Source organism: Dermacentor silvarum, chromosome 9 (assembly GCF_013339745.2).
Source record: "Dermacentor silvarum isolate Dsil-2018 chromosome 9, BIME_Dsil_1.4, whole genome shotgun sequence".
Lineage (NCBI taxonomy): Eukaryota > Metazoa > Arthropoda > Arachnida > Ixodida > Ixodidae > Dermacentor > Dermacentor silvarum.
The window spans coordinates 137,588,903-137,660,991 of NC_051162.1; the positions used below are offsets into that span (position 1 = coordinate 137,588,903).

General features: G+C 46.7%; 2 protein-coding genes across 2 annotated transcripts in view; one reads left to right on the forward strand and one right to left on the reverse strand.

Moving 5' to 3' along the window:
• Positions 1-337: 337 nt before the first annotated feature.
• Positions 338-29,010, reverse strand: LOC119463925 (arylsulfatase B-like). Its single transcript, XM_037724748.2, has 12 exons — positions 28,796-29,010; positions 27,730-27,929; positions 26,729-26,817; positions 13,102-13,261; positions 11,273-11,385; positions 10,624-10,734; positions 8,870-9,019; positions 8,200-8,326; positions 6,555-6,845; positions 4,673-4,907; positions 1,938-2,160; positions 338-463 (listed from the first exon to the last, which is right to left on the reverse strand). Exons 1-12 carry the CDS (start codon positions 29,008-29,010, stop codon positions 338-340), a joined length of 2,040 nt encoding a protein of 679 aa, XP_037580676.2.
• Positions 29,011-39,388: 10,378 nt separating this feature from the next.
• Positions 39,389-72,089, forward strand: part of LOC119463928 (venom metalloproteinase antarease-like TtrivMP_A) — a 143,225-nt gene continuing 110,524 nt past the window's right edge. Inside the window, 1 exon segment of the mRNA XM_037725414.2 lies at positions 39,389-39,509. Coding sequence (XP_037581342.2) covers positions 39,440-39,509 — 70 coding nt within the window. The 5' untranslated portion in view covers positions 39,389-39,439.

Sequence of the window (72,089 nt, forward strand, 5' to 3'; positions counted from 1 at the left end):
CAAATCCCGGCCATGGCGGCCGCATTTTGATGGGGGCGAAACGCGAAAACACCCGTGTACTTAGATTTAGGAGCACGTCAAAGAACCCCAGGTGGTCCAAATTATTCTGGAGTCCCCTGCTACGGTGTGTCTCATAATCACGTTGTGGTTTTGGCGCGTATAACACCATAATTTGATTTTTGATTTGAACAAACGTCGTTATTAGTATAAAAATGCCCGTTAAGTGTTAGCTGTAGAACACTAATTCGAAAATGAATGTATCTTTGGGTTTGTCTTCATGCATTAAAGGCAATGTTTATTTACCTAGTACGTTAAAATCGCTATCGAGTGTTCAGAATTACATAAATGGTGCCCATGTATAATTGAAGTTTCTGGGGTCAGCCTTTCTTGTGGCCGGCTGGTTGATGGGAGGAACCATCTTCTTTCTGTACTGCTTCATCCTCAACTGCAGAAAATCTATAATCTGTGAAAGAACAAAGGAGCGACTTGGTACGAATTTCGAGCGCGTGTTTAGTACAATGACGAGTGATAACGTTCAAGTAGGGAAGACATGTGAGCAGAGAAATTTAATGCTTCTATGAGGGCTTGTTGGTCGCTCGAATTAAGAGGCAAGTTTGTCAATGCGACAAGATGGAACGAAGAAGTTGACTGAACAGACGCCGGTACATAAAATTAGCATTTCTAACACCGTTTACCTTTCGTAAATGTTTGCATTTCGAATTTGTCAATTACTTTGCTTTATCACGATGTTTAATTGCAAGATCCTTGGACAATTCCTCAAGCTCGATATAAGCCCCTTGGGTTAAAAGGTCGCGTTGAACAACAACAACAACAACAACAACAACAACAACAACAACAACAACAACAACAACAACAACAACAACAACAACAACAACAACAACAACAACAACAACAACAACAACAACAACAACAACGACAACAACAGTTTATCTGCAAGCTTTTGTGTCGCATCTTACAGAGCAGAATAGCCTATAAATATGATACGATAGTAAAGAAAAATCAAAGCGAGAGGAGAGCGCCTCGAAATGAAGTGGGTTCTGATTTAGAAGAACATTATTACTACAGTATTTAAAAAAATAAATATGTAATGAATTATGGCCAGGTGGCAAAGCATCAGACACCGCAATAGCATTACCCGCAAATTTGGGGATCTCAGGGATGTGGATGATATGTTCAAATTCTTATGAAGGTTCGACAAGGACATGTGTAGTCGCACTCTATCATCCCGTTGTCTAGGTCAGGCGAGCTCGCTGTCCCAAGCACCTGACAATCGAATCATTTTACCGCTATATACTCATGCAATACGTAAACGACGTGGTAGGTGAGGGCTGCTGCAAACCTAAACATGTTCTAAACATGTGATAACGAACATTCGCTTCAGAAGTTGAAGATGACGTTACTGACCGATTCGAAAGGTACTAAATGATACATTATGCGACCCACACAAACTGGCTGATCATACTTTGGATGCGCCATCAAGGAGCAGCAATGTATGTGCAGATGACTACGAGCCTGTAGGGCGTACTTGGCCACATCAGCAGGATTTGTAATGGAAGCGCCAACAATTCTAAGGTGAACTATTATAACATATTGTTGTACATTTAGAGCGATTGACCCGTTCTCACAGTGCTGTGCGAGCAATACAGTGGACAGGAGAGAGAAGCCGCCCATGTGGCAGCGTTTTAGGTTCACCAGGGGTTATCGCAAATACATTTGGTGAATCGAACCTGTCCTCAACGTTATAGGTGCTGCAGGTGAAGGTTCTGTCCTCCTGCGAACTCGTTTTCGAGTGGCTTGCTTAGCGTTCCTGCGATCTACCAGCAACAGGCTGTAGCAACGGCAGCACAGAATCCGTTTTGCTAAGTACTGTGGTGTTGACATTATTGGTTACGCTTTTGTGACATTTGGGCACTCACATCTGGGTGCTCCTTGGCGATGTTGTCACGCTCGCACGGGTCAGAGTCAATGTTGAACAGGCAGGGCTGCCGCATGGGCTGGCAGGGTGTGCCATTGTTGTGACCGCACACGACGACCAGCTCATCCGGACGCTGCGTTGGCATGGCGCGGCCCATCGCTCGGATGGTGCGCGCGGCCGAGCACTTGGAGTTGAACGATGCAGGATAGTGGGAAAATTGAGACCTGTGAGTATACCAGAGGTTAGGCAGTCAAAAGGAATCCCATTATGTGCACATAAGCACATTTCTGACGAATAAAGTCGAAATAAGAGCAAGACAGATGTTCAGCTATGCAGGCCAAAGAGCAGATAACGATTAGACTTCTTTCTATCTGATCCCACCAAAGCAATGCAAACACAGCGGTGACAGGCAAAAGATTCTATGAATTGATGTGATTAGTCAATTTGATGGTATGATAGGCACTCGTTTGGCGCAGGAGAGTGCTAGCTGAATATTCACGGCAGAGGCCCTTGCCCTGTGATAGGATGCACTAACACTACTGGTGCTTATGATGCTGTGATGGGTCACTTGTAATAAAAGGAAAACAACCAAAGCAGCAGGGTGTGAAAGCCTTATCTCAGCTGCTGTCAATGATAACTGTTTACACGTTTTTAAAAAGCGCCTGCGAAGGAGAACGTGTGATGACATCAGATGCTGCCACTAGATTTCACCTTTCGCTGGTGTACGTTTCCTTGCATTCAGCACGTTTAGGTACGCTAGCTTTCCTAGACCTGCGGTGTGGTTTCAAATGGTGCATGAACTCGTGCACACGTGCGCATGGCGAAATTAGCTACTTGTCACATTAGAATGTGTCATCTGAACCATGCTTTGCCATGTTTTGTAGCTGAGGAACGAAGCACGTTATGAATGCTTTGGGGGATCAATAGATGCTGGTGAATGCAGCAACCAATTTTTGATGTGAGAGCATTACTTGGCTCATTGTGCGACCCCTCCGTCATCAGAAAGCCGTTTGGCAGAAAAACGGCGCACAAATTTTGTCATTTCATCTAACTAACCAAACAAAAATCGCACGCCATTCCACTGCTGTGAAGGTGGATTACCAGCGAAGCAGTTTAGCACACGGCATAGAGGTGACCCAGAATTTAGGTCAAATGTATGCGCAAATTTTATGTCTCTTGAGCGGTGACGGTGGTCATCCCGAAGAAAGACACAGGCACACACATTTTTGATCGGCGGTATACATTCGATGGAAGACTACCGCCACCTCGGGGAGCCGGAGGAAACTAGACACGCGCGACGGGAACGCCACCCTGGGAGAGCGGAAGGAAACTAGGCACGCAAGCGCTTGGAACGACGACAAAGAGAGGGCGCTAACATGGCTGATGCGGGTCGCACAGCGGAAAATCTTTGAGAAACCCTTATTGTCCTACCTGAGAGTCTACTGATCTTGAAATTGGTGCCTATTGATAACTAATCTACTAAAAATACATATCCGAGTGATGAGACGTATAAGCTTTTGCATAGAATGAAGCGATTTTGCATCAAATTCGGGAGCTGAGTTCTCGCACACGTAGAGTTATTGACGGACACGAAAAATCCACGGCAATCTAGCCATAGACAGCTTCGCTGTAATAAAGTAGCCACGGTGAGGATTCGATCCTCTGCCATACCACCACTGCTACCGCTCCGTAGCCGAGCGTGCTTACCACTGCGCCACGGTTGCAACAGCCACAGTGATGAATATGTTTGAGCCTGTGCACGTGGTTGGGCTCTGCCTGGCGGGCGATTCACTAGATGGCAGAGCGAGCGGTTGCGGAGCGAACACGGCGAGATGCAGCCGCTCGCTCTGCCATTCGCGTTGTCGGGGACTCGCAGACGCCGTCGCCGGAGCGCATGGACGACGAATAAGATGCAACGCGCTTCAGGTAGCCGTCGGACGACGCCTACGTACGACATCCCCTCCAGTATGAGATGGAGTTCGCCTACGAACCCGATGAAGAAATGTTGCGTCAGCACCATGGTACCGCTTGGAAAAGTACTGTCATCGCTCGGCAAAGCGGTGTCATCGTGCTGAAAAGTGGCGTCATCGAGAAGGAACACTCAACGCAATGTGCGTGAAGCACACTACTTTAATGAAAATTACGCAAATAAAACTCAGCTGAGAGATCGCAATACGGCCAGTTTGTCGTCTTGCGTTGTTGCAGCCTTATAAGCAGCAATACTTAACTCAGCAACATATCGCGGCAACACTAAACTCAGCGACCTAACTCAGTGACACACTTAGCGAGACGTAATGCTCTCTCATTCACACATCATAAGAATTGCTTTGGTGCCCCATAGTATTTTGACGGGAAACGATCGGGTAATGCGGAAATATTGCAAGTATATAAAACGTATTGTGGAAACAGCTTTGCATAAACAGTTTAGCGCGTGTCAAGATAGTCACAGCGATCCGAACCTACCTCATGAACACTTGAGATACATTAAGGTATCTATAAAGTTTCCAAGCAGTAGCAACATCTTTGGCGCGGGTTTAAATGACATAATGAAAGAACATTTCTTAGCAATTCATTTATGCTCAAGACTATTCTGTGTGACTATATATGGTCAGCGATATCCTAAATGCATGCGTACCACAAAGGCCTGCGGCTTCCACACAATGCTCTACTTATATATGAAAACAGGGGCGAAAAGTCCGTGTTTTCTTTATTGATAAATATATGTATGTTTGTTACCGTATTCGGTTCATGTTTGGTTGTCCTCCGGGTTCCGCGGGCCTGTACCACCCGTCGTAGCGCCCCCTGGCCAGTGAGCCCTGGACCAGCTTGTACCCGTGGTATCGGAGAGCCGACATGTTCCACACCGGGTCGATGTTGAGCAGAATCTCGCTTCGGGGTGATACGTTGTCCGCGATAAGCGTGTCCCACATGTTGAGGCCATCGATCTCACCGAGGTCGTCCACTTTACCTCCTGCAAGGAAGCGGTTTCGGCACCACCCGATTCTAGGTTAATGGCCTCGTTGAAAGCGTGAATCCCTTTTAACGACCGTAGCTGTGAAGTAACAATGAGGGGCACGAGCGCTTGGGTCAGCCAGCGATCACAAATAAGGTTGCAATGAAACAACTTTTGGTTCTTAGAAAATGTTCGTATTAACGAACAATTCTTGCGTATGAACGGCTTGGGAGTACAGGCCTATTTGCCATTATTCTTTATTGTTGAAAACGATTTATGGCTGGACGCCCTTCTGCTGATGCATGGACGACCTTTATTTCACGAAAAATTTCTGATTTACTATGATATTTATGGACCTCCTGGCGAGATGATCATTAGCATTGCGGTCGTTTCGTGCTTGTTTTGAAGGTCGCCAATAATTTTTTTCTGCACTTAACAAATCGCGAAGAGTAGCATTTTGGATAGCTCTTCTTTGAACAGACACTACATAAAAAGTACGTTGACTAAATTTACGTGTTTCTTTGGCCGCTGCACACATTGTCTTACACGGAACTGCGCTTCACAAAGACTGCTCATTAGACAAATGTTCACCTGTCACCCTTCGGTACTCTAAAGTGCTAAAAATGAGGTTGATCACAAAGTAAGGGCCAGTGGTCTACACCCACCGACTTTCACAAGAAAAAAAAAAGAGCTTGCCGCAACGTTTCAGTATCAGTCTCACCGTAATGTTTCACTCCATTGTCGCGGGTTCACTAATAAAACGCGGCAGCCGCATTTCGAGGGAGGCGAAGTCAGAAAATAGCCCTGTACTAAAGTTTAAGTGCAAGTTGCAGAAGCCCAGACGGTCAAAATTAATCCGAAGCCCTCCACAACGGCGTACCTCAGAGCCACAGCTGTGCTTTGGGACGTTAGACCCCAATTATTATTATCACCAGGAAAAAAATCGTCGCCCTTGCCACTCCGTGAAGGTGGTCGAACAGCGAAGCTGTGCATTCGCGGCCGCTTGGCTCCATCGTACGAAGAGCGCGCGGCGTTAACACCTTATACTGCTTATACTCCCGAGGAAAAAGCCGCCCGGCGTGAGCGCCAGCGAGAGCTCGCTCACGCCGTGATGAACGTGCTAGGAACGCCGTCGCCTGTGGAAGCCGACGCGCCCATCCCCCGCAACGCCGTCGCCCGTGGACGCCGACTTTTATACACCGGCGCCTCTCCTCCTCTTCCCCGGCGCGCGCTCCGATTAGTCAGCGCCTCTCCTTCCGGCAAGCGGGCTACTTGACTTCTCCGGACCTGCCCCTGCTCGACGGCGGCCGTCTTCGTGGGCGCATGCTCGACTAAGAACAGCTCCGCTGTTAAATAATAATAATAAAAAACATAACGCCCATGGTCATATAGTTATGTGTCAGCCTCGAACTGTGCGGTGTGGCTAACTTTCAACTTGAATGAAACCGGCTCCTCTTTTCCAAGTTTTTTGACGCTAAGCTCAATTTCCTAACATTTATCTACGCAACACGCTTTTCCACCCTCTCTGATACCCACAAATGCGAAACAAGCCTTCAGCTTACGACATGGTCAGCACTGCTGCTGAACTTTTGGTGACAAAGATACAGGCTAAGATCACCATTGTAGATAAAGACACCGAGGTGCTGACGTGTTTCCAATGCATACCTGCAGCGACGTAAAGAGTGGGCAGCCAATCAGTGATGTGCATCAGTTGGTGCGCCACATGCGGTCGTTTGATGAAGGTGCTCCAGACGAAAGCCACCCCTCGAATGCCTCCTTCCCAGAGCGTACCCTTGGTGCCACGAAGCGGCCAATTCGAGCCCGCGCTGTTGTCGATACCTCCTGCAGCAGCTCCGTTGTCTGTGGTCACCACTAGGATCGTGTCTTTGATGGCGTTGGTGAAGAGCAGCGCCTTCATTATCTCGCCGATGCTGTCGTCCAGCGCCGACACCATTGCTGTCGTTTGATGCACAAAGGATGCCACTGTAAATCTACAATGTCTGCGATATATTCATGGTGTGGTTGCGCTTGTACTGATGGGTGACTGTATGCACTTCACAATATGTAGGGACTTGTACCGTGGAAGAGTGATTGAAATCAAAAGTCTGTGTTGCTCTCACTTTTCTAAATTTGAGTGCCCTGGACGTAGATAAACAGAATGTTGATAAATAGGTTTCATGAAACAGAACTCCTTATCAAAGTTACATATATATATATATATATATATATATATATATATATATGACTCACACATACTGTCACCTACTCAGTGAACCAGCTTGCTATTAACAAGATTCGCTGAAGAACAGCACAGGCCTAGTGGCACATCATCATGAGGGCTCCATGTCGGCGTCAGAGTGGTTCGTTGAAGAGCGACACATAAGTGCACACTGCCACATCCTCAGTGACACAAGTTAGCCCGGCGGTTGGGTTCGAACGCTGTTTCCTCAGCACAGCCACCCGATGCGCTACCCATTCGACCAAGGACTACTCAGCGACCATAGTTGGCGGGAAAACGGTTACAAACGCGACTGGGTATGCGTTGCTTTACAATTACAAAAATGATCCTCCGATGCTCGCCAGGATCAAACCCGTGGCACACAAGGACTTTACAGCGGAGGCATTAGGTGGCGCAGCGTGCTGAGTAACCGGAGACCACTCATCACATATTAGTGGAATGCGAAGGGATTCACCCAGTGATAACCGTAGGTAACGTACACCTTCCAGATGCGCTTGGGTTTAAAGTGGACGGAAGCATCAACCGGTCAGCAGTCGAGATAAGCTAGAGGCGTTTAGAGTATTGGTGGGAAAAAAGTAGGCAACAGATTCATACGGCCTGATCTCTTACAGTCATAGGTACAGGGTAGATGTTGAGGGAAAAAAAATATGAATGAGATGTATACAAAAATGCTAGATAAAAAACATGTGCAGCATACCTGATTAAATCAAGCACGCTGGGTGGCTATTTGTCGCTGCGCAGTTTCAAAGAGGATGCCATTAAATCATCATCATCATCATCATCATCGTCGTCACAAGCGCGAGAGAGCTACAGCCCACCTTTTGGCGTTGGCAATGCGGTGTGTCACTACATTGCTTCAATGCCGATCGCATTAACGTAATCGCATGAAATAATTGCATAACATTTTCCTTGTTAAATAAATATGCATTCAGACTGAATATTAGTTAATAATGAGTTGCCTGATAATTTTATATTATACATACATATGAAAGGTCCATCGTTGATTCAGTTAGCAGATAGGTCAACTCTCGTAGTGAGCTATAGAAGGGTAATACTCTTGATTCTACTGACCTGCATACGCTCTTCGCTTCGGATTTAGTATGTGGCTGTGCTTGAGCAGATCTTCGTCAGGAGCTTCTAGCAGTGAGTACGAATTTCCCACGTGCACAGCGGAGTAGCACAGGTACAAAAAGATGGGCTGTGCGGGAAAGGAAAAAGTGGAAAGCCTGTAAATCATTGCTGAAAGGCATAAACGCTCCGAAAGAGTTATCTTGTTTAACCATGTAATTTTTTATTTAATAGAACGCTTTCTCTAATAACTATAATTGCCTCGAGGCAGCAGGTGTTACCACATGCTGTAATAACACCTAAAATGTTACTGCAGTCTAATGATGTAAAATAACACGAGTAGTGGTATCATGCAGATGAAACTGTATATTTCTACAAATATCGAACAATAACGCTTTCTTTGCATGATACGATCGACACCTGAACAGGCAGTTAAATAGGACTGGAAATCTTTAACGCCAGAACTTTCTTGAATGGTGGCATACAACGTTCTACACTTGACTACTGAGGCGGGGCGTTGAGCTCTCGTCGTGATAAAGATTTCTGACTTCTGTGACCGAACACCAGTCGCACTACATTTTTTTTGTAACCACTTGTGCAGAAACTCTCTTGAAGTGATTGCAAATGAGGCATTGTGTGTAGAACAGCATTGTATTGCGGCAGATAGACATACCTTGTTTTGGTTTCTTTTTTTCAGCACTTCGATAGCCTTCTCGGTGAACAGACTGGTGGCGTATTTACCAGATGACTCCTGGTCCGGATTCATGTTGTTCCACATATCAAGGCCCCATCCTGTCCATGTGTCATTGTCCGTGCTGAACAGCTGTCACGAAGGCGAGACTCGTCAGATCGTCTTTTTTCCATCTGTACTATTTTATGGATGAGTCGCTTGAAATAGGCTGCTCCGGGCCAGCAAAGATAGCTCAGTGAGCTTCAACAAAAGTGCTGTGATGTTAAGAGTGATAACGAAAGCACGCGGTCCTGTCTAATCCCCAACTGCACTCAAGAAGCTAGATTTAGTGCCGCCTGGATTGAACTTGGTGCGTCTAGCTCTTGGCCCAGTACTCGGCCAAGTTCTCTTGAGTGTGAGTGTACACGTTGCTGCATTCCAGTGCTTTGGTTTTCTGCGATGCTGCGTGGTATTTTCGACAAAAAAACCTAAAGCGTAAGGAACTAGACACGATGAAGGAGACGTACAACAGAAGCTGCTGTGTGTCACCGTCTTTGTGTCTAGTCGTACCAGGGCTCTAGGGTTTTCCGAGAATGCTTCAACAACTAGCCCATCTCTCCATCCTGTTGGGCTGTAGCAGCGGTAGATGCCAGACACTGTTGTTTTCATGTAAGCGATGGCGCACGAAGCCCCGTGTAATCACAGCGTATTTTGTAGAAAACCGCTTTCCACGTTGTGGACTCTTCCACAATAATATGGCTTTGCAGTGAAAGCCGTAGGTGGGGGGGTGCCACTATAACTACAATAATGCGAATGCATGTAATGAAACACAAGTGTGAGACTAGTCGATCGGTGTTGATCCTTGACAGAAAAAGAAAGATTAGCAAAGAAGCAGACGACGAACTGCATTACTCTACCTGGCGTGTTATTTGTCGTGTGTTGCTCTTTAGTTGGGATTCCTTTTCTCGTGAAAGTTCAATGCACTTATTCTTGTTCCCTGCGGGCCTCCGATTCAACCGATTAATCTCGAGTAGTTTGGAGAGTGAAAGAATGTCTTGTAGCTTCCATTTCGGTGCTACATTATTGTAAAACAGATTTATATGCTAAAAGCAGTGAGATAGTTTCAGGGCGGATTTCTTGTAACGGACGCAGAAATTCTGCTCAGGTGCAGCTTTGCAGATGCATGGGGCTTCCCAAGAATTTGGTGGATTGCGATTATGACTTGTACATTGCTGTGTAGTTCTCTAAGTACGGAAACAAAACGCTGTAAGGGTTTATACTTAAACAGGAATCTCTAAGCCCGGTGTCTTTAGTATGCTGGTGTGCGTCGACCGGTGTATTTTGCGTCTTCAATGATTCACCGAAGACGCAGAAAGAATATATGGGTGTAGTTCTACGCGGGGATAAACCCCAGAGGTTCTTATATCTCAAAGCAAGCTTTCCGAGTTAGAGTTTAAGAAATGTATCGTTTTTTTCGCTGATGTGCAAAAGAAGCCGCTAGCCACTCCATATGACCCATATTACCACTCATAAACTGCCGGGGCGTGTATGGAAAAAAGTCTACAGAGTTCATTGGGCCCGATCTTGAAAACGGTTGTTTTAGTCGCTGATGCGGAATACTATTTGAAATTTTGTTGGGCCAGCCATGTAGGAAAACTTACAGTCGTACTATCATATGTCCTACACAGGGCAAATTTCTGAATCTATGTGTAGCGTGTAATCACGAAAAAGAAAGAATAGATAAATAACTGTTTCACCGAAAGTGAGGTATGATCCGAGTAATCTTGGTGATCCGTGTAAGGGCCGTAGTGACTATCAAAGCCACGGTACGTAGGAGTGTAATTTGCAGTGAAATGCCCAAGATGCCACTGAAAAAAAAAAGAAAAACAATTATACACGAAAAGAGTTTCAGTTTGAGGAACTGGAAGTTTGAAAATGTTGGAAGGCCTGACATTTATGGTGTCGTTTTGGTCTAATCATTCATCGGTCTTAATGTTTTGGTTAATTCTGCCGCAGATTATTTCTTTAACTTTTGGCATAGAAAAAAGGCTGAGATGCTTGTCTAGGAAGTAATGCAAGTTTGAATATAGAACGAAGCTGCGCTCTTGCGGACAGCGGCACTGTACAGTCAACTGTACCTATGATGTGTGCATCCATGCGTATGTTCGCAAACTTACAAGTTGTGTTTGTCCATATCACATTTGTTGCACTTCTCAACCGACCATTCAAGGAGTGCAGGATAGCCAACCGGGCATGTTTTTTTTTTCGGTATTTCCGTGAATTTAATTTCACATGGTTGAAACGTTGTGATAACTTATTAACTAGCTAATAACGACAAATTTTATGCTCATCTAATGAAGACGGCATTTTAATGCGTGCAGTTAGGTATATGCGCTTGAAACTTACCTTTCCGACAGCGTGCGTTTCATAACCCAATTCTTTTAGATGCTCTGGCAGCAGTTTAAAGTTGAGTGGGAGCCCGAATGGCTCCGCGGCACGGATTTCGTCGTGCTGAAGACCTAGAAAAAGCACTGCTCTTAGTGAATAGTGTAAGATTAAAAAAAAGAAGTGCGTCAAAGCTTTGAAATTGACTGCAGTTATTAGGAAGGGACATTAACGCGAGCGGCTTTTGTACGCTCGTAATATACTTTTATGTTTGCACCGGACATCGTGAAAATATGTACATAGGGCTCAAAGCCCTAGTAAAGCTTGATCTGGTTTGTCAGACATGCTGGAACAAGGAACGGTGCATGTCCTGTCAATGCGCCTTTCTTGCTCCGTGTTTTTTTGCACCCTATTCCTCCCGAGAGCGAACGCTTCTTGCACAGTGCAAAAAGAGAGAGAGAAAAAAAAAACCGAATTCGTTCTTGTAATTTTTTTACGCAGGTGTTGTGATGTTTAATATCGCATTAAAATCTGTCTAAATTATTTCTGTTTCTCGGCCAAAGGCTCGTAATGCCTTAAAAAGTACACGGTACGCCGCTAAGCCAGCAACTAGCATTTTCATTATAAGCTTCAATTTTTTCTTCTATGATATGAGCATCTAAAGTGCAGCAAAACACGTGGGCAGTATTCAGTCACCCTGTGGTAACAGCGCAGCAGGTGACATGGGGAATGCGATGGGATATTAGTTCTTCAGGCGATCGTGACGCATCTTGCTGTGATGGACATAGCCAGTTTAGGAGTTTCTGCTGGTATGTCTTGCTGCAGTCTGTTGGAGGGCAAAATGATGGGCGAGGGCTTCGAATAGAAAAAAAAAACTTAATAGCGGTTCGAGCGCCATCGGGGGTTTGGTGGACACCTGCCAAAGAATGCTCCACATCCCCGTTCCCCGCACACACACATACACACATTTATAGGCGCAGCGCAGTACGCCGCCTTTGGAGTTATCATGGTGAATCGGGCATTGATGTGCGCGGGTGCTGGCGATGGTAGATTGAGCGCTGTGTTGCACGTAACTTTACAGGCGGGAACAAAATATTGGGATCTGTGAGCACGTGCCAAATTGCATTCTTGCGTCCTCTGAGGAAGCAAACGCACATTGTAGAGACATTGCGCTGCGCATGCGCGTGATTTAATGCTTGTGTGCCTGCGAATACTCCCCCTTCTTGCCAGTCTGCTGCCGCTATTGCCAAGATTGCAGAAGATTACGGTAAGAGAGCTGTGTGTGTTACGGCTGGTTTCGGGCCGTTCTACACGTGCGACAATGCACTCCGCCGGCCGAAACAAATATAGCTCACCAATAGCGTAATCTTCTGCAGTCATCGCGATTCCAACAGCAGGCTGGCAAGAAGTGGGAGTATTGGCAAGCACACTACCTTTAAAGGACGCACATGCGCAATGCCATGTCTCGGTACCGGGCGCTTGCTTCCTCAGAGGACGCAAGAATGCAGTTTGGCCCGCTTCTATAACGGGCATGATGTAGATTGCTGCAAACATGGGCTGGATCATTTGCTGCCCGCTGACTCCATCAGTCGATTTCATTACTAGTCCGATCCCCCTGTGGCGTATTTTCTCGTGCGAAGTGCAAAAATACTTTTTGTTGCTGTTGAGAAAGCAAGAGCACCAACTTTGAAAAATGTGTCTGCCTTAGTGTCCTCCGCCTGCGATTTCCTCTGACGCTGTATACGTATAAGTACACCGGGCCGGTGTTTCCGATTTTCTTCTTTATCGGACTGCTTAAAGACGGACAATCAATGTTTGCCCAACTTGTGCACTTTTTTATGTTACTTTACCTAAGCGTATTGGGTACTTTCCCGTCAGCAAAGCTGCTCTCGACGGAGTGCAGAGAGGAGTGACATAGTAGTTGTTCAATATGACGCCATCGCTGGCCATCACATCAAGGTTGGGCGTCTTTACTTGAGTTGACTCGTGCAAGCTGACGTCATTCCAGCCCTAAAATGTAAGTAGAGGAAATTGCACAAAACATTGAACCATGAGCTGTTGGAAGCTCTAAATAGTGGTGCGGGCACAGTTGTTACCGTGTAAGATGCATAGGGCCACTTCACTATATGAAAGATAACACCTCAGTGGTATTGAGATGACTGTTGCTGCTGAAACATAAGTTAGAACCGTATGAGCCGATGCCTACTGACGTAATTATTGCGCTGAAGAATAGACCACGTGTCACTATATTTCATCGTGAGAACAAAGACAAATAATTATCCGTGCTGAACGTGAGTCAAATGCTAACTTTGATATCGGCCCATCCGGTAGAGGGAGCACAGCCCTCATTAAAAAAAAAAAAAACATTGTGGGCGTAATGAAGACTGTGCCAGGGGGGTCGCTTCATGATATTTTTTACATAATTTTCTGCTCCCAACCTCAAAAGATATAGAGCTAGAGTTGCCTTGAACCTCTTGAACGGTGTGGCTTATTGAGCGCTACTGATTTGTTCTTCATGGTCATTGTTTGATTTTTTTCCACTGGACTACGTCATAATTATACATGCAAAAAAAAACGAATTTTTGTTTCACCATTTTGATGATTGATGTAGCCGCAACGTGGTTTTATTCTTCAATTTAGTGTCAATTCAAGCTCTGTAAGGAGCTTTCGACCGACCCTCTTTACTACAATTTGTTCTAAAGTACTTACTTTTCCAGTGTACTGCATTGAAGACAAAATCATGCAGACCCCATGCAGTGCGGAAATTGGTGTAGGCGAAGCTTTGGTGAGCCAGCAAAATTTTCTCAATGTAGCATTGCGATAAGCAAGGCGCAGCATGTCTCAAACTTGACTGTACAACTGTCATACAAGACGGTAGGGAAACGTGACACACTGCCACCACCGACCACTGCATCTAAACTTTCGGACGCCGAAAAGCTAGAGCCCCTCCTAGAGCACTAGAACACGTGCGTCTGAAGGGCCTAGTTGGCATTTGCACACACAAAAAAAATTGCGTGCGAGTGTGGTGCAATGGTGAAAGCGTCCGGGTGTTGTGCTGGGCGGTCCATGTTCAAACTCACCCAGGGGCACGTGATTGTTGTACTTTCCGCGCGGGAACTACTCGCCAAGACGGCAGAAACCACGGTCACCAACGTCCGGAAGGCTTTGTAAAGAAAGCGTCTCTTTAAAATTGCTTACTTATTTGTTTTGGAGATATGACGGCTGTGCATGTGACTTTCGGGCTCTAGTTGTTGGGCTCAATTCTACGCTTTGAGGCTCACGTTAACTGATGGGAACGGAAAACAGAAACGCTCTCGATCCTCGATTTCTGCGCACGCTCACGAACCCCGAGTTATAAAACTTTTATCCGGAGCCTCCAATGTTACGCGTCGTCTCTCGTGGCCAAGCTTTAGCTATGACGTTAAACACAGTCAACCATGTTTCTGGAGATTTACCTTCTGCGACAACTACTTTGCTAATGAGTATTCTGGATCTAAAAAAACCGCGCTTGCGAGGGAGATATATGAAATTATTTGATTGGCGCTCTCATACTCTATCTACGGTTTAAATACAAACGAGTACTGGAAAATATGCTTTTATGAGGAGCATGTGAGTGAATGCGCGCGAAAAGGCGATGTGCATGAAGTTTTGAGGCAACAAGTAGTTCGAATTCGTACGTTACCAAGTCGTCGACGACCAGAAGAACGATGTTTGGACGTGTTTGTGCACCAGCTGGTTGATGCGTCCAAGAAGATAACACCATACAGAAAACCACCAAAACCTGTCTTTTCGTAGCACCACATGTATGTGAAAACGGCAGAAGCACGGCGTGCAGTATTGCAGAGTAAAACTGGTTCGCTTTCGCCATTTTGTCACTACATCTTGTGGTGCGGTTATCTGGAAATGAATACATCAGGAATGCCTCCCACCACAAGAATACGCTGCAAGCGTGGACTGCGCTCCGGGAAAGAGCATACATGTAGGCCGGATGTCGCTTCATACCGAGTAACATTAGCACTCGGCTATTGTTGCAAGAAAAGAAAACAAAGAAAGTGTTACAATGGTAGCACAGGTGTCTATATGCACCGATGAGAAGAGGACTTTGTTCTAGGCCAATGGAATTGCCGATACTACCGATACTGCCAATTTCCTCGCAATGAATAAAAAGATCACACATTGCTGCGTGGCGTCTCATAACACTCGGCTGGCCAAGGCGTCTCGAAAAGGGTCCAAAGAATGTTCTTGAAAAGAGCTCTTGATTCATACCGGTCAGAAGCAGAGCAGAGCTGTCATTATAGCATATATACGTTCAATTATAAGGCAGCATTTAAAAATTGAGAAGCTATGTCTTCTTCGTTTCTACTAGCAGTTTGGTTTAGGAGAGCATTTAGCATATTTAATTGAATATCAGTATTTCTGGCTTTCTTTCTGGCGTAAAAAGTGCGTCACTGATTTCTTTACCGATGCCCAACTTTACCTAAAAACCACCACACAGTGCTCTTCATATCAATTTGAAATGTTTCCTTGCACTGTCTCCGAACAGTACTGTGTGTACGTAGATCGCCGTATTTTAGGTGCCCCTTATGATGCATGCTCTTGAGCAAAAGTGAAGCAGACGGGCGAAAAATCGCGTAGCTCCTTCATGCGCACAGACCACATCGTTGGTGGCGTGAGGACAAATACGACGGGCTCATTGCTTCGTAACCGTCACATCATGGCATGACCATTGGCAATGTCATTTTGAATACGCCATCTGTCGTCAGCTCGAAGAAGCGAAGGAGCACCCGCCATGGTTGGTCAGTGGCTATGGCGTTCAGCTGCTGAGCACGAGGTCGCAGGTTCAATTACCATTCATGGTGATAGGGGTGATTGGAAAAAGTTCGTGTACTTAGACTGAAATGCCTGTCAAAGAACCGCAGGCAGTCGAAATTATTCCGCAGTCTACCACTACGACGACCCTATGGCCTTTGCGTCGCTTCGATATAGTAAACCGCCATAAATAAAGCGAAGCAACATTGGTTTTGTTCAGCCTTTAGAAGAAAGATCAACACCTGAGAGTTATGCGTGCCTTGGGCTCACACTCTGTCTCTAAATGATAGACGTTTTCGCTTAAGATGGCAACATGAACAAAATGATGAAGCCAGAATCTCAAGCCGCCACTTGAAAGTGTCGTAGGAATGAAGCATCAAAGAAAACTCATGAGTTGCTTAGCTAGAGGCGACCGAAATCTCATGAGCTTACGAAGCAAGGCTACTAAGACGGAAAAGTAAGCCCCATGCTATGTTAAACCAAACCAAACGTTGTTGTTGTTTGTCTGTGGTTTTGAGTCTTTAGGTGGTTGGCGAATAATTGATGAAGAAGTCGGCAAAAAAAAAAAACAAAGGAAACCTTTCGTTCCAGAACACCAGATTTGATGCTTTTGGAATCGCTCCAAATCTTAGCCTGTTTTCTTTAGCAAAGCACATCAGTATAATGATTGTCTAACTCGCTTATCCTTTGAAATGGTTTGTCAGTGACTATTATCATCCTAGTGCCTCTGATTGTTGACAGCATCCCAACCTTCCATGCGCGAACGAATAAATTGCGATATTTTGCGGCGTTTAATACCTCAAGTCAGTTTAAGAACTCACCGCGGGGGATAGCAAAGCCATGAAATAGAGATGGTAATGTGAGCATTGCGGTAGGTTGATTTTTCCGATACTTATCTTTTTTTCTCAAAACCACATGTTTTCATTCCTGAAATCGTGTACGGCATGAAATTGTGTACAGCATATATAGCCTACGTGATGTAACCATTACATTAGGGGAGTAAGGCGGTATTCTTATGGAAAAATAAGAGAATTAGTCTGAAACTTATATACGCGCTAAACTGCCCAGGTGAAGCAGGGTCAACGAGAGGTTAGCTGTCTGAAAGCAAGGACAAAGATCTGGTGTGGCATCTATCAAGACAAGCATCGCATTTCATGAAAGAAATTCATTCAAAAAGATGCTTCACTCCAAACAGATACATTGGGGGCCAGAGTCACTTAAACAGTTTGTTGCGCTTCATTCGGTGATAGTTAACCTTCTAGAGAGGCGTCTGTTGTTAAGCGCTAATAAAAAGAAATCTGGAGTGACCAATATTGGTTTGTCGATTTCCGAGTGCAAGTAACTTCTTCCGCTTGTTTGTCGCGGCTTCTGGGTTTGTTCGAGACGTTTGAATCTGTTTTCGAAAGATTTCGAAACGTTCGAGAGGTTGGAATCTGCAAATCAATATTTGGTGCATGAATGTGCAGTCACGAGTCATCTCTTGTAGACAAACTTTCATGTGGCCTGGACTGAAGCACTCATTTTGACCCGCAACACTCGTTGGAAAGAACAAGCGGTACGCAAAAGTAGTTATCCTTATATTAGGGGAAGATAACAGTATAATTAGCGGCGATAATAATTTTTCCTACCTCATTTCCTGAATGTTGTAAGTGATGAACGTCAAAAATGAAATTTTAATTGAGGCCACTTTCACCAAGTTCAGAAAAATGTACGAAGGTACTATTAACAATGTTTATTAAAAAAAAGATGAAACTCGACGTTTTTAGCGAACAAAGTTTAGCGAACAACGCGAACCTGTTGTTGAACAAACAATAGCGGTTTCATGGCTTGTGGCTTGTTTTGTGAAGGTGATCAGCATGCTCAACTAAATGTATATCTTTACTAGTTTTGAAAAAGGGGCTATTTTAAATATGTTGTCAGGAAAACCAATAAGAGAACAGAAAATAAACAAAACGCTATCGAATAACGTCTATGAATCAGGAAGAAACTGGAAAAGAAAACGCTTAATTTACGGTTCACAAAGAAATAATGAAATCACTGGTTACACTGGACAAAACATTCTCGAAGGAAACCATCTCCCTTTTTCTGTCAACACGCGGCGTGTCGCATTTTTGCTGCAGGCCAACCAACGTGCACAAATATTTATTCCGCTGTAGAGCGCGTGAAGCGATGTCTCAACGGCTGTCACGCGACTCTCGTGCGGAACCTGTTTTACGATCTTCCATATCGGTGCTTCCGAGTCGCCAGGGAGTCTGGCGAGCCCTCACTTCCCGAAGGTCTGGGTGAGCCAACGGAGTCATAGGTGACCGTTCGGACAAGGAAAACAGTTGCCGCCTCGCCCAAGCGATGCCCCCGAGGCAACCCTGCAGCTTCGGAGAAGACGGAGTTTGTTTTGAAGTCAAAACACGATTGCTAGAGTCGCAAATGCCTACCTGGCTTACGCCATACACGACAACAGTGAGCTGGCCGGCTCAAAAACGTGGAAGTTCCTCGTGTCGAGGGCTGAGCCGTCGAGATTTAATTATGAGCTACTGAACTTTTTTAATGATTCATTGTTTTCTGTTATAAGAACAGGTCAATACATGTGCAAGTCACGCGTCACTCAGGGGTGTTCTGGATGCTTGCCAAGATGGACGATGCGATAAGCGATGACGTTTGATGTGGAATGCGAGGTATGACCTAAAAACTTCACTAAAGCTTGACCCTCTGATAGCGGTCGTTCTTGAAAAGACTTCAAAAGTTACCTCATCTATGTGAAATGCGTCAGAGACAAAGCGTGGTGGTGATTTGGCAACTGACACGTGCGAAAGTGTTTCAAACCAGGTGGAGACATGTTTGAATTTTTTTTTGTTATTTCAGTGACAAGAGGGTCCGTCAGATAGAAACGCCTCATAGAGCTGTAACATGGGCAGTTTTGAAGCGGCATTTACGGCACACCACGCTCAATGTAAGAAAATACACGAGAACCCAAATTAATGATCCCGTATTTCTGTATGACCCGACATGGTCTTATTTGCACGGTATATTTTGTCATAGAGTTGCAAAACAATCATTTTTAACCAACAGACTGCCTATTTATTTCATCATCATTACGTTGGCGATTAAGTCTCGCAAGAGAAGCAGGTACAAACGCAACTTTTTGTTTGGCACGTGTGCATATTTAAGGGTTCTTGCCGAAGCTTTTGTTAATGTTTGCGCAAATATCGAAAAACAACGCCCCAGCATTTATGCTTGCCTCAGTAGATACAAAAAAAGTACGCATCCACTTGCTAAAGCAGTATCAGCAGACAGCACGTTTACTGAACCGCATGGGCAGAGGTGTTGGTTGATGAACTTATGCAGTCAAACGCGAAATGCTTGTGATTGCGCTTAAAAGTCACCATCCTAGATACACCACCCCAGTGCAAGCATTCTACAGGAGGCGGCATATTAAAGTCTATGAAAATCTGTCACTGGAGAGGTACAATTTCCGATAACCTCGAAAAATCTGAGAAAATAAAGAAAGCAATTCAAGAAAGAAACTAGTAAACATATGTGATATAAAATACGTGATGAACTTGATGAACGAGACTCAGTCATGCATATAATGCTTCATACAAAACCTTAGTGTTGGTAAAAACGCACTTATCGACCAATGTGTTAGCGCATGAAGATCAGTAACAAAGCAGAGTAAATAAATTAAAGCTGTAAGGCAAGCACATGTTTTTCCACTGAACCAGCAAATCTATCTAATGAGTAGCTGTTACTAATGAATTCACTAAGATTATTCTGCTCTCTCATCGCTAAAGGAAAGAATGAATTCTTAAAGCAGTCGGCAGGAAAAGAATACTCATTGAGTGTCTGTGTGTGTTTATGTCGCATTGGCCGTGTTTGAGTTCTGGAGATGTATCTAGAGGTATCAATGTTAAACTAGTTGTGTAGAAGCTGGTACATTATCTTAGAACGGGCAAATGCTGCTCGGTTTTGTATTGTTAAGATTCAGGCTTTGTTAAAGTAGTTCGGTGGGCGAGTCTGTTGATTTATGTCTACTGTATATATACCGTAGTGCTTTCCTTTGTACACCTTCTAGTTTTTTAATGAGTTGCTTAGTGTATGAGAACGAGAAAACATTTGCATACTCAAAGACTGACCGGACAAAAGCTTTCTAAACCAGAAGTTTTGTATCGGGTGGTGCTAGTCGGAGGTGTCTTCAAAGGGAAGAAAAGGTGTTTCATTGCAGTGGCTGTAAGTTTGTTACAAGAGAGTTCCATCTGCAGTCGTGTGTTAATAAGTAACGTACTTGTGTTCATGAACTTGTATCAGTGGCACGTCATTAACGGTATACATAAAGATCGAGTTACTTTATTTTTCTAGTGATTGACAGAAGAGCAGATTTCTTAGTATCGATGCTCATCTGCCAGTTGGCACACCAGTTAGACACTGATTTCAAGTCGTTGTTTAATCTTATGTGGTCATGTGAGTTAATATTTCTATAAAGAATACAGTCGTCTGCAAATAGTCTAATGTTTCCTGTGATTTTTGTTGGTGGGTTAATAATAAATATTGGAAATAAAATTCGAGCCAGAACGCTTTCTTGGGGTACCCCCATTGTTACGTGGGCTGTCTGGGAAATCTTGTTCGTTCACTTCCACAAAGTGGGCATGGTTAGTAAAGTAGTCGAAAATCCAGTCAACTATGGGGCCTGAACTTATTGTAATCTCAAATTTCCTTATGAGCTCTTTGTGTGATATCCGATCAAATGCCTTCGAGAAATCGAGTAGAATGAGGTCTGTTTGTCTCTGTTGGTCGATATTAAATGAAATGTCAAGGGTTAGTTTTAGTAGTTGAGTGATAGTAGAAAGCCCTCTGCGAAAGCCATGATACGGTGATATGATGTCCTCACTTTCTAGAAAAAATGGTTATATGTTTCAGTATGATGTGTTCAAGTTTACACACGGTGCACGTAAGCGAAATTGGTCAAAAGTTGGACGGGTCGTTTTTGCTGCCTGATTTAAGTACTGGGGCAACTTTTGCAGATTTAAAATTCTTTGGAAGAAGAGATGATGACAATGACTTGTTAAATATTATACAAAGGTACTTCGCCGTCCATTCTCCGTAGCGTTTAAAAAAAGCGTTTGGTATTTTGTCTGGGCGTAACCCTTTTTTCGTGTCCAGGTTTAGGAGAATGTTCAGCACTCCGGCCTCCGTGACGGTAAGAGGCCGGAGTGCTTTCTTAAGAATCCTTGAAGTGTGTTTGAGTAAAAGTTTGACTTTGCTGTCTTTATTTTAGATTTCATGTCTTGGATAGTTAGGGTAAGATTAGTTCGAGATGGAGGCTTAGGCGCAACCTTCATCGATTTTCTTAGACGCTTGACTTTACGTTTGACATGAACTGATGTCTTGTGAGATTTAGGGGTTGTGCTTCCTCGTTTTTTTAACTTTAGAAGGTACGTATTTGGAAACACAATGAAACCTGATAACTTTAGAGCTGTGCCACAACATTTCGATGTTTGTGGTGGGACGTATGGAAAGTTCTTCAAAGGCGGCGAATTCGTAAGATACGTAGTCGATAACACTGGCATTGTCTGCTCTATTGAAGTCCAGGCAAGTGATGCGTGGTTGGGAAGAGAATGTAGTATTCTGAGCAGGTACAACACATAAAGTAATCTTATGATCAGATATACCGTCGACAAATTCGAGATTCGTTTGGTCTAACGGGAAATGATGGCTCCGAAAAACTAAATCAAGTGTGTTGTTGGAAGCAGTTCCTTGAACACGTCTGGGCTCGTTACGATTTGGCGGAGATTGAATGGAAGCATGAGATCGAAATATCGGCATTTGGTCAGGGGTGTTGAAATGTTTGCCAGTTCACATCAGGCAAGTGAAAATTTCCTAGAATTATCAGTCTGGCCCCCAAAACATTATTTTGCGCATACACGCACAGTCTTTTTATCACATCGATATCACATAAGGGACTGCGATAAATACAGCCTACGACAATATTGCATGCAGAAAACGATTGCTTGCAAGAAAATTCCTTCCACTCCTGTGATATTAGGTTACACGATATAAAGAATTTCCTTTTCAATCAATAAGGCGACGCCACCATCACGTGTTATTCGGTCCTTCCAGCACGATTACATAGTCGGCGGTGTGATTGCAGCATCCCAGATATCGGTTGTTAGCCATGTCTCGGTTAAAGCAACAAAATCTCGTTCGATATCAAGAAAAAAAGTATAGGGTTTTACGTGCCAAAACCACGATCTGATTATGAGGCACGCCGTAGTGGGGGACTCCGGAAATTTAGACCACCTGGGGTTCTTTAACGTGCACCTAAATCTAAGCACACGGGTGTTTTCGCATTTCGCCCCTATCGAAATGCGGCCGCCGTGGCCGTGATTCGATCCCGCGACCTCGTGCTCAGCAGCCCAACACCATAGCCACTGAGCAACCACGGCGTGTGTTCGATATCAAGAGTAACGCTTCAAACAAGTCACTTTTCTTTAGTATGCTATACGCGCATTAATATTGCAGAGAGTTATTTCGGACGGAGCTCGTTGCGCCGAGGGCTTGTTGCTTGCTGTCCCTGTTTCCTATTTTTTGGGGGGTTCTAAGTAGTTGAATATGGCCTGATTAGGGCCGCATCATTTGTTTCATCATCCCATCGGTAGAGATCATCATCGATGCGCAGTTTGTCGTAAACCAGCGGCACCTTGTTCACAGATTCGTTTCTAGTTTTCGCAAGTTTTTTCTGTTTTTTACGCGCCATGAAAAATCTTCGCCGATTGAGAAACTGCTCCCCTTTAGCTTATAATAGTTGCATAGGATTTTAGATTTGTCGCGGTAGTCCAAAAGTTTCAACATGACCGGTCTGGTTTTTTTAGCTGCCGGCCTGCCCAATCTGTGAATCTTTCCATTGTTACATCTTCGACTTTGAGGACACTTTTAATAATGTTTTCGTGCACTTTGTGTTCTAGTGAGCCTTCGTTTTGTTTAGCTTCCTCGGGAAGACCGTAAACGATGAAATTTGATTTTCTGAAACGGTTCTCGAGATCCTCTACTTTTAGTTCAAGGGAATATTACTGCTTTATGGAGGCTAGTAATTTGTTTATGCATGTAGATACCTTGTTATCGAGATAGATTAGGCTATCAAGTTTTAAGTCGAATGTTAGAAGTTCTTGCTTTATAATATGAAGGTCACTTGCAATTTGTTGTAGCTGTTTGGAAAACAGGTCATAAGCAGGACCAGGGTTACTTTCGACATCCCCTGCTATGCGCAGCAATTTAGGAAACATGCACGCAAAAGTAACACCAAATTTGACTGCAGCCTTGGGCACGGCAGCACAATAAGGCACAATTCATTGGATCGTAAGCATTTCCCAAAAGGTTTGTGCACCTGTATGGCAAAAATTGGTGTGGTTTAGCTTTGGTTAATCCTGGTTGATAGCGAAAGCTTCACTGCCCTGGCTAGGCCCACTGTCGAGCTGTGGCCCTAGGTGTGGTTTCGCAATGATGCACCGGCATGTTTGCAATGAATACAGAGTCTACTCATTATTTTTTATGCCTATGAAGACGCTGCGGTGATCAGTAAAGTAGTGAGACTTGATTGCAACTTGCAGCCGCGACCCAACTCTACTCGGGCAACCGCGGCAATGTCTCTTTTCAGGGCTCCGTAAAGGCCTACATATAGTCCGACGTAGCGTCAACGCGCGCACACGTTATGTCACGTTGGCGAGAACAATAGCGGCTATAGTTCGACCGATGGTTCGACGTACTGGCGGCGCCAACGTCACTGGACGCGCGACCAATGCGCTCCGACGCGCCCGGCGTCTGATGACGCTCGCCCGCGTGCCGATAACGCGGACTATGAACGCGCCTTAATGCTCTCTTGTGGTTTGACCTCTAGCTCTCAAGGTGAAAACTGTTGAGTCACCGACGGCTTCCCGAGGTAGCGTAATGAAGCTTTCGCTTCAAAAGTAACAATGCATTCGAATGAGAATGTTAAATAATTTAATGAAGGTCACTTGAGCGCGCAGGCTTTCGCCTTCACCCTCTTATGCGTATGCTAAAGTCACTGTCACTTTTTTGTTTCCCACTTTTAATATTTAGTTTTAGCTTGCTTTGTCATGCTTTGTTTCATGATATTTGTCTGTGGGCTGCCATACTCAAACATCCGAGGAATAAGGTTGTAAATAAGGCAAGACAAAGTGTGAGCAACGATAACGTCGGACTATAAACACGCCTGAATGCTTCTCTTGTGATTTGACCTCTAGCTCTCAATAGAGAGTTTTCGTATAGCGGAAAACGCTTACGTTAGCGTTAGCGTGCGTCGCAACGCTAACGCCAAAACGGAACGGGCTGCGTGCCAACTGGTGGTTTTTTAGTACAGCGGAAGGCATTCGCGCTAACGCAAGCACATACGGCGCCATCTAGACATAAAAACACTAAATGCACTTTAGAATCCACAAGTGCGTCACCAAGTCGAGCTGATCCAAACTCACCGTTGCTGTCCTCCGTGCCGCGCTTGGTTCAAGTGTTGTGTCTGAATACCCGAAACACATCGCTTTCTTCGACATGCCGCGATCGAGTATTCTTCAAGACCCCTATTACCTGTCCTTTTTAGGCTGGGATGACATCGAAGCGCTTATGCTTCGGGAACCGGAGCGGCAGCGTAGGTTGTACGTGTCCTCAAGAGGAGGCTTGCTCAACATCAAAGCTATTCCGGATCGCGTGTTTCGCCGGCAATTTCGTTTCGAGAAGGCACATTTTCCACTTCTTCTCGTGGCTCTGGAGTTACCGCAGTACTTGACGAGTGCTCAGAGAGTACGCATCACTGGCTACGAAGCGCTGTGCATGTGTCTGCGAAGGCTTGCATAGCCGAACCGCTTATGTGATCTGCAGGAGTATTTCGCCAGGCACTATTCTGTGATTTCAAGTGTGACAAACAAAGTTATGCGGCACATTGAACGCAAGTTTGGATTTCTGCTAGACGACCTCATCGTTCACAAGGGGTTGACCACTGAGGACTTGAAAGCCATGAGCGAGGTAAGTGTTATATGTTTCTTATTCTTTGTTGTTTGTGCCAACGTGTGGTTCAGTCATGCTGCCGAGAAATTTCTCATGTATTTCTTAGCTATCGCAGCCATATTATTGTACTTGTCAGTATCTCAATGTATTTCTTTCCTGTTTACAGGCGGTATATCTGAAAGGTGCTGGGCCTTCATTGACGGCACGGTGCCGGCAATTTACAGACCGTCAAAAGATCAGTGTACTTAGTTTTCTGGGCACAAGCGGCTACATGCACTAAAGTACCAATCCTTGATGTGTCCAAATGGTCTGATATGCGAGCTGGATGGCCCATACCCTGGGAGCAAGCATGATGCTGGTATGTTGTGGAGGGATGGTATTCTAGAAAAAAGTGAATATATGCACACGATATCACACTACGCATGTGTTAACCAGATACTAAAAACATGATGATCACAGTTAAAGCTGTGCATTGCAATTTATTTAGACCACAAAGTGTATAGAGTGCTATCTGTGCTTGAACAATTTCTGGATTCTTGGCTAGTGTTTCTACTGACCAACAAGTTATGTCAATCACCCGTTGGAGCTATTCGGGGGCCCCAAGTGGCTCGTGTAATGAGCATTGTAAAGAGAGGAATGCTATGTGCATTGCATCTTACCCATGCTTTTTGTTTTGATCGTCGGGTAATATGGACCATGTGGTGTTCGCGGACACCAGCATACAGCGCTTGAATGTTTCCCTGCCAGCTTGAAGCTATTTGTAATGTGTACAGGCCCATTCGTGCATTTGTAACTGGCACATGTGCATTAGTTTGCTCTCATACCAATGTACTTGTTCACTTCAATATTTCCGCAAGCTTAATTTCGGCTTAAATGCTCGTATACCTTTTTCAGGGATCCTTCACGACAGTGGAGTCTACGAAAAGCTTGAAAAGGTGAATGAAGGCAACCGAAAATTTGTGCTGTATGGTGACCCTGCTTATCCACTACGCCCGCTGCTCATGAAGCCATATGGGGGGTCAAGGAAGACAGTACAGCAGGAGAAATTCAATGCTGTCATGAGTGCTGTTAGGCAATCAGTAGAATGGGGTCTTGGTAAAATAATCTCCGAATTTGCTTTCTTAGATTTCAAGAAAAACCAGAAGGTTCTACTTCAGGCTGTACCTCGAATGAACAGAGTGGCCGTCACACTTAGCAATTGCCATGCGTGCATGTATGGCAACCAGGTCTCTTCATATTTTGACCTGGAACCACCATGTCTTATGGATTACCTCAGGCCAACTATGCAGTAGTCAGTGCAAGCAACCGCATACGTGAATGCGCAATGCGGAACTGTCGTACAGGGCATGCTAGTGCATGCAACACATTTTTCATTACCATTGAAGCAACAGTGCACACATTTCACTTTGTTTATTATTTAGCCAACTAGTTTACTACTGCATCAAGAGTTTGCAATAATGCCTGTTGGTTTTTGCTGAGCGTTTCATTCTGCTGCTCTCGCGCTTTCAATTCATGAGCGCGTAACTCCAGCTCCTTCTCTTTCAGCGTGTAGTCTTTTTCCAACTTGTTTTGTTGGTGCTTAGATTTTCTTTCCGAGCGCCTTTCCTTCGCTTCTAGTTCTTCTCTCTTTAAAGCTATCTTCTCCAGCTCCCCCTGTGTTGCCTGTGCATTGAGTTCTCTTTCATGGTTCCATCGCTTCTCCAGGAACTCGTGATCTGCGTTGGTACCCGAAGCATGGGACCTCTTCCTCCCTGCATTGGGCATTTTGAAATGTGCCAAGATGATAAATTAACACAGCTCACTCCATAGTGTGGTGGTTCGTGGGCCCAGGGACTCAGATACAGGAAGCAGAGTCATAGACAGGACAAATATTTATCAACAATAGACGGGAACAAGTACACTTACGATGAGCTACAAGACACTGAACTAATTCTATACGGTCCACGCAGTCCACGATTCACACGAGTTGTCAGCGCGCGTGTGCTCACTGACGATACGATGAGTCTATGAGTATCTTCGTAAGATGTTCAATCACAGTACTTGATGATGTCGGAGACGTCGGCGCTTGCAAACTTGCAGCGCAGTTTGTACGAAGAAATAGATTTTTTCGTACAAACTGCACTGCAAGTTTGCAAGCGCCGACGTCTCCGCAATCATCATCAACTACTGTGAGTGAACATCTTACGGAGATACTCATAGACTCATCGTATCGTCAGTGAGGACACGCGCGGCGACAACTCGCGTGAGTCGTGGACTGCGTGGACCGTATAGAATTAGTTCAGTGTCTTGTAGCTCATCGTAAGGTACTTGTTGCCGTCTGTTGTTGATAAATGTTTGTCCTGTCTATGACTGCTTCTTGTATCTTAGTCTCTGGGCCCACGAACCACCACAATATCCTGTACATGAATTTGTCTTATCACATCATGCATCTGGTGATGGCAGCAAGTAGCCCTCCTACACCTGATATATTAATGAATACCTCTGTTCAGGTGGTGAGAGCAGATTACAATTTTCACAAAGCAGCAATGTAAAAATTACTTGTGAATTCGGATGTAAAAAACTGCACATTGTAAGGTATGAAAAGATTTATTTTGACTAATAGTCATCTTCAATGTGTTCACTCTTAAAAAAGCAATACATGTTGCATGCTGCACAATACTCACTGTTGCTAGCTTGGATCCTGGATGTCTGGTTCCTGAGTGTCTGATCCGACTGCGGCGTGCCTGCGCCACTGACATCTGCACAGTCGGGCTGTTCTTGTACGACGCCTGGTTCGCTTTCATCACCACAATGCGGCAGCTCCGAAGGATCATCATATATGGCCTCGAATATGTCCTCGGCTGTTTCTGGGGGCGGCTCAACGCTTGCAGGCACCACAAGTGCTGAAGTGAAAAGTTTGCAGGCACATGTGAATGCCAACCATTTTCAAAATGAGAGTGTTACAAAAGAAAGGTGCTATGCTTGCACGCAATACTTCATACGTGTGCTGGAAGACTGTACAATCATGTGCATTGCAAGTGTGGAGCATTACACCTAAACAATTTTAAATAGGATAATTTCAGCACAAAACACATGCTAGAACACGCAAAATCAGTGTATGCAGTTTTTCATCACTTACTGTTTCTGCCCCAATATGAAATTTTGGCGCATCGTGACCGTGCGTACTAGTACGAGTGAAGGTGTACCTGAATCGTCGGTGTCCGTTGTGGAAGGTTTAAAATTCGCAGCGGCACTGTCACGAAGGGCTGCAGCGGCTTGCCGCGCTGCTTCTTGCGGCCTCCTTTTCATACCATACCCATAAATTTTAGCCATGTCTCAAGTTTCTTGCAGCAAGTGTGTCTTCTCGCTGTACTGCTCGTCTGTTCTAGACCTGCAAAGTTTCCATTCGACAGGCCGTTTTACTGTGACCGTCACACAATTTTACATAGTTATTACAGTAGGGTGCGCCCAGGCACGTGCAAAATGCGGCAAAAAAAACCGCTAAGCGTTGGCGGTACACAAGGAAATGCGACGGTGCATCAACGTTCACACCGCGTCGCTTGTGTTAATAGGAAAAGTGCCGCTCATACAGTCAATGCACTTCTATGCTGCTCCCGAGTGTGTGCAGCGAGTACAACGAACCACTGGTGGTACTTTGCCGTGACTAATCCACTAATCTCGGAATTAAACATTCTGATCCTCGGGAATGTTCCATTCCGAGAGCTATAACGGCTTCAAAGGTGTGCTTACTTCTTCAAGTTGGCTTCGTCTCCTGCCTTGAAGTAGGCCATCAGAAGGTCTAGCCTTTCTCGGACAGCGCGCACGCTGAACGTTTTTGCAGGTACAAGGGCATCTCCGACATTGGTGGCAATGGTCCTCCACCTTGACGTTTGCTCGAACGGGTTTTCGGCAAATACCTCGTTGAGGAGGTTGAGGTCGTCCTCACTCGTGAAACGCACACGCATCACTCCTGAAACTGTCGCCAACCACACATTCGTGCACTGCCGCGGAAAACGTGACAACGGACGCGAATCCTGACACGTCTCGGCTTGACTTGTGGCCGTATCACAGCCGCATCTTGGAAAACAGGCGAATGAAGACAGCGTCGCCATCTCTGCACGGCTACTGGAAACATGAGCGAACCTTGTAAACAAACCTTGTTAGGTCTTCTGCACCGCTAATCGACAGTGTATCTCGAAAACGGATGTATTTTATCGGCAGTATACGGCTGGCGAAGCATCGTTACTGAAACCTAAATCAAAGACGAGCATTATTTGCGAATTAACGAGTGTAATAATGCGGGCCGACGACTCGAAAGATTCGAAGTGCACGGCTCTCGCTTCAACAGGCGCCGCCATCTTGCCCTACGTACGGAATCCCTAGCGTGTGTTAGCGTTGAACGCTATATTCCGGAAATAGCGTACGTACGTAAGAGTTCGGGCTACGTTTACGTTCTGCGCATGCGCAGTTTACAGCACGCAGCGCTAACGCTAACGCTAAATCCTTGCGTTTGCTGTTTTCCGCAATACTAAATCTCCCTAATGTCACTGGGACACCGACGAGGTAATATGCAAGTCAAGGAAAGAACGGTCTCGACAGGTGTATGCTCAGAGAAGCACGACACTCCTAGCTACATTTAAAGGGCTTCTCACCACGGTGTGTTATCGCAAACTGACAAGTGCGCTGCATAGATCACGCGGTGGCATTCGTGTCTGAAAAGTATCAAGTGGTTGCCAGGCATGAAAAGAGCTGAAATGTCAAAGAGAAGCGCCAAAACATCTATCCTTCTGGAAGTAAATAAAGGAGAAGACCATGCGTCTTTCCACTCGAAGGAGCCGCGCTTGCCGCCGCAGAGTCAAGGTCACACGTGGCAGGCCGTACGCATAAGACGTACGGCCTGCCGCGTCACCGATTATGGCACGTGACCTCGGTAAATCGGCCAATATCGAACACAAAATACCATCCCTAGGAGTGCAACGCACCGCAAGAAAAAAACAAAACAAAAACATGCAGATTCATCGCATCTATGTGAATCAAAGGGAAGTGAAGCTTTAGTAAAGGGGTTAAATAAATGTTTGAAAAGTACCGGTGATGCGTATTTTCATTTTTTTACGTTCATCTTATGCAACGTGTACTGTCATGGAATGTGTATGTTTGTGTACCACAACATAGCAACTTTATTTTAATGCAATTTTTTACGTTTATTCACTGCGTCGTGCGCAAGCTTTGCCGAAATGCGAATCCGGGAAATCCACCGTATGAGACGTACTACATACAGCGATGCCACAAGGGCGAAGGCGATGTGTGATGCCTGTCGAAGGAAGAACGGGGATTACAGGTGTACGGGGGGGGGGGGGGGGGGGGGGCGCTCACACCCTCAGTGGCACATATATACCGAATGTCTAAATCAATGAAAATAAATAACGCCGTTTCATTTTCCTTGGCATTGCCCACCCTGCTTAAACGTCGAGTCCGCAGTAACTAATGAATAAAATTAGTCATGAAACCGTGCAATATAATTAACCATTCTATTAACATATTGATGTGTTTCAGACGTATCAGTGAGCGGAAGTTTTGTGTCCAGGTTTTATGTATGCAGTTATTTAATTGTTGCGCAGACAAGAGAAGCGCATACTTAATCAGAACCCAAGCGTTCCACTAAGCATGAGGGTAAGTAGCACGACAAAACGGCACACGAGCTACTGGGCTTCAATTTCTAGTCCAGGAGGGGGGGGGGGGGGGGTATTCTGTAAGAATCCACCTAGTGGACTGTCCACTTCGGCTGTCGCCATAAGCTCCAGCTTCACGAGCGCGAAGGTGCCACCCAGTCTCCTTCGCGCTCGGGAAGCGGTAGCCAATGGCGACAGCCGAAGTGGACAGTCCACTAGGTGGATTCTTACAGAATACCCCCCCCCCCCTGGACTAGAAATTGAAGCCTAATTGCACTAAGCATGTTCTTTCTTGTGAGCCATTTCGCCACTTAGGTACCGTCATACTTGGTGCAAACCTATCAGTCTAATTTTACGTTTTATTAAGCTTCATTTCTAGTTCAGTAGTGTTTTGCGTATGTCCCTTCTTTGTTTTCGTGTGCAGTTTTACCGCGGTACTTACCAGCATGCTTAGCGTCAACCAATTGGTGCAATTTGTTTCTTTTATTAACGTACGTGGGTTATCTATATAAGCCGGTGCATTGGTACTTTCATTCGGTGCACATATAACATTTGCATATAAATCCGCAAATAGATCGTTCGAGGTAGTGGCGGATATACCGGGTGTTTGAGCGAACGCTTTGAAAAAATTTTAAAGGTTGCCTCTGGCAACCTTTAAAACATGAAATACATAACATACATGAAATACATAACTCTCTTTGGTGGTACTTGCATTTGGCGCAGGTATAACCTTCGTATAATGTACACACAAATATATCTGCTGGCATGCCAACCGAGACCACAGAAGCCACGTCAAGCCGTGGAGGGCAGGCAAATAAAAAGGTTCGGTTTAAGACGCACGCGACGGTGCACGCCCTACTGGGATTCCGCAGCGAACAGCCGTTATTGCGCTGATGATACTATGGCGTGTTTACGATTGTCATGCGCGCTGCTGTAGTGTCTGTAGGCTGACGCAGACACAGTGACACGTAAGGTATGTGTAAGCTGCCAACGTCCTGCTCGGAGTGCCGATGCCAGAGTGCGCCATTCACTACTGCGGCAGAGGTTTGCAAGGCGTTTATTTCGCACTGTGCTTGTCTGTCTTACGCACTAGCTACAAGAGCACCGGCTACACGCTACTACTGAATCTGATAGCGCCATGCCGTTGCCATGTATGTACTCAACTGAAAACTATTAAAAGACGCAGTATTGATAGAAGGCGATTGCTTATCGCAAACACAGAACGCCTCCTTATGCATATTTCCCTGTGACAAGCCCGTGATGATGTCTAAACCAATATCTCACAGTTTAGGCACTAATTTTCTCGTCGCTTTTATGTTCTGAAAAGTGCAGAATTCAGTAGGCCGTTCTCGTGGACTTATCAAGGTGACGCGATTACCTTTCAGCGTGCTTTTCTGGCAGATGGGTACACAGTGCGTCCACCCACCTCCTTCATTCTCATGCGGCATGCTGAAAGTAATAGAGTGTTTTGCAGAAGGTTCCGCAGAATGCATGATTGCACCTCGTAACCAACAATCAAAAAAGAAAGAAAAAACGTTGAGAAAAAGAAATTGCAGGCTGCCTGCACAGAATTGTTTGAGCCCCAAAATCTTAGAACGACAGTGCATCATCTTTTTGTTTCACATTTCAATTGGTTGCTGAGAAAAAGAAGAAATGAAAGAAAAGATCTAGCGTATCCTAGACCACAAATGCAAGAAGTTCCATAAACCACTTCCGACGTACATTTTGGTGTTTTTCCCACAATTTTGGTAATTAATGTTCTTGGCACGAGCTTTCTATGGAAATCGCACCAATTTTCGGAAAGTTACAAGGGGCAGACAAAGTAATGTGTGTTTACATTTGCGGGCTATTTTTTTTTAGGTGATGGCACTTACTGCCAGGTTGGGGTTGCTTTTTGTAGCACTTCGAGTGTAACCGTTCTTGTATTCTGCATGTTCAGGAAGCACCCACAACAGAACTGAACCCGCTCGCCCAGTAGATGCTACTTCTTACGACTTATGTCAACGAGACACCTACATCTTTTGAATAAGTGTGTCATGTCACCTTTGTGTTATTTTTGACGTGCAGTGACCCAAGAACACCGAGCTGAGAAAAACATATTCTCGTTCAGATGCAACATGAAGTGTTTGTTGGTGTTCCAGATACTCTTTCATCTCAGTGAAACCTTTTGTCAGCAACAGAAACACGAACATCGACGACCTATGCCTCCATCAAAAGCAGCGAAATACAACGCAAGAAAAATATGTCAGAACGAAACATCCTCCTACATTTCTAGGAAGAATTTGGTTCGCAGAAGGCATAGGCGGCCCATGAACTTTCAGTGTAGAAACAACAAGTTTCAGTCCGGTTCCTGAAGTTCAAACTGTTACTTTTTTGCCACAGCCTCACTCTTGTGAGAAAATGTCATATGCAGTGGTTTTCCATAAAGTTATTTTCTATGGACTCAGTAATTATAAAAAGGCAGTTGCAATGCGAAATGACTTATAAAATGACAGTTACAAATAAGAAATATTGCACAAAGATGCAGCATAAATTTTAAGCCTATCTTGACAAAAATCACAGTATTCTTGGCTTTAACTAAGGTTAGGCTTCATTGTTCTGAATTTTTTTTCAAAATCTGAGGTACTTTTCTCCTGTTTTATTACGATAGCAGTTATATGGCCACTCCAAGCGGATTTCTGCCATCGTCGTCGCCATCGTCGTCGTCGTCGCCGTGAGGTTCCGTATAAAGTTCAAAGGCGTTAAAATTGTCGCCGCGCGCCGTATGCTGTATATGCCAGTGAAAGCTCGCGAGGGACGCGCGCTTTCGCGGAGAGCGAACGCACGGCAGAAAGCAATCGCGAAGTCTTCCGTCGTGCGAAAGGCCGTTGGGGATGGGAGGAAGGGAGGGGAGGCGACGCTCAGCTGCGGCACCAAATGCGTATCTTGCGACAGGGCGTAAGGGGAACTGGCGACTCAATCTCCCATGCGAAAGGAGGAAAGCGGGAAGGCAGCTCGAATGGAGGGGTGCGGCTTCGACTCTGCCAGCAACTGCGTACTTGTACTTTGCGCGCCTCCGGGCTGTCCCACGCACCGTATCTTGAAAGCGATCTTCACTCGGCTCTTACCTTTGTATGCGCTGTGCTTTCGCCGTTCTGTTTCCGTTGAAGCGATAGACCGCACGAACCTTCGCTAGCTGCCGCAGCGCGCTTGCTCACGCCAGCGTTTTCACAGTGGTTGTCTGCGTTCATCAAGTGTGATCTATTTATGTTTACTTGTGCGCGTTGACACCACGCTTAATAATTCAATTAGTAAGCGAATGTGTCCAAGTTTATGCAGCCGATAAAACTACTATCCTTACTCCGTATAGATCTCTACTAATTTGCTATCGCAATTGACGTTTCGCCTTTCGGGCGAAACTGGGCCTTTTTGTTTTCCTCCATTAAATTCCTCTTTCTTTCTTTCGTGTTTTTTTATTTTTCGAACATTGTCTACTACATAATCTTGGCAGGTTTCTTTTAGTGAATAACTTATTGCTTCTTTATTTAGTGCATATCTGGTTTATTGTCACCATTGAAGGGGGGAAGCGTAATGTGATGCGAAAGGAAGGGAAGTAAACTTGAATACAAACATCCAGTTTGCTTCCCCACGCTGGGGAAGGAGCAAGGGGTGACACAAAAATTAAAACAAATAAATATTGGCTGCGGATTAGCTCAGCTAACCCTGGATATGTGTCATGTTCTTGTCACTGATCTCGGGGGCGTGCGGGTGTTATGAGAGATTAGGTTGGGCGACGCACGGAAACACAGCAAGCAGATTTTAATAGCACTCAAACTGAAAACTCAAACCAAAACTCAAGCACACTCAAATGCACTCTAGGAAAAATACTAACAAGTGTACAACCTAATGTCTCTTAATAAACACTAAACATGACCTTAATTCCGCCTACGATAAGTCTGGGCGTTTGCTCTATAAAAGTCAGGCAACTCTGGCCTATTGCTATCTCGCCGCTTACGTGGAATATCCTCACGTTTTTGACGCTGACTCATGGCGCTCTTCGTCCAAGTCACGTCGCGTCTCTTTCGGAGTCATTGCTCCCGACGATCTTGACGATCTCGTCGCCTCGATGGACGCCTGTAACCCGGTCGCTGATGCTGACGTGGCAGAGAGTCCCGACGGACTAGGCCTAACGACGTTCTCGGCCGTTGCTTCCGTCTAGCTGCTTTCTCAAGTGCCGACGTGGCGTTCCGGGAATTGCCGAACGCGCTGGTCTGCAGAAGAAGAGGGATCCTCTCTGGGGTGACTGGTCCCACCGTGAGAGGCTGCAGCCAGTCCCAGGAGCCTCGCTCGAGCTTCGCCTAGGTCGACGGCCACACCTTGGACGGCCAACGTTACGGACTCAGCCGGACCCCCAAATCTCCCGTCGCCAGAGCGTAGCTGACGATCGCCCTTCCTGGCCCAGAACCACGTCGACAATGCTCGTACAGTGCTGTTTCTCCCTCGATTACGGCTCGGTTCATGCGCCTCGAGGTCTCGTGCCGTTTGGAACGCTGGGTTCACATCGCCCTTCTCTTCTTTTTTTTCGCCGCAGGCCTCTTAATACCCTAGTTACACGGGCGTGCTAACCGCAGTTAAGACGCACCTCAGTTACGGCCAACCGCAGTTACACCCGGTTAAACGGAAAGCCTAACTGCGGTTATTTCACTAACCATGGTCACTGAAAACTGAGGTTGGCCACCTCAGTTAGCTCAGGTTAACGAAGCAAACAGACAAAATGGAGGCACCCATGCGGATGGCTGAAGGCGGCGCAGCTCCAGCCAAGGTGACGGCGGAAAAGTCTTCCCAAAGGCGTCTCAACTGGTCTGTCTCAACAACAGAGTCGTTGATACGCCTTTGGGAAGACAATCTTGCCGCGCTGTGGTCGAATACGCGAAATGCACGCATATACGATGAAATGACGCGAAGCCTCAACGCACGCCTGCCTGCCGGCGAAGTGCCGTTCACAGCGAAGCCGCTCCGCCAGAAGCTTGAGAACTTAAACAAGCAATACCGGTGAGTACGGACTCTTCACTAATCACGTTGTGACAGTGCGTAGCGACTGTGTTTGTGTGTATGTGTAGGCTAAATCCGATGCGTAAACTCAATAGCGTGCAAAATAAGCGCTCGCGCACGGCGTCTGCTGGTGCAGTTGGGCCTAATCTATACGGGTGTCACACGGCGCACTTTTGATCGCGACCAAGCCCCATCCGGATCGAATTTCTCGGTTATGATTGACACATTTGCGTCTGCTGCGCGAGGGAGCCGATCGCAATCAAGAATTTCGATCCGGATCGGGCTTGATCGCGATCAAAAGTGCGCCGTGTGACCCCGTATTATGTGTGTGTCACACGCGCACTTTCGTCGCGGTCGAGACCGATCGGGATCGAACTTCTCGGTCGAGATTGGCTCCCTATTTACTTCGAAACTGTTAGCCATTATAACGACACGCAGCGCTCAATTGAAAAAAAAAAAATGCTTAACCTTGCACTCGGCCGCGCGACGCTGGAAACAGCGAAGCTGGGCGATCGTAGCCCAGCATTTTCCGGAAGTGCGCGCGAGCTTTTCATCTTATTAATCATGATGATGATAATTTCTGTTCCTGCGTCTCGGGCTTACGGCCGTCACTGCGCGTTGCATAGCGCAGCTTGCAACACCGACACCGCGTTGCAATGCTGACAACGCGTTCCAGCCGACGCGCTCCGTGAATGCGTCTCTCTCTCTCACCCGCTCTCATAGAGCGCAAAACCTCTTCACCTCGCAGACCACGAGCGTGGGAACGCGCCAGCTGTGGACGAAGACGACAACGCTTGAATGCAATCTTATGGTTCGCATAAATGCAAGTTATGCAAGTGTGGCTTTAGAGCACTGCACGGGCTCGGGCTTACCCGAAAGCCCGGGCCGGGCCGGGTAGGGCAGTTTTTTTACGGGCTCAGGCCGGGCTCGGCATGTGCTTTTTGACCCGGGCCCGGGCCGGGCTCGGGTATTTTGACGTGTGCCCGGGCTGGCTTCGGACTTTCTGGTGGTGTGCATGTAACGTGCAGCGAGTTATCCTCGCGCGTCTCGACTTTGAAAAACCTGTTGCCCCGGCGCAGCTGGAAGCTAGCAGTGCTACTCCTGTGTACTTCCCTTTTCTTCTTCCGTCGTATTTTGCGCCATTTGAACAGAATGTAAAATTCCAGAAAGACCGAAGCCGCCTGAAATCTAAGGATTCCATTGTTTTCCTTACATATAAAAAAATTCACCGCGGTGCAAGCGCGTTTGGCACTGCGTTTATCCATGATTGCACGCATATTCTCAACCGACCGTCTAGCAGCGGCTCATTACGCTGCAACATTGAGGAACGAGAAGCTTTCTTTCTCCATTTACTCCATCCATGCGCTGCGCCCACGACCGGTCGTGGCTGCGCTTCGGCTGTAGTGTACTAGAATACGGTTGAGTGGGACGAGCGGCTTTGCAGTGAGGTGCCCGACGTGGAAAAATACTGTGGCGGCGCTGCGATCGAAGTGGATTGAGCCACATCAAGGTCGCGCCGTTGGAAACTGCAGGCGATATTGCTCGGCAGGGTCATTCGTACTACTTCGCGCGCTCGTATTTGCGTTCAGACCGCTCAAATGGTGTTCATAATTGCGTATGACATGTATTTATGCCTTAAGAATAAATTGCTTTCATTCTCTTTTTTATTTTATTTTTTATTGTCGCTAGGTGATCTTTTTCGGTCTCGGGTCGGTTCTAGCCGGTTTCGAGCCAGGCTCGGGCCTTAGGTAAAGGGGTGGCAGGCTGGGCCGGGCGGGTAAGGTAGATTATTTCCGGGCTCAGGTCGTGCCCGGGTCATCCCTGGGCATAGCCGACCACACCGTGGAGGTGAATTCACTTGGATTTCGCGGGACCTTTCCGAGGAACTATGTTTTTAGTGGTTGTAGATGCTCACTCGAATTGGCCGGAAGTGTTCGTTAGGCGAAGCACAACGTCCGAGCGTACTGTTGCCTGCTTGCGTGAACGTTTCTGCAGATTCGGACTGCCGGAGACGGTGGTGTCCGACAATGGACCACAACTGGTGTCCCAAGAGTTCAAGGCGTTTATGCGAGGCGTCGGGGCCAGACATGTCGTGAGCACCCCTTATCACCCAAGCACAAATGGTCTGGCGGAGCGTTTCGTCCAAACGTTGAAGTCTGCTCTACCCAAGTCCCCTTCCGGTGAGTCTGTCGAAGGAACACTTCATAACTTCTTATTGGCGTACCGAAATACGCCTCACCCCACTACTGGACAAGCTCCAGCTAACCTGTTGATGGGTAGAAGATTGCGCACCAGGCTGGATGCAATGAAGACTAGAGTGGAGGGGAAGGTGATGCACAGTCAGCTCACCCAAATGCAGCCGCGGAGGAGCGACAGAGACTGTTTTTGTGTTAATGACAGCGTTGTAGTTCGCAATTACAGAGGCTCAACGAAGTGGGTTCGCGGAACCGTTCTGAAGAAGACTGGACCGGTCTCTTACAAAGTCATGGTAACCAGCCCCCGAGGCAAGTTCATCTGGCGTCGACATCTCGACCAGCTGCTGGCTGGCGCAGGCCCTATGGTGACACCAAGGGCATCCGACTCAGACTTCAGCGGAAATGTTCCTGGCCTTCCCTCGAAAGCGAGACTGGTGACCAGCCAACGTCAAAAGAGCCGGTGCCCGTGGAGTCTGTCCCAGCCCCCGCTCCTCCATTAGAGACATCAGCTCTGCAAAGGCGCTACCCGTTAAGACAACGCCGTCCAGCCGATCGAGACGGAGCCCGCTCTTTAACTATTGTATAAGATACAAGTGCACCCTCTAAAGTAAAAGGGAGGAGTGTTGTGTTATCATCGCCGCTAGAGCGATAGCGGCTGCGCGACTATCGCGACAGCTCACTATATCAACCCAGGCATGCGGCCACCGAGCTGCATTCCACTAAGAGCCGTCATGGAATAAACTACGTTTGGTTTTGTTTACGCCTTCTTCCTTCGTCTGCGGTTTCCCCACAACGAAAACACGACACTTTTGGTCGGGCTTGGGCGGGCAGCCCAACGTAAAAACGGGCCCGGGCCGGGCCCGGGCTGAAAAAATCGGCCCATGCAGTGCTCTAGGCTGTATAGCCTATGTGGTTACGACGCTCGCCTTGGGACCGGGGGGTAGCGGGTTCGAATCCTGCCTCGACAAGAAAGTTTACTTTTTTTTTCTTTCGTAGTTTCTTGATACGTACCACCAACGACAAATTACGGCTGGCTTAAACAGCTTCGCTGTTAAAACAGTCCACTGACTACGTTTCTTTGATGACGGTATCCAAACGGCCATTTGGCATAATACAGTGTAACGACTAACCTACAACGGCATGTCTCATGGCACCAAATATCAGCGTATTTTGTCTTCGGGTGGTGATCGACAGACTTGAAAGAAGTATGACGCACCACCGTCTTTCAGTGACGATATTGGACAGCTTTATTCAAAGTTCAGCGTCAGTTCGCCACGCGTTGCCTTTACACAGGCATTGGTGACCCTAAAGCCTATAACCTTAGAACTTAATTCGCACTGTCTCACACAACGATGGAGATTCTCGCCCTCTGACAGGACCTGACATGACAAGACGTATACAGGCGTGTTCAGTTCTTTGTCTAGGATGCTGATATTGTGCAGGTGGAGTGAAAGTTGCCCATATATAGCACTGCTCAGTCGGGGCAGCATACGTGCTTGATGTACGACACCATGCAAATAATGCTTGCCGTTATTGCACTCCTACGACTTATGATGTGCTGCTATGCAGGTGAGTGAGTGGACGTATGGTTAATTTTTTTGTATCATTACTGGTGCTACGATAGTAATGGTTATATAATGCAGTAGATCGAATAAAGTTACCGTAATGCAATTGCCGTAATGGTATGTGCTATTCTCTGTTTGGTATTTCCTGAATTTCATGTGCACTTTTCTGCAAGGTAATAAAAGAAATTTTGTAGAAAGAATGCACGCAAAAGCTGCACGCGCCTCATTTTCACTAAGCTTTTTCTATGTAGAAAGGCAGTCTGTTTCTCTGTTTTTATCGAACTTAAATGTATATCTGTGCAACTACGCGGAATTCATCATATAATGAATCATGCCATACTTGCGTTCACCGGCAGCTGTTTTAATGTGGTGAAAGGCCATAATCCCTCAGAAGGCCGGTTTCGCCCTAAATTCAAATCACAACAAATTAAAAGAAACATTAGTGGCGAAAATTACTGCACTTTGAGAATTTGGGCTTGAAACTTACTCCTTAACGTCATAACTACGGCGTGATTTTTGAAATTGTGAATGATTTTTTTTTGTAATTATCCGACCTTGTCATCAAAAAGCCGAGTGACTTACTTTCCCGATTTTCTTTCTTTTTTATTGCAAATGCTGAATTCATAGGTTAATTTAGTGATCGACTTGCGTTCTTAGTTACGTAGCTCAACTATAAGTTCTGATATTATTTAAATTTCTTCTATGCATTTTTTCATGGAGCAGCAAAAGAACTTCATGTCTATCCTCGTATATTACAAGAGCGTACGACAGCTGGAAATTTGGTTCTTCAGCTTAACGAGAAGATGACGCTCAATCTTGAAAGGAGCACCAGTACTGGCTGACAACCTCATCTTTGTTACAAATAGCAAAGGTCTAGACGAGGTGGAAACAGTAAGTGCAAGATCTTGCATGTTTTGCAGTTAGTAGAATCAAAACAGCTTGTAAGAATAGAAATGGAGTGTTTCTACTTAATCTTCAGATGTCTTTCTTGTGGATGAATGACGTGTTTAATCATTGTTACGTTACAATACACGAATGGGGAAGTGTACGGTCATCGCAATATATTCATCATTGAAAGCGACGTGCGTTACTCCGTCACGAGTACAAAGCTTTGGCACATAAAAGTTGGTTGTGAAACTAGTAGGTACATTGCTCATGGAAATAGATTTTTCAGCTACCAATCACCCTATCAAATAAAAAAACGTTTTGCATGCCCACGTTTAGAATTAATCCGCAATTTTCTCACAATTCATTCTGTCGTTCGTGAAATTGCTCGATTTGCCCTCTACAAATCCTCAACACGTAGTCTCTGGCACGTAAATCCCTTCCAACTTTTGAGCCACTGAGGCCATCTTGCAATTCTGGAGGATGGCGACGGTAAGCATTTTTACTACCAGAAATGTGAATTTCTTCACATTTCTGCACTAGGCTGCGTCGTGGCCTAGTGGTAGAGCGCCCGGCCGCCTCGGCTGCAGGTTCAATTCCCACCACCGCCGGGCACCCACTGGTTCAAATGGGCACAAGCGTATCCCGGCTTGGCGTTCGGCTTTCTTCAGGGGTGATACGGTTGGGAAAAGAGCCTGCGCCCTCAATCCCCGTCGAAACTCTCGTGAGCACAAAAAAGTGATGTTTGGGCCGCTCCCACGGCAGCCTTTTTCCATGTGGCGCCCCAAGCACCTATTGAGGTAGGGACGCCTTCGGGTTGGGGACAAACACCTCTTCCCAAGCGTTGAGGTCTCATGATAGCCGAGCACCAGGCCGGGAGCGCGCTTGTACCTATTTTACCGGTAGGTACCCGGCGGCAGCACTTGCCTCCCACAGCCGCGGCGGATGCTCTTCAACAAAGCCGTCTGTGGTTGGAGAAGAGGCGGCCGGAGACCACTCCTGAAATCTCTATTGGGCCCTCTTTCGAGATGTGAACCCCTATGAGAGCTGAGCACCAGACCATCAGAAAAAACCGGTGGGTTCCCGGTGGCACCGGAATTTGAACTCGGTACCTTCCGCATGTGAGGCGGATGCTCTTCTAGGCCACTGCTGCGTTTCTTTTTTTTTATTGCGCTCACGAGGGTTTCGACGGGAATTGAGGGCGCAGGCTCCTTTCCCAAGAGCATCCGCCGAGGCTGTGGGAGGCAAGTGCTGCCGCCGGGTAACTACCGGTAAAATAGGTACAAGCGCTCTCCCGGCCTGGTGCTCGGCTATCATGAGACCTCAACGCTTGGGAAGAGGTGTTTGTCCTCAAACCGAAGGCGTCCCCACCTCAATAGGTGCTTGGGGGGGGGGGGGGGGGGGCACATGGGAAATGACCGCCATGGGAGCGGCCCAAACATCACCTTTTTTGTGCTCCCGAGGGTTTCGACGAGAATTGAGGGCGCAGGCTCCTTTCCCAAGAGCATCCGCCGAGGCTGTGGGAGGCAAGTGCTGCCGCCGGGTAACTACCGGTAAAATAGGTACAAGCGCTCTCCCGGCCTGGTGCTCGGCTATCATGAGACCTCAACGCTTGGGAAGAGGTGTTTGTCCTCAAACCGAAGGCGTCCCCACCTCAATAGGTGCTTGGGGGGGGGGGGGGCACATGGGAAATGACCGCCATGGGAGCGGCCCAAACATCACCTTTTTTGTGCTCCCGAGGGTTTCGACGAGAATTGAGGGCGCAGGCTCCTTTCCCAAGCGTATCACCCCTGAAGGAAGCCGAATGCCAGGCCGGGGTACCCTTGTGCTCATTTGAACCAGTAGGTGCCCGGTGGCGGTGGGAATCGAACCTACTACATCCCGCAGCCGAGGCGGGTGCGCTACCACTAGGCCACGGCTGCGGTTTTTCTTCCACCATCTAAATACGAGGGACGACGGTATAGCAAAAGACTTGACAAACCTAACTCAAGAGAAGTAAGTTATGCGACCTTATCTTACAACAGAGTTGCTGATAGCCACTACGGTCGCGTTATTCTAATCTGTTAAAACTAAGTTCTGCGGTTTAATGACCCGAATGTACACAGTGGGTTATGACAAACAGTCGTAATTGAAGGCTCCAGACTAATTTTCACCAAATGAGGCTCATTAACGAGCATGGCAATCTAAGCGCCCGAACACCTTTACACTTTGCCCCAACCAATTGCGGCCGTAGAGGCCGCGAAGTAAACCCGTGATCTTGGGCTCCGCAGCCGAACGCATTGCCACTGAGCCAGCAAGGCAGGCGTTCTTCATGCATGCAACGCATGAACATAAATGAAGCACAAATAAAGTATCGCGAATTGGGAAGCACGACTCTGCTTTTTTCGTAGTCTGCAGTGTCGTTAGCTTTCAGCAGAACAGCTTTCCAAGATATTCCTGCACGTGCTGTGGGAAGAAACAGGAGCGCCATTACATACGCAGCACAAGCTGCAAGCAGAAATCTCGAAAGCGCTCTTATAATTTCGAAGTATCCATGAAACTATTCTTGATTTGCGAAGTTATCCAACTGAGGCACGTACACGTTGTTTTATGCAAGATAACGATAAGAAGTCAACCTACCATGAAGCATAGGAAGTCATAATGGCTTTTAGTGGCTCTGTTATCTGTTGGCTTATAATGTTTGTAACTAACAATACACTGAACCCCTCGGATCCTCTGATTGTGTTCATGTATGGCTTAGTTCCATAAGCCACTGCTAAAATTTATACAACCCCTTTCCCCAGGGGGAGGTAGCAAACTGGACGTGCATCTGGTTAACCTCCCTGCCTTACCATTTTTCGATCTCCCTCGCTCATGCATGAGGAGTGCCGTCATTTACATAAACTCTTGTGCCGCTTGGTATTTTGGTCGAAATAAACAAAACTGCAACATTTCAGTGAAGGGAACACATACAATTCAAGTCTCTAATTAACAAGCTGAACATTGTGCTTTGTCCTGCGTTCAATATCCGCCCCTCGAAAGGAATTAAATCGCAACTACACAATTTACTGAGGCGAAACATTGCAACTAACCATAAACTGGTAGTATTCTAAAATATATGCATTAGGCAGTGTGGCGAAGCTGGAACATTTTTTATGAACAATGTCAAATGCCATGACCTAAATTAATTCCGTATTAATCGCAAATTAAATTAAAAGGTTCTGTATAGAAATTTCAGAAAGATGCAATAAAACAGAGCTGCATTTCATAGCGCTAATAATAATGGCGTTCGCAGGTACAGACATCTCATATTCAAGAGACCATATACCATGATACACATCATCAATCCTCTGTGACGGTACGACAAAAAGATGGCAACGTGGAAGTCGTAAGTAAATGATTCTGCAAAGGCATGCTCATCAGATTCGCTAATGTGTAAAGGAATGATCGAGGAAGAAGCACTAAGTTTAACGGAGTAGCACTTAATTTTTCTTTTTTATTCTTTCGCCATCATTTCGGTTATTTTCTGCACCGCTAACTTTTCCCGGAACAGTAACCAGACATCTCGTCCTAATGTACTGAAGGTTAATGTAATTGAAGAAGTTTCGATGGCAGCCTAGAACTTTTTTATAGAACGGATCAATAATAATAAGCAAGGACAGGGTTATATTTCCGCTTGACTTTTGTTGGGCAGCGTTTTATATATATCACTTAAAGCACGAAGCAAGGAAAAGCATGTGATCCACCCGGGAGCAAAGTGGACTGATGCGCAATGAGTCCACCACGTGACCCTTGCTACCACTGTTTCGGTAGAGTGTACTAGAATGGGGGAGTGGGTCCAGTGGACACCTTGGCAAGCGCCGAGAGTGAAGCAAGAAACGTTGAAATTGCGGCGGCGCTGCCGTCGCCTTATTCTGAATCTCCGGCCAATAAACTTTGGCTCCGGCTGTTTCGGCAGCGCTTATTGGCTGAGGCGAGCTCACGGGCTGAGTAGCTGTCGTTTGCATTCTGTCTGCCGCTCTTTTTCCATTTTGTTTACAATACATCGGTGGGGAATAATATCAGTGTTGCCGCCACCGAGTATCCGCCAGTCAAAACTCCATGCAGCTGCGGTAACGTCTCCGACGCGACAAGCGTCCGACCAGCGCGCGGGGCCGCTCATTCGAAAGAAAGCGACGGTGGCGCCACCAACGTTTCAATAAAGAAAGCTTCAGCGGGAGCCTGCGTTGGACCCACTCCCCCGATCTAGTACACTCTTGTTTCGGGAATCGGCACACTTAAATCGGTGAGAAACTGGCAGAGCAAATGTGCCGAACCCCGAAAAGGAGGCAACAAATGTTTAACTCTATTAAAGGAATAATGCGCTCGAAGTCGCATATTTGTAGCAGTCAGAATAATTAGCTACCGTTCCTAGTTTGCGAATTTCCTTAAGAGCAGGACCGTTCGCCAACACATTTGTTGGGGTAGTACAGAGAGGCCGTAGAACCTGACTCAATGACATCTGGCCTCTTGGCGTTCAAGTTCAGAGGTCAACTGACACGCACCAACGCCTCCTAGATAGCACAAGACCTGTGTAATTCGATCTGTAGCGTCATGTTATCTTGCCCCGACGGCCATAAAATCTAATGGGGACGCTTCCGAGTAAGTCGCCGTGATTCTGACGTCACCGCTTTCGTCACGCTGGGCTTGGCGGTGGAAATTTCGGTCCAAGTAGAATGACATCTTAAAGCCGAGTGCATAGGCCTGCTATCTAGGAAGCGTTGCATGCACTCATTGATTGTAGCTTTGTATCGTCACACATAAGCTATAGTTCAATAAAAAATTGCAGCTGGCAGCTCATATACACGTCATAAGCGTTCGCTTCCTGTTAGACAACCATCATTAGTCCTCACTTAGTTACCTATAAAAAAGAATGAAGTTATCTTGGAAGAAAATGAAGCCCGAGCTTTGGCATCATCATCATCATCATTTGGAAATATTGCGTCGTAATCAAAGTAACAAAATAGTTATTTGGTGCCTCAGATTACAATATATCTTAGCGCATTACGGTCATCATTTCTGAATAATTGAAGACATGTCTCGTAACCAAGTAACCAACATGCTAGTCTTTTTATATGTGTTTACAACCAATAAGCAACATCTGTCACCATGAATAGATTTCCTTACCTTTTTGACGTGACATTGAGCTGCTGCGGGAATGAACCGAGGTCTGCACCAGTTCTTCGTTTTTACATTATATTTCAGGTTAAGAAGTCTTAACACCAAATGCTAAGTTTGAAACCTCAAAATTCTGATTCAGTCACATTATACTTACCTCACACCCAATATTGGCCTTTCTGAAGCTCTTAAGCAAATTTTTGTTTGTGAATAATTTAGAAAAGAAAGTCTCAAGTTACTGTTTGAATTAGGCTCTTGCTCAAATAAAGTTTCACTGTTTTTTCTTGCACAAATAATGCCATAAATGAAGGTCACAAATTGTTTTAATTTCCCCCGATGTGGAACTGTGTTCGGGGGCTACAATATTAAAGAATACATCATCATCATCATCATCATCATCATCATCATCATCATCAACAACAACAACAACAACATCATCATCATCATCAGCCTATATTTTATGTCCACTGCAGGACGAAGGCCTCTCCCTGCGATCTCCAATTACCCCTGTCTTGCGCTAGCGTATTCCAACTTGCGCCTGCAAATTTCCTAACTTCATCATCCCATCTGGTTTTCTGCCGACCTCGACTGCGCTTCCCTTCTCTTGGTATCCATTCTGTAACCCTAATGGTCCACCGGTTATCCATCCTACGCATTACATGGCCTGCCCAGCTCCATTTCTTCCGCTTAATGTCAACTAGAACAAGAATACATAGTGCATTCCTAAAATATACCAACACAAGCTGAGTTACCTGGCAACTCAATGGTGCTTTCCGCTATAGATTCTCGCTGTTACCGCCAAATCTTCGTTCTGTTCAATAAATATTATCTAAATGTCTTACTATATTTTAGTTTTGCAACCTCCTTTGAGAATTCATTTAAAACGCCAATATTGAAAACTGAGTACCTGCTGTTGATAATAGCTTTATTAATTTTTGTGTTAAGTATACAAAAATCAAAAGACTTCAACAGTTACCCTGGTTCCGTTTTTCCTGTAGGAAGGTATTATCAACGACAACCTGAGAATTAAGCCTCTCCCAGAAGGCGAACGTTCATTGGAAGGTCAGATGCTGCACAAGATGTACGAAGTCGATATCAAAGAAAATTTCATCAGGGCGGGTGAGCAATTTCTCTTCTTTGTTCCACAGTGGTACGGACTTACAGGGTATAAATATACTGGGTGCTTATAATACGTAATCTGCCAGCTTGTTCAAAATAGGACTTCAAATACTTTTTTTTGTTTACAGCGGTGAAACACTTCCGCCAGCTGAATGTTCCTCTGTCTGAAAGCCTTATCAATTAACGCTAACTGTCTTTGAAGAAGAAAGCGGACCCGCTCTCCGCTCTTAAGTATATGTGAAAACACCGATAAACACCAATGGTCGTGCACAGATACTTCGAAATTGCATCATGATACAGATATCAGATACTGAACGCACAATGACAGTTTTATATTCATCATCAGAGCTCCATTCCAAGGTCTTCCGGAAGCCTAGAACGTAGTTGGCTGGCGAACATTTTATCGTGCCAACAAACATGTTTCCTTTCAAGTTCTTTCTATTAACGTCGATGACTTTTTTTATCGTTCTAACTTGAAGCACGCTTCTACTTTTCCATAACTTTATGGATGTCGTAGTGCTTGCATTGGATCAATGTAGCTGCAAGTACAGAATCAGCCATTTTTGTGTGCCTTCTTAGTAAATGTTTAGAATACGTTGATATGAGGGCCGGGACACCAGCAAGTCATCCGTCAGTGTCTAATTACAACTCTCACGGAAGCATGATAGAAATGGCGCGATGAACGCATTGCGGCCAAGGCTGAAAAAAAAAAAAAGAAACGCATGGCGTTGGACATCACAATTACAGATTCTATACGAGCAATTCGCAAGAATTGGAGACATTTGAACGTAGAGGAGCGCTGAATTGCCGATCAAAGGAATGAATGAATGAATTCTGGGGTTTTACGTGCCAAAAAAACGCTTTGCTTATGAGGCACGCCGTAGTGGGGGACTCCGGATTAATTTTTACCAACAAGGGATCTTTAACGTGTCCCCAATGCATGGGAAACGGACGTTCTTGCATTTCGCCCCCATGGAAATGAGGCCGCCGCGGCCGGGATTCGATCCTGCGACCTGGTGCTTCAAGCGCCACACCATGGCCGCTAAGCCACCGCGGCGGGTATCCGATGAAAGGAACTCCGACGGAAAGAAAACCGATACAGACAGGATAGACGCTAACTGGCAACTGATTTTATTGAATCTTGAAGAATCCGGTAAGCGTATATTGCGCATGCGCGTGGACCAGATCGCTTCTGACCAAAGCGTACAAAACAAATAATAAGGAAAGTGGGTTAACCATGCGAAAGATACTATGTCGACAAATAGACAAAAAACATATCTTATCGAGACACCCGCAGATGCCTTATTTCAATTAGAATAACTTAAACTTGTGTCATTTGTGAGCCGTCCAGCGCGCAACCGGCTTCTCTGTCGGGCGGCACTGGCTCCTGCGCTCTGGTATCTGGTCTCGGAGACGATTAGCCCGTCACAGTCGGGAAAACGCGGCAAGAGATCCTTGACGCTCAACCGCTGTTTGTAGCACTGAACGTTGTTGGTCGCATTGGTCGCAGTCGGTCACAATGGATCAGGGTTGTCTACGAAGTGGCGTCTTGAATGAGGAGGTGAGCATCCGTCTTGGTATGCGATGCAACTTGCGCTTTTGCAAAGTGGCCCCTAACGGATAAAGGTTCCTCAAGGTTGTCGACCCGGTAGATCTTGTTAACACGCCGCGTGCTGCCCCGCCGTCCTGGCCAGTATTCCATGTGCAGGAGATGACGCGCCCTCTATCTGCAATGCGAAAGGCGTAGGATAGGAACATCATGGCCGCATGGGTAGACTTCAATGATGATGGTCTCGGATCCGCTCAGGTCTTCAGTAGTGGTGATCAGCGAGACGTCGCTAGGCGAGGCATGAACGTCTCCGCATTCGGTCAATGACTGCTGTGAAGTCCGGAAGTGTGGGTCGGACGGGTCTAGAAGTATGTTGTTCTTAGGATCCCTGAACATATCCGTGTGGTTTTGGAGCGTTAGTGCTCCATCATCCCAGCTAGACGACCTTTTGCGTGCAGACGAGCTGTCCAAGATTGAGGGCGAGCTACAAGGTGATGGTCGGCCAGAAGCCACAACTTCGGAAGAAGTTGACAAGGCCGCGGTGTCCACAGAGAAAGACGGCCGGTGCTCGTGATCACGAACTTCACTTTCCGCGGCCGTCGTTCTAGGTTGAACATAGCTTTTGGAAATTCTGAGCCCGGAGGCCGACTGGCGGCAGGTCACATCGGAAGCGGTGGTTCGCCGGGCGTTTCCCGTAAGCTTGGATGGAGCCCATAGATTCACCCGGTCAGACGGTGCCTTGATGTGTCCATCCGATGGCCAGTTTGGAGGCCCCGTCGTCGACTGCTATGGATGGCAAGTGGTCTCGACCTCTGGTAACGAATGTGTCATGTCAGTTACCAACACAGAGTTAGCGGTCACATGTAGCGGAAAAGCAGTCTTAGCAGGGGGTCTGCCGCGGACCTTCCTGTTGGAGGGCCGCTGGGTGCACCTGACGCAGCATCGAAGCTGTATCTCGCAGGAGCGGCGTGCGCAGAAATGCGGTGGTCGGACTTGCCACAGGCATAAGGAAGGCGGCTGAAAGCAGCTATCTGCGATGCACTCCATTCAGGCCAGGACCGCTGCTTGATTGCTTCGTATAGTCTTCCCATGCCTTGGCGGCACCGCAAAGTCACTTCGCTGCAATCAACCATCTCTTTTGTTCTGGCCAAGCATGACGATCACCCAAGGCATTGATAGTTTAAACCCAAAGGATGACGTCGTATTGAAAGTCGCGGAACGCTGACATTTTCACAAAAGCCGGCTGCAGGGAAGCGTGGACGGCGTTCCCTGGCATGACGGAACCTCTGACGGATGCGAAGGCCGTCGTTATACCCTGGAGCTGTTGTGACAGCTTGGCGATGTAGGACGAGGATATTGGTACATCCCTGTCCTAGAGCCTCCGAGGAGACTTGGACGCCGTCCCCGGAGGTGCAGTGGGTTCTTGCAACGGTTGTAGGTTGGCTGGCTTCATACCTGAGGAAGCGGTATATACAAAACTACCAAAAATACTCTATCTCGGTTTCGGAGCCTATCTCCGTCTGAAAGTCTCTAAGTCAGGCCTAGCCCTGACTCACATCAAAGACTGGCCACCTCGGTCTTACTGCGCCGCAATGCAGAAATGCAGGTTCTTACGGACCGTCGGTTTGAAGTTCCTCTCGTAGAGTCCACGTCGTATTCATTCGCGGTGTCGCTGATGCCGTAAGTTACGATGACTCGTGGTTCCGTCGACCTGACCGAGTACGTGGCTGGTGCCCCGGTAGCCGCCGCTGACGTGTCAATTGCCTGGTTAGGCCTAACGAAGCGTTCTTCGCCCTCCGTCAATCTGCGTGGCGACCCGGTGTTCTGGTGATTGACGGTTGATCGGGCTCGGCCGAGGAAGTGGGGTTCTTGCGAAGAAGACCGGAACCACCGTGAGCAGCAGCAGCCGGTCCCAGGAGCTTCGCCCGGACGTCTCCGAGGTCTACAGCTACGCCTGAGCCTTGCCAGCGTCACGAGCTCCGTGGCCGGGCTCTCCGCACTCCCGTCGTCAGAGCATTGCCGACGAAGCGACCTTCCACGTCGATAATGCTGCTTCGTTGCTTCTCCCTCGCGGATTACACGTCGGTTCGCGTGCCTCGAGCGCTCGCGCGGTTTCGAACGCTCCGCGATCTTCTTCTATTTCGTTCTCTCGTGTACTGCGGGCATCTGACTCATGCCAGCATCCCATGTCTGTCATTAGTACGTGAATGTCTGAAAGCACCTAAAAAAGAGAGACAAGAGTCATGCACATTTTGACAGCTTGGACGGTAGCTAATAACATGTCGCACGACGCAACTTCTACATGCATAACTATGCTCCTATATAGCTGCGCATGTTCGATCATGCTCTGCTCTCTGCTCGTTTTAAGTACTTTAAGTCCCATGCAAGCTTTTGGGAACTAGTTCCATCATTCCCCATCTGAGGTGCAACCTGGCTCGAGATTATGTCACTGTGGTTGGTATTCTTCGCTCACTGCACCACGGGTAGCATTCTTCCGGGAGAGTGCTTGCATTGGGCAGGCTATCATACTTTTGCTGGTCAAGGCCATTGGTACTACAAGAAATGCATCAAAGCGTATCTTATACAACGAGCGACAACGGCGTTCGCACAGTCTCATTTTATTTTTGTGCACCGCTTTGATTTTTGAATAACGTAGGTACAGCGCAATACTTATTTGGAAGGAAACAATGAGACAGGAAAGAACACTGGTACAGCATTCTACATAACGTAGGTACAGCGTTCTTTCCTGTCTCTGTTTCCTTACTAAAATTGTTTCGCTGTACCTACGTTATTTATTTATTTATTTACAGAGTACCTACATCGCCATAAAGGCATTACGTAGGGGGGGAACAAAACATAACCAGTAATACAGAAAAGCGTTTGCACAGATATACTCACAAACAGAAGCACTACAATAGTATTTAGAGAGAGACACAAGTAATGTCAAACAAACAGGTTTTCAAGATATATAGGAAATACGCAGCTATATAGAATATATAGAAAATATGCAGCATGACCCAACTTGCCCAAATCAAGCTGTTGTTGGTTTGATTTTGTTCTTCACAAAATGAATGCAGCGGACGTATATAAAACGCACGTGGTTACGTCTCCATGGAATAAGTCGGAAGAATGCAGATATATTATTCGCATCGTGATGCAGTTCTAAGACCGTCAACGAAGTAATATAAGTCAATAAGTGGCATAGCTCGCGTTTATATAATTACAGCACCAGCTTAAAAAAAATCGCAACTTGGGACCCCGAGGAAACTAGGTGGGGACTCCGCGAGAAGCGGTTCCCGATGTAACAATTTTAGCACGGACAATCTATGCTAACGGGAGTGAATGATCGCACACCAACCAAAATGTAATCGCAACCTGACGAGCTTACATATTGTGTCCGTGACATCGGACGTGCCACGAGGAAATTCGAAACAATAGCCGTTGCATGTGAAACAATCAACCAAGAGGGTCATGGTGCTAAAATCGTGCGATGAGCTTTCAAAAGAGAGAAAAACTTTGATCACTTAGCAAAATGAAGCTGCGACATCAACGCAGAAACGCACAGAGAATGCGATGTGCGCACGAAACCGACCCGTTGAATCCTTTGAAAAGCGCGGCCGCCACGGCAAGCGCGAACGGAGGCAATGCACGGGAGGCGCATACGGGAGACGCGGGAGAGCTAGCGTTGGAAGCGGCCAAGCCATAGTAGCGCACCAACTGTTGCACCTTGCCATGTTATACTAGCCCGTGAAACTTCGTTGAAAATGTTTTATTAAAGCTTTTACAAATTTCGTAATAACCGCACACATTTTTATTGAAAGGTTTTGTTGTTTTGCCATCACGGGCACACGAAACTATGGCCCGGCTTTCAGATTGAGCTGACGTGGTAGGTTTGAATTGGCTGATATTGGTACGCGCGCTGTCTCCGTCTAACTAGCGGTCTACGCGAAATCGTCTCGAGCATAAACCTTGCAGTACGCTGGTTGTACACTGTATTGTGTGGAGCGCTGTTATATGACGATAACATAACGATGTAATCATTCCACTAATGGTGCTGTCGAAGGAATCGTTGCAAGCTTATGGTAAAGATGTGCGCATGTTTTGCTTGCAAGACTTGGAGATCGACCTTAAAAACGTTTACCAGAGCCTATACGTCTCCACCAGGTCTTACAGCAGAAGTCTTCAAGGCATATAATATAAGATGTGCAGAAGGTGTCTAATTTGGAGCTTAACATAGCACTAGTCGTGTGAAGCTGGGTCAAGCCGAGTCAGAAACGCTTGTAGCCGACTTTTGCTTCCTGGGAACCTATGACAGATTGTAAAATTGGGGAGCTGTTAAGGGTATTTGATTTATTTTGCTAACAGTATACATGGACGTTTGCATGTATGCTTCACATTCATCACACGAAGCCGTCACTTTCACGAAATATTAAAAATGTTTATTAAGAACCACAGTCTAATCTATACATTCACATATCTTTTAAGGGCCGGAAGTTCTACGCCTGAAGGAGGGTAACAACCGCAAGAATAGCAACGGCAACCCTAAGGGCGGGAACTGTAAGTACCATTCGATACGCGGATTTCTTCTAGCCTCAACTACTGTAAAGCAAAGCAGGCAGATCGGAGTCCAGTGGATCAGAATATCTAAAAAAAAAAGGTCGCAGTTTCGCATTGATTGCCACAGCAAATTTATAGATAGCTATACAAAGTAAGGATAGTAGTTTTACCGTCCGTACGAACTTGCAATCATTCGCTTACTAACTAAACTAAGAAGCATGGCGTCAGCGCACGCAGGCAAATATAAACACATCAAACTCGATGAGCGCGGACACTCGCTTTCAAAACGCGCGCGTGAGGAAAAGCGGCAGAAGCAGCGAATGATTGACCTTCCTGTTGTCCATCGCTTCAACGCAAACTGAGCGACGAAAACGCCGCACGTAGAAAGGTATGAGCCGTCGAAGCGCCTATGCTCTACCCTCAACGCAGATCGCTTTCAAGATATGGCGCGCGCGGCCGCGCAATTTGCAGTTGCTGCGGGAGTACAACGTTGCCTCCCCCACACCTCCCCTCACTCCGGAACTTAGCGCGCGACGGAAGATGGTCGCTTCCTCGCCGCTTTCCTCCCTTGCATGCGCGATTGATCCATAGCAGCACAAAGCGGAATCACTGGCCACTGCTGTCGCTCTTTATTATGCCAGGATCCGGATAACGAGTGTCCGCGGTCATCGAATGATATCTGTTAGTGCTTGCTAGCGTGCGCATGATCACGTGCTTGTTAATTTAGTGTGTAAGCGAGTGTTTACAGCCGTTTATGCAGATAATAAAAATAATAACCTCACTATGTATAACTCTGGAATAATTTGATATCTCAATCAATGATTCGCCTTAGCGTGGAAGCTTGGGCGTGTTGGTAATTCATTGGAAAAAACAGTGCAAAAAAGACAGGTACGCGAGAGAGCGACGCGCACTCAGCGCTGACTTGCAACGGTTTATTCATGAAGACATGAAGGAATAAATATACATGGTACTACCATGCGCAACATGTGAATAATCAGGAACAACCTGGAGAATAATTTTCAATGCTGATAATGATAGCCACATGCTGGCGATGTACACTGGCTGTTTGCCACTCAAACCTTGTTAAGATATGAGATTTCCTGACATGACAGTGCAATCGAATCAGAACTGTAGCACGAGCTATCAAATTTCCTGATGAAATATGCCTCAATGATTTCACGTTTCAGCTATGAATTATGCCAAGCCAGCACGTTGCTTTTGCCAAAGTAGGGCTTACACCCGTGATCACGGCAATGAATATCCAGGTAACACTGTACGGTGTTGTACACATTATTATGGTGCTTCTTCAGACGATCATTTAGGCACATGCCGGTCTGTCCCACGTACTTTTTTCCACAAGAGAGAGGGATCACATACACCACGCCAGTGGTGCAGAACACTAAGCCATTCCTGTGTTTCACAGAACAACTACCACGCCTGGTTTGTGAGCCAAACTTGCAAAGCTTAATGAGAGCAGCATTATGGGCAAGTTGGTAGTCCATTACTAAAGTATAATTGCGCAACAAAAGGACGTGGACGGCAGAGAAGAACACACACACCAAGCGCAAACTTTCAACTAAATTTATTGTGCCACTGAATCAGTTTATATGTGTGAAGCAGTATAGACTGCGCATGCGCTTATATGAACTAAAAGAATTGCGTATTCGTGTAACATAGTTACGAGTCAAGTGATGCCGCCTCCAATAACTGAAGCGCAGATGATTGCGAAATTGGGTGATAAGTGTGTTAAGTTTCCCTTCACTGGCTCTCACAGAAAAAGAACTAAGTCTCTTGGAGGCGGCATCACTTGACTCGTAACTATGTTACACGAATACGTAATTCTTTTAGTTCATGTAAGCGTATGCGCAGTCTATACTGCTTCACACATATAAACTCCTTCAGTGGCACAATAAATTTTGTTGAAAGTTTGCGCTTGGTGTGTGTGTTCTTTTCTGCTGTCCATGTCTTTTTGTTGCGCAATAATACTTTAGTAATTGCAAAGCTTCGATAGTTTTTCCGGAGCGGAAAAAATCACCGCAACACCAGTGCGTTGTCCTACCTTCTGCAGCTTGTGGGACACATCATGTATATAAGGAAGTACTGCAAGTTTTTTACTCGCCGTGGTTACTCAGTGGCGATGGTGTTCGGCTGCTAAGTACGAGGTCGCGGGATGGAATTCCGGCCACGGCGGCCGCATTTCGATGTGGGCGAAATCTGAAAACACCCATGTACTTAGATTTAGATGCACGTTAAAGAACCCCAGGTGGTCCAAATTATTCTGGAGTCCCCCACTATGGCGTGCCTCATAATGAGATCGTCGTTTTGGCACGTAAAACCCAATAATTAAATGAAAAGTTTTTTTTTCTTTCAACTGGCGGACATGGTGTTCGATTATTTTCGCCCCTCTTGATTTGCTTAAAAAGCTTTTCCGCTACTGCTGATACTAAGGACTTCGTGTATCCGGCAGATAACAAGCGGATCAACCTGAGCATCAAAACTTCTTTGCATAGAATGTGCGATATGACCGTTTGAGGGCATTGACGAGGCACAAATTAACGATTACTCTTTTGACTTAATTTGAATGTGCGGACTGAAAAGACAGAAGCGGGTTCCCACTTCTCGGTTTGAAGGACCAGCACAAATCTCTACTGGACAAGCACAGCTTGACGTCCAAAAATCTTAAACAGTTAATTTCAGGTAGCTCACGTGTCCGCTCTAACGGATGCAGGTTTTGCCTGAATACACCGAACACTTTCTCTGCAGCCTTGCTAAAACACTTCCTCTGGACATTCGACGAGAAGTAAAAAAAAATTGTCTACATATCTGCACACTTTAACAACTAAGGACATGTCGAGACAAAAGTGCGGTCTTTATTTGCGAGGTAAATATCACTGAGGACAGGCGCAAGACAGGCACCTATGCAAATTGCACTTTTTTGAATGTACTGGCGTTCCTCCCAAGAAACAAAGGTTGATTTAAGGTAAAATGTCCACAATTCCAAAAAATCCACTGACCTCAATGCCTGTCTCGTTCTGTCTCGTTCCTGTCTCGATCCAAAGTTGTCGATGCATCCTTCTACACATTTTAGCATCTCGTCGTGTGGGAGGGAATAATACAGGTATTTCATATTGACTTAACTTAAACATTTTATCTTAAATCAACCTTTGTTTCTTTGGAGGCACGCCAGTACATTAAAGAAAGTGGAATTTGCATAGGTGCCTGTCTTGCGCCTGTCCTCAGTGATATTTACCTCGCAAATAAAGACCGCACTATTCGGACTTGCCTTGATATGTCTTTAGTTGCTAAAGTGTGCAGATATGTAGACGATTTTTTACTTCTCGTCGAATGTCCAGACGAGGTGTTTGAGCAGGCTGCAGGGAAAGTGCTGGATGTATTCAGGCAAAACTTGCATTCGTTAGAGCTGACGCATGAGCTACCTGAAAATAACTGTTTAAGATTTTTGGACGTCAAGCTGTGCTTGTCCAGTAGACATTTGTGCTGGTCATTCGAACCGAGGAGCGGGAACCCGCTTTTCTCTTTCCAGCCAGTACATTCAAAATAAGTCAAAAGAGGAATCATTAATGTGTGCCTCGACAATGCCCTCAAAAGGTCGTATCTCACATTCTATGCAAAGAAGTTTTGATGATCAGGTTGACCGCTTGTTATCTGCCGGATACACAAACGCTTTAGTATCAGCTGTCGCGGAAAAGCTTTTTAAGCAAGTCAAGCGGGGCGAAAATAATCGAGCACCACGTCCGCCAGTTGAAAAGAAATAAACTTGCAGTACTTCAGCATATACATGATGTGTCCCACAAGCTGAAGAGGGTAGGACAACGCGCTGGTGTTGCGGTGGTTTTTTCCGCTCCGGAAAAACTATCGAAGCTTTGCAAGTTTGGTTCACAAACCAGGCGTGGTAGTTATTCTGTGAAACACAGGAATGGCTTAGTGTCCTGCACCACTGGCATGGTGTACGTGATTCCTCTCTCTTGTGGAAAAAAAGTACGTGGGACAGACCGGCAGGTTCCTAAACGATCGTATCAAGGAGAACCATAACAATGTGTACAATACCATACAGTGTTACCTGGATGTTCACTGCCGTGACCACGGGTGTAAGCCCTACTTTGACAAAAACGAAGTGCTGGCTAGACATAATTCACAGCTGAAACGTGAAATCATTGAGGCAGATTTCATCAGGAAATTTGATAGCTCGTGCTACAGCTCTCATTCGATTGCACTGTCATGTCGGGAAATCATATCTTAACAAGGTTTGAGTGGCAAACAGCCAGTGTGCATCGTCAGCATGTTGCTATCATTATCAGCATTGAAAATTATTCTCCAGGTTTTTCTTGATTATTCACGTGTTGCGCATGGTAGTACCATGTATATTTATTCCTTCATGTCTTCATTAATAAACTGTTCCAAGTCAGCGCTGAGTGCGTGTCGCTTTCTCGTGTACCTGTCTTTTTTGCGCTGTGTTTTTTCCAATGATCCGCCTTTCGGGCGAAACTGTGACTTTTTATTGTTACGCGTGGCGTCGGCATACTACATTCGCGCAAGCTTGCATGTGTATGTGCGCGTGCGTTTCCTTGTGTGTATGAACTTTCAATACATATGCACTCCAAAAACCCGTTTAGAAGTGACTGTATAGGCGTAAACGAATACAGTGTAATAGTATTCATATAATTAGTAAAAACCAACATGAAAAAACAAAACAACTGCAATATCAAATATCTTTCTAGCTCCGCGCAAAACAGGAGAACCTGGGTCTGCCATCGAAAAATTTCCCGTGGAGCTTCACGTGATTTCCGACAAATTGCACCAACAAACTTTTAAGACGAATGAAGAGTTAATCACTTACTTGGCAGTCATGGCAAATGCGGTAAGTTTGCTTTGCAGCGGTTTTAGGTTTACTGCTTTGATTCATGTTATACTTCAAAGAGAACTAGGAGTCACACACATATTGATTCCACATCATAAATAGTCACATGCTAGCATAGTTGGCTTCTTTCCACAGTCCTCGTCAGGTGATTTGTGGGGAAGATACTTTTCCTACCGACTGACAGAATAAAGGTCTAGAAGACTTAGTTTGCTGCATAACAGAAAGTCGTGGTGTGACGCACATTCCAAAGCGAGTCTTTCTTTGCCTCTTCTTCCCACTTTGCGCGCCTTTGCTGCTGCTGTCTTGCCGAGTGCACATGCCCGATCATTGGGTACGTGCAGCTTGGTAGGCGGCACTGAGTAAGTCACCCTTGTTGGTCAATTAATTTTGAAGCAGGCATGTTTCAAAGTGAATCCTACTGAGAGAGAGAATAAAACATATATTAGTGAAAAATTAATAGTTTTGTGATCGGACCAACTGAGTCTGAATAGACAAGCAGAACAAGTGGCAAGAAGTGAACAAACTGGATAAAAAAGCTTGAAGAACTAGGCTACAGTGAAATTAAGGAGGAATCGGGAACACAAGCAGGCCGGGCGTGGCAAACAATTTCGGACAAGAACATGCTAGGAGCCTTGAGCCACATAGAAGTAAAAAAAAAAGGTGAAGTGCAGACATCGTAAACGCCACCGGCATTCGAGCTCCGTCATCCGAATCTCGGGATGCCGTCGTTGTCAGGACTTTTACGGTGACTCTCACAAAAGAGCGCATAATCTAAACCCGCGCCGTGCGTCACGCAAGCCAGCGAAAGAAGCACGCTGGCCCCGCGGCAACATCAGCAGAGGGGGAGAGCCCATACGCCTCAATCAGCCGACGCGACCGACCGGGTGTTCTGTGACCGACCGGCGCTATGTTCTCGGGAGAGTTAATGCGCTACATGTAAGCGGCGACGCATCGCCTTCCCCAAATGCGCTTGGAAATGCGAAGCGCAACTATCGCATTCGTGTAAACGCGGCTAGCATCTAGAAGCATCCACCAGTTACGCGAAGGCGACGGTAACCAGAGAGAGAGAGAAAGAGTGCGCGCGCCGAGACACATTCTCACTCGGCGAGTCGAGAGCGAAAGAGAGAGATTACTAGAAAGCCGAGCGCGCGCCAAAAGGATGAGTCACCACCTTCCTCGACGACGCTCCGACGGCCGCGGCTGAAAATGTGAGAAAACAATAGAAGATTCCCGGGCTTTGTTCGTGCTACGGGAGCACGACTTCGATAGGAAGGTTTGAGAACGCCTGTGAAGGCTATAAAAACGCCGTGCGGGAATCAGAAGGGGGATCAGACCGTGCCAGTGAAGAGATGCAACGTGAAGACTGACCGTGTGCGGAAGAAGGGTATTCCCCGGCAAGCTAGTTGACGAGTTCATCGAGGGTCTGCATTTCTGGAAGAAGTTTCTTCTTCAAGATTTGCCTCGAGCTACGCCGAGATCGTCCAGCTCAAGGCCAGCACGGCTGAATACGATTGGACACTTAAGCCCGACCCTCATAGAACGAATTTCCGTCGTCCAAGCGGCGAACTTCGTCCGACGGCGGCCGCTCTTCGGTCGGCGTCAAAAATCGCGACGCGCGCCACCGATTTGGAGGGGATAGATATTTTCGCCCGCCGCCAGAAGCGTCCAGCGCGCGGCGACAAGCCCGATCCAATCAGGAGGCAGCACTTCCGGCCGTTGCATCATGGGATTGAGCTTATGTAAAACATGGCGGCGGTCCCGGTCGCCCGCTTCGAACTGAATTTGGCGTTGTTTTTGTAGAATTCGCTTCGTTCGTAGCAACTGACTGCGCAAACGGCTTTTGCTTAGTCTCATGCCGCTTCGACGAGAGAGTGTTATGGCTAATCTTGAGGAATTTTCGAGATCGCTTCTCGTTTCGAACGCGCCTAAGCCTAGCGAGAGAAATTTTCATTGAGATGCGAGCGCCATCTGTCGGTAAAGTTGGGAGATAGGCGCGACGACGGCATATGGCCTCTGAGATGGGAAGCTTTCGGGGGCTATGGTAGATAGCTTGTACTGCTTGTCTGTTTCGCTGCAGATCGGCGGACATGGGAAGTAAAAATACAACGGCGCTCCTGGCTTCCATTGCGCTGCCTCTGGCACTTTCCTCATGCACACACACATAGAATTACTTGGTTGCCCTATGTATGCGAAATTCAAAGCGTAATGGAACCGCGTATGTTGTAGAAGAAATAACTCAAGAAAAATTATAAAACACTAAGTTATGACGTTATTAAGTGTCGCAACATGCTAAATCTTACTGTAGGTTACATTTAAAAAACAGTAATATCCTGCTTCACGGCTGGCCACATTAATAGCGGCTCGGCGGCGTTCGCCGCTGGATCGTCGCATGAGGGGCGGTGAGGCGAAAACACGGCGGCGCGTCTCGCTACACTTTTTGACGCGCGAACATCGTCGGGGAAGTTCGCTCCATGAGGGTCGGGCTTTGTTCCTATTCATATTGTACTTTACGTGTTGACTCTTAGTGCTTGACGTTAATTATTTTCCCGTGTTTTGTGAATAGCCATTTGAATTGTATTGTGATGTGTTTAGCCTAGGTCTGCACGTGTGTGTGTAACTGCCTTGTGTGAAGAATATATTTTGTTGTGTTTTGACAACTCTGGGTTCTGACTCGGTATTTGGACAGTAAACGGCGTTCACTGGCGCACCAGAGGGCCCATTATTAATTGTCCTTGCTTTCGTGGGGTTATTATCGGAAGCTGATAAGTAGGCTTTGGAATTTGGCCAGGCGTTGGCGCCTCGTTCAAGCGGTGTGTGACAGTGACCCACTGGCCCAAGTTGACTAATAGCTTGGGCCACTACGTTTGTTCTCGTGGGCGTGATGCCGTCGTGGTCGTTGCATATTCGGCATTCCAGCTTCTTCAGCCCACTCTGGTCATGCCGTCGACGTCACGTCATAGTCGTCATGAATTTGTTGTCACACCGCCGTCGCGGTGCCGTCATGGTCTCTCCATCGTCGTCCCTCCAACTGTGTCATCAGATTTTCGTCATGCTGTATCCGTCATGGCGTCGTTGTCGAGCCTTCATCGCCATACAGCCATTTTGATACAGTCGTCGTCATACCGTCGTCGTCGTCATACCGTCGTCGTCATCTCACAGTGATCATACCATTGTCATGGCGTTCTCGTCATTACGTCGCCGTCATGCTTCGTCTGAATATCGTCGTCGTGATGCCATCGTGGTCGTTCCTTTGTCGGCAAATCTAACTTCGTCATCCGACTCCCGTCATGCCTTTGTCGTCATGCTATAATGATCACGCAGTCGTGTCATGTCATCATACCGTCGTCGTCAAGCTGTCGTCTTACCATCGTCATCACTTCATAAACGCCATCCCATTTTTGTCATACTGCCATCGCCATGCCACCTTTCTCGTGCCATTGGCGTCACTCCTTCCTCATTCTATTGCAATCATGCTGTCGGCATTCTATCGTAATTATACCGCATTCGTAGCGTCCTCATCATACATTCTTTGTCACACAGTCGTCGTCATGTCATCGTGGTCGTTCCGTCGTCTTCATGCTAGTTTCGTCATCGTCGGTTGTCGTCATACCGTCGTCATCGCGACATCGTCATCATATACTCGGCGTCAACCCATTGTCCTTATGTCGTCGTCATCACGCCGTCGTCTTTATAGCATCGCCATCATTACAGATTGATCCTCACATTGTCGTCCTACTGTGTCGGCATACCACCTTCATAGTTCCATCTACGTCATTCCTTCTTCGTCATTCCATCGTCTTCATGCCGTCTTGATCACGGTCAACTTGGGCAATCGAGTGCCATAGCAAAGTGGGCCGATACCCAAGACAGTGTTTGTCGCATCCAGCCTAAGCATCGCAAGTCCCAGAATGACTACTGCTGCTGATTCTAAGTAACTGTATACTTCAGCAATACGGGTGTGTCACTGCACTGCTTGAATGATAATCGCGTTACCGTCCACAGGCACCGTGACATTGATTCTACTTCTTTTTTTTTCCTTCTCTTAAATTGATTTTAAAGCCAGTACCTTATATTAGGCTCACAAATCGTACGCGCGAGTCATTCTTGCTTTCTTCTGCGACAGAAAAGGGTGTTAAATTATGAGCGACAGTGCGTAACAAATATTCCTGTTTTGAATGTTACGCAGAAGCCACGGCGCCGTTGTTGTCACTGCGAAATGACGGACTACATAAAGTGAGCGCATATTTAGGCCATATTACAGCGAAGCCAGTTATGGCGGCTAGAAGCGGTGGAAAACGTCATATGCTCGTTTTCCTCCCCCCCCCCCCCCCCTCACTTCACCCCTCGGTGTCTTGGGCGAAATAAGCCATTCGGCAGGTCCATTCATTACACAGAGAATGGGTGTGCATGTTTAGGGAGATTTGCCAGCAATTTTTGAGTAGTGTGAGTTATTAAGACAATAAATTCGTAAACCCTCCTATTCTACATGTTGGGAGGTGGTGTGAGAAACACGTGTAAAGATGCCGCGCAGCCCTGGGAGAAGAGTAGAAAGCAGTAAACTTATATGTGGAGAAAATGCGGCCTTCACATGGGTAATACTCATTCAATGCTTGAAGTGTGTAATTTTGAGATTTGAAAATAATTACTGAATACTCGTTTTCTCCAGATTCTCATGCCCGATATACTATACAAGCGGTTGGTCTCTCCAATCTTTCCAGTGAAAGAAATGGTGCGCAATTTTATTTATTTAAATTGGGGACCATGTCGTGGATGGATCAAGCACAAGAATAGTTTAATCTGAGTCCTTGTAGGAAATTACTTGAGCAACCGTCCAAGGATATTATACACCTATCTTACAAACCACGTCCAAAGTTTACCGAATACCCTGGAAAAGGCCAACGTGCCACATACTTGCCATTTCGAGGAAATAGTGGCCATCTAATGGGTGATAGGCAAGGAAAGATTCAAGCGTATTTAATGAGTTTTTTTTTCTTCTTTTATTGCACTAGCAATAACATGATCACTCCAAGCGCATTTCTGCCGTCGGCATCACCGTCGTCGTCGCCGTCGCTGTGAGGTTCCGTATAAAGTCCAACGGCGATAAAATCGTCGCCGCGCGCCGCGCTCTGCGCTCTGTGTGCCAGTGAAACCGTACGACGGTGAGCCGGCAATCGCGGCTCAATGTAGCGCACGCGAGGGATGAAGGCAGGCCGGAAGCGCGCGGTCTTCTTTTGCGTGCGAGGCATGGGGGCGAGGGGAAGGAGTGGGAGGGGGGTACGTTCTGCGCCGTCGGATGCTGCTCAGAGCGCGGCTGCGCGGGCGCCGTATCTTGAAAGCGATCTGCTATGTGGGCGAAGTGCGCACCCGCGCAGGGCTCATCTTCCAAGCGATCTGCGATGGGGACAAAGCGCATACGCCGAGTGCCAGTATCCTCGTATGCACTGTGCTTTCTACGTTTAGTTGGCATTGAAACGAGATGAGAGACAGCGCGGAAGGTCAATTTGCCCGCTGCTGCTGGCGCGCTTTCTCACTCCGGTGTTTTCACAGTGAGTTTAAGCGGCCATCAAGCGAGATGTGTTCATGTTTACCAATGCGCGCGGGACACTGTACTTATTTATTTAGTTAGTAAGCGAATTTTTAAGACTTTAAGCGGCCCATTTACCTACTATCCTTGCTTCGTGTAGCTCTCTACTAATTTGCTATCGCAATCGATATTTCGCCTTTCGGGCGATACTGCGAATTTGTCTTTACAAAAAGATAAACTCCACTCCCTCCCTCCCGTTCCAAAGTCTCGTAGGACCATTATCCTTTACAGTGTCCCAGAAGAAGAGCACGTGACTCCGAGTTCACGTTTAGTAAAAATGGAGACCACGTTACATGTGATGTTACTGTATGCACGTCACGTTACATGTGACGTTACAATAGTTACTGTATACTCGCTTTCTTCCTGTTTCATGTGGTATACGAAGCACGAAGCATACTTATCCGTCATTCTCAGTCAACTAAACAAGGCAGCTTCTTTATATTTCGTGGAAACAGCTGGCAGTAACCGTGATATGCAAGTAAAGCTGAAAGTGTGTTGGTTAATTAAAGCCCATGCTGTAAATTACTCATTCAAGTTCTCCACAGCATTAATATGGCGCTTAGGAACAGCATAAAATGCATCCCACTCACTCAGGAAAAGTATAGCTGCACTAATTTCACGTCTCGCAAAAATTAATGTGTGCGCAGATTATGCCGACATCCTGATACCCCCCCCCCCCCCCTTACCACTAACACGTGACGTTTACGTCACTTACTTCGTTGTGTACTTATATCGCTCCCTTCCATGAATCAACGTGTTTCGTTACCGGACTGCCGGCCTGCTTACATGTTGGCAGCGGTGCCCAGTTGAGCTGTCGAAGGCACCGCCCCCGACAATGCCCAACGATGCTAGCAGTTCCATCGACACTATACTGCCGGCGCCGAAGCCCCTGGATAAGTCAAACGACGCTTGCCTTGGCTGGAGAACGGGGAAGAGTGAGTGTCGGCGCGCACACGGAAACATGAATAGATCACACTCGATGACCGCACGCAACCGCTGTCAAAACACTAGCGTGAACAAGCGCACTAGCAGAAGCGAGCGAAGGTTCGTGCGGTCTATCGCTTCAATGGAAACTGAGCGGCGAAAGCGCAGCGCATGCAAAGGTACGAGTCGTGTTGCAGATCGCTTTCAAGATACGGTACGCGCGACCGCGCGTCGCCACGCAAAGTACAAGTACGGAGTTAATTGCTGGCAGAGCAAAAGCCGCACTCCCTTCCTCCCCCGCTGCCTTCCCGCTTTCCTCATTTCGCGTAGGTGATTGAGTCGCCAGTTCCCCTTGCGCCCGGTCACATGATATGCATTTAGTGCCGCAGCTAAACGTCGTCGTCCCCCTCTCTACTTCTCGTCCTCCCACGGCCTTTCGCGCGACGGAAGAAGTCGCGTTTGCTCTCCGCCGTGCGTTCGCTCCCCGTGAAGGCGCGCGTCCCTCGCCTGCTTTCACTCGCACATACAGCACACGGCCAATGAGAGTTTTTTTTCTACACGCCGACACGGCCATCGAAGACTGAGCCCTTAGCAGCTTCGCTGTAAAAATTTGAATACAACTACAGACCGCAACGCCAGAAACTTGTCCCCGCTGAAGCCAGGACATGTAACGACGTAAGAAACTCTCCAGGGAAGCTGGGCTCCAGCTCAGTTCGGTTGTTCTAAGGCCGGCTGAGGCGCCAAGATCTGTGATTGCGAAGACCGTAGACGGCCGTGAAGTCTGTCACACACGAGAGTGCCTGGTGAATGCAGCACCTCAACCGGATCCAGAATCACCGTGGGCTTCCGAAGACGACGACCTCCATGCCGGACAACAGCAGTTACGCAGAAGTAGAAGACCACGTCACGAACCCTGTCCATACCCGTTGCCAGATCAAACTTCTAGACTTTCTCAACATTAAAGGGGAGATGTGGACAGATTGCGCTGTCATCCTAGCTGATACCCCCCCCCTCGACCACTGACACTTGACGTTTACGTCGCTTACTTCTTTGTGTACTTGTATCGCTCCCTTCCATGAACAAACGTTTTTCGTTACCGGACTAGAGCACTGCACGGGCTCGGGTTTACCCGAAAGCCCGGGCCCGTGGGCCGGGGCGGGCCAGGTAGGGCAGCTTTTTCACGGGCTCGGGCCGGGCTCGGGCATGGCATGTGCTTTTTTACCCAGGACCGGGCCGGGCTCGGGTTTTTTGACGCGGGCCCGGGCCGGGTTGGACTTTCTGGTGCTGTGCAGGTAACGTGCAGAAAGTTATTCTCGTGCGTCTCTACTCTGAAAAACATGTCTTTTTCGGTCTCGGGCCGGGTTCGGGCCGGTTTCGAGCTGGGCTCGGGCCCGGCTCGGGCCTAAAGTAAAGTCGTTGCGGGCCGGGCCGGGCGGATAACGTAGATTATTTCCGGGCCGGGTCTCGCCATAAAATTTTTGGTCGGGATCGGGCGGGCAGCTCAATGTAAAAAAGCTGACAAAATCGGCCCGTGCAGTGCTCTATACCGGACTACCGGCCTGCCCACAGAGAGGAGAATTAAGGAAGGGGGGGGGGGGGGGTGACTGGCGTGTACACGACGGTAAACGTGTGTACCTGATATATGACCTTCACTTATTTTTTAAGCAATTGGCTTACGCGCTTTGTGAGGGCACCATCTTAAAACGAGTTGTTTGATCAAATGCAACTCCTCGATATAGAGAGGTTTTCTCACAATTGTGTGGGGATTGCTCAAGGTAGTCCAAGTCTGCCGTCTCTTCTAAGGAGGAAATCTAAAACATACTCAGCTTCAGCCTCGCACATCTTTCTGGAGCGATATCATCATCATCATCAGCCTATCTTTATGTCCACTGCAGAACGAAAGCCTGTCCCATCGATCTCCAATTACCTCTGTCTTGCTCTAGCCTATTCCCAACTTGCACCTACAAATTTCCTAATTTCATCACCACACCTAGTTTTCTGCCATCCTCGACTGCGCTTTCCGTCCCTGGGCACCCATTCTGTAGCTATAATGGTCCACAAGTTATCTACCGTACCCATTACATGACCTGTCCAGCTTCATTTGTTAAATGCGTAAGAATTTCTATGCCTACCCTACGAGGAATCCCGTCCGTCCGCCCGCCACGTAAGACAAATCGCTATAGAGAATTAATATATAAAACAAAATAAATTCTAAAAGAAAAATACGTTGGTGGTGGTGAGTTTCGACGCTACGACACCACGCCCAGAAGCCGAGAAGGACCACATATATAGCTGACTTAAAGCATTGTCGACATCAGGAAAATTCCGAAATTCCACAACCCCGATGGTCGCGGGATGCGCCTTCCGTTGGGGTGTTCCTTCACCGACCGAAATACCACCGACGTCCGAGGGCTCATGCGCTTCACATCGCAGAACACAGGCAGATAAGCAGTCAGCGATTTGATAAGGATGATAAGTAGGGATGAGGAGTTATATGGGTCTCATAACTGTTGATAATTTTTCGACGCGGCAGCATAAGCGGCTAAAGGGCAGAAGGGCTTGTAATGGTCTGATCAATTCTGATAAAGTTATTAAGCACCGATAACGGTTGATAAGGACGGGATCAAATCCGATAAGGCTGATAAGTACCGATACGGGTTGATAAGGGTCGGATCACGTCCGGTTAGGTTGATAAGGATTGGGTCGATGCGATTAGGTTGATACCTGCCCATCAGGGTTGATAAGTCTCCGATCGAGTCCGATAAGGTTTATAGGAAACGATGAGGGTTGAGAAGGGTCGGATCTAGTCCGATAAGGTTGATAACGACCGATAAGGGTTTATAGTAGTCGTATCAAGTTTCGTAACATTATTAATGACACCGGGCTGCGTGGAGATGAGCAAATGGCACAATGCTTACACATACTTAGACGACTCCCAGAGGAATTCCTGCGGGATTGTTTTTTCTCTTAATGTCAACTAGAATACCAACTATCCCCATTTGCTGTCTGATCCACACCGCTCTTTTCCTGTCTCTTAAAGTTACCCCAACCAATTTTCGTTCCATCGCTCTTTACGCGGTCCTTAACTTGTTTTCTAGCTTCTTTGTTAGCCTCCAAGTTCCTGCCCCATATATTAGCAACGGTAGAATGTAATGGTTGTACACTTTTCTTTTCAACGACAGTTGTAAGCTCCCAGTCAGGATTTGGTAATAGCTACCGTATGGACTCAAACCCATTTTTATTCTCCTACAAATATCCTTCAATTAAACTTCAATTCATGTCACCCGGCTTGCCACAAGCAATCCGTCCTCTCATCTCTCGTGACGCGGGCCACGCGCATATGATTAAGTGAAGACGAAATGCAGAACGAACTGAAGACAATTCGTCACGAATTATCCAGGAACGGGTACCCCAAGAAGTTTAATAACAAAATAGGAGCTCGTGTCCTCCATCCCAAGCCGTCTCAAGGCAAGTCGTTGACGAAACGCGCTGGCTTCCCACTTGTGCCTGGCGTCAGTGAAGCTCTTAGCCGCGTATTCTCAAGATGCAATCTTAGAATAGCACACATGCCATCCAACAAACTGAAAAGTCAGCTTGTCAATGTAAAGGATAGGCTTGAAAGCAAGAATTATCCCGGTGTCATCTACAAGGTACCATGTGCAGACTGCAGCTGCAGTTGCATCGGCGAAACCGGCAAATTCACAAGGATATTAAAGGAGCACCAAAGGGACGTCTCCAACAAGAAAAAAGCCTCGAACGCCCTTGCCGAACACGCCGACAATCGAAGTCACCGCATCGATTGGGAAAACGTTGCTATAATAGCTAAGGAAAACAATCCGATGACGCGACTCTTGTTAGAATCTTTATTTATTCAAACTACAGACAACAGTATCAGCAGGACTGATGGAAATCTGCCTGCCAACTACACCCGTTCTGTACGTCACATTTTGGCATAAAAACGACTTGCGGCTCTTGCCCGCTTTTAGTGTGATCAAGGAATCCGTACGGGTCCCGAAACATATCTGTATTATTTTCAACTTGACTTGGTCAGTGACCGCAATTTCTTCATCAAAATATCCTCCTCATTATCACGGTCCCCTCTGAGTGATTGACATAGATAATCTCATTGAAATATTGTTCCCTGCCCAGACTATTGAACATTATCGTTGTTTTCTGCATATTACATTTCAAAAATACAAATATAGAAAAAGAAATATATAGATTTTACTTTTCATCGCATATAAATATTTCATGCCCGCATGAAGATGCTGTCAAAACGTATAATGTGTTGGTGCGTGAAATTCAAGACGAGCGTCGATACCCGTGTTTTGTTATTGCTCCCTCTCCAGTATATCGACGACTGTTCGCTAACGATAGCACTGACGTAACTCCGTGTAGTTAGAACATTGTAATCTCTCCGTCTAGGTTCGGGCAATTTTTGTGCAGTGCGTCACTTTAAGTCTCTGAGCGGTGTTGAACTCGCACTCTTTCCTAGGTGAACTTAAGGTACCTGGAGATGGCAGACCCTAAAGTAAACTTCCTTCTCGTTGGAGTAACCAGGGCTAAGGTAAGTATCCTCCAATTATACAGTTGAGGAAGAGGGATGCAGACGGTAGGACCATGCTGAGTATCTTGACGTGACTTTGTTCAATGCGGACAGAGCAACGAAAGGTGCAACCTTTATTCGTTATTTTTACAGCGTAATGCTGTTAAGCGCTCATTCCAATAGCCGTTTTCGGTTGGCGATGGTGTCCGCCGCCGATGGTGTCCGGTGTACGTAGCAGCTGAGAAAAAATGTCACAGGCCTGCGCGCCACACGCAGCACAGTCACAGCGTAAGCTGGTGGAGCGGCTGAAAAGTAGCTCCAATTTCGGCACCATGCTCAACAAGGTCTTCGCGGCAATCGCCTTGTTTGACCAGAACGATCTCAACTGTCCGCCCGGCGTCGACGGCGAGCTGCGGCTTGTAATGCTCTCTGCACAGCAGTCTGCTGAGCCGGATGATGCCTGGTTGTAGCCGCGCACGTAGCACTCTGATTCGCTTCTTCAGCAGCGGTTCGTTCCTTGCGAGGAGACGCCATAACTTGTACCGAAGAGGTATCCAGAATACGTGGCACGGTACGTTGTTGTTGATGATTGTTTATTGGAATCGTCAAAACGGGCTGGTGACAAATAGTCACCTAGCCTAATTGAGTTAACCAGGTCCAATTACATGCAGCATGCAACTGCTATATGCAACTTAGTTGTCAGGCACGCTGTGGCCTTAACTAGATGGCACCACCATACTGGCGGAGGCTCGTGATCGCGTTCATTGCGCGCCTCGTCTGAATAGCATCTTGTCGTCTGCGGCTGCGCACCTGCCTACGGCGCGTTTATAGGGCTGTTTCCCGCTACCTGATAGCAAGCGCTTGCGTGGTTCAGTGGTAGAGTATCTGAGTTCCGCACAGCGGGCCCGGGTTCTATCTCGGCGGGAACCGGGTACTTTTTTTTCGCATTTTCGGCGATAGCGGTTGCGGTCACCGGACAACGTCAGCGGAGGCGGGGACAGACACCATCTCGAACCGAAACCGAAACGGCTATTGGAATGAGCCCATAATAGCTTACGCTGTAAAAATACACAATTCCCGACAGAACCGAATGCGGGCCGGGCGTCATATACTCTACCACTGAGCCATACCCACGATTCCTAGCTTGCGGCGGGAAAATACGTTATGAACGTGGCCTAGCCCACGATTAAAGCCCCTCTATACGAGTATAAAAAGTAGCGCCATTAGATCTTGCCGCCACCGCGCTCACCCCGGCGTTTCCTCCTCGCCGCCTTCTATCGCCCCAGCCTCCTCCGCTCCCCCATTGGCCAATCCTCATCACGTGGAAGCACGCGCTGCGCTTTTGTATATTCTTTTCTCTCCAGCGCGCTCCGACCGCCATTCTCGGACCTGTGCGACGAAAGTGCTGTACGCACAAACGGATCAAACGAGTTAGGGACAAGAACTTCGTTGTGATAACGTGCTGCTGAGCCTTCCGTTGCCGCAACCGACAAGGCGAGGGCAAAATGCTTTTTTTTTAACCATCCGGCGAGCGCAAACGCTTGCTGCACACTTGGTAATGCGCCGTCTCGCATCGTCGCGTTGCTGCTTCCAAAACGGCATTATTAAGGTCAGTTACTGACTGACGAAGCAAAATCGCGCCTCAAAAAATTAGCAGTGGCTTAGCTCCGCTTTGCCAGGATATAGGTAGCGTGAGCGAAGGTTCAGCTGGTTATTGTTAGCTTTCCTGGTTGTCTAGGGATTAGCTTGATTATCATGCTTACTGCTACTTCAATGACGGTATACGCATTACGTGACACATGTATATATATATTTTTGCTCAACGTTTGGTTGCTTATCTATTGCCGCAAAGACAGCTCGGTGGTCAGTGTAGTAACACGCTGCCGTCTCTATGGCCCCAACGCAGTATTTTGAATTTATTGTCTGTCTGCGATACACAACATCAATGGTGGTTCCCCATTGGGTCGTCTGTATAGTTGGAACACTGGCTAAGTCCAGGTTAAACGTGTCCTTCAAAGGAACACCACGAGAGTCTGGAGCACGATTGAAGTCACCAGCCACCACACACAGTTGTCTTGCCGCACGACTTGGTATAGACGTAGCCACTACGTCTATAGTGTCTTTACCTGAATTGTTCGGCGACACGTACACCGCTTCGATGACCACACCACTTTCGTCAAGCTGAACGGCACAGGCTTCAGCCTTGGGCACCGCTACGTTTGGTAGTTCACTGGCAGCACTACGGATCTGAACGACGGGAATCCGAGGCGAAAGTAAACGTTCGGCCACATCGTTCAGAACCGGTAGACCTGGTGGCATCGGCGGGTAACGATACCCATGGGTAACGCTAAAGAGTGGAATCTTCTGCTTAACGAGAAAGTTCTTGCACGTTGTACAAACCCGCGCCACGGTTTCACCCCACTCAGGCGGCGCCGCTAAACTCAACGTTTCACGCATGGCACTACTTACCGGCGTCAAGTCTTTCATGTGCCACAGTCTTTCACACACGTCGCACACATACCCAAACGGATTGTTTACGAAGTCCGTCTCGAAGGTCCGAGTCGCACTGGCGCTTTCGCTAAGTTCCACCGTACAGTCAGTCAATCGGCGAGCCTTGACGTCATCGACGGCGTCTTGTTGCTGCTGCTGCTGAGATGGTCGGGCACGTCGCTCAGCCTCCTGGCGACGCCGCTTTGCTAGGCGTTCCTCCCTTTGCTCCGGTGTCTCCGCAGCACGTTTAATGTAAATGTAATGTAAATTATAAGACACAAGGCACATACGTTTTGCACATGAATGTCTTTAAATCTTTACTCTGATGTTTTAAATTCCACTCTAAAACACGATGTGAGTACCGGGCCCTTCAGACTAAATAATTGTTGGGTTCTGATGAAAAGTCGTCTTGCGATCGAGAAACGTATTTATCTTACTAAGCGTGGATGCCTTAGTTCCTATTATTGAAGAAGCTTTTGCTCGCTATTTTTTTATTTTCTTTTTAAAGGGCAAGTGTGCACAGTTTTCTGCGTTCAGGCGTTATCAATTCCTCACCGAGAAAGAAATGTATGGTGATACATTTGGCTTATTCCTATAGCGGGTACTCGTGATTGTAGGCACCTAACGTACCTCTAGTTTATGCGCAATTAAAAAATTCGTTTAGTACCTGTCTTGATATAAAATATTGCGGTCACCAGCACTCGGTCTAGGTTGAGCGGCCGTTCTCTTTTTTCTTTCGGGACACACTCAGTGACTTTCCGGGGATTGAAAACAATAATGTCCCTTTAAGGCTTATCAACCAGCAAATAATTGGTGTGATCGATTGTCGTACTATGTCCGCCGTAATAATACGCCATGACGACGACACCCTAGTAGTCTTTAAAAAAAGTACTCCACGTTATCTTGTAAAATATT

Coding starts and splice junctions, on each gene's coding strand:
- LOC119463925 (XM_037724748.2), bottom strand. CDS start 29,010: ATGCGTGTGCGTTTCACGAGTGAGGACGACCTCAACCTCCTCAACGAG. Junction 26,818..27,729: donor CAGGATCCAAGCTAGCAACA/GTGAGTATTGTG, acceptor TGCCCAATGCAG/GGAGGAAGAGGTCCCATGCT. Junction 8,327..8,869: donor AAAAAAGAAACCAAAACAAG/GTATGTCTATCT, acceptor TTTCCCGCACAG/CCCATCTTTTTGTACCTGTG.